General features: G+C 40.6%; 2 protein-coding genes across 5 annotated transcripts; one reads left to right on the top strand and one right to left on the bottom strand.

Annotated features, from left to right (window-relative positions):
• Window positions 1-11,525: 11,525 nt before the first annotated feature.
• On the bottom strand, window positions 11,526-35,539 carry LOC101876339 (uncharacterized). 3 transcript variants are annotated; one of them, XM_034062368.1, is made up of 8 exons: window positions 35,437-35,539; window positions 25,248-25,369; window positions 24,010-24,148; window positions 23,040-23,161; window positions 21,218-21,328; window positions 16,929-17,035; window positions 15,099-15,189; window positions 11,526-12,616 (listed from the first exon to the last, which is right to left on the bottom strand). In XM_034062368.1, exons 1-8 carry the CDS (start codon window positions 35,531-35,533, stop codon window positions 12,500-12,502), a joined length of 906 nt encoding a protein of 301 aa, XP_033918259.1. In that variant the 5' UTR covers window positions 35,534-35,539; the 3' UTR covers window positions 11,526-12,499. The 3 variants fall into 3 exon arrangements, with proteins under 3 accessions (XP_033918259.1, XP_033918261.1, XP_033918260.1); XM_034062370.1 differs by having other exon boundaries at window positions 11,526-12,612; XM_034062369.1 differs by having other exon boundaries at window positions 23,085-23,161.
• A 203-nt stretch (window positions 35,540-35,742) lies between these two features.
• Window positions 35,743-51,163, top strand: SRP54 (signal recognition particle 54). 2 transcript variants are annotated; one of them, XM_005149305.4, is made up of 16 exons: window positions 35,743-35,957; window positions 39,394-39,502; window positions 40,970-41,061; window positions 41,645-41,729; window positions 42,663-42,767; window positions 44,091-44,157; window positions 44,239-44,296; window positions 44,995-45,145; window positions 45,966-46,114; window positions 47,442-47,542; window positions 47,657-47,743; window positions 48,090-48,163; window positions 48,412-48,520; window positions 49,326-49,496; window positions 49,960-50,055; window positions 50,703-51,163. In XM_005149305.4, exons 2-16 carry the CDS (start codon window positions 39,425-39,427, stop codon window positions 50,792-50,794), a joined length of 1,515 nt encoding a protein of 504 aa, XP_005149362.1. In that variant the 5' UTR covers window positions 35,743-35,957; window positions 39,394-39,424; the 3' UTR covers window positions 50,795-51,163. The 2 variants fall into 2 exon arrangements, with proteins under 2 accessions (XP_005149362.1, XP_030904876.1); XM_031049016.2 differs by lacking the exon at window positions 35,743-35,957 and adding an exon at window positions 36,149-36,167 and having other exon boundaries at window positions 50,703-50,835.
• The last annotated feature ends 271 nt before the right edge of the window (window positions 51,164-51,434 follow it).

Raw genomic sequence — 51,434 nt, 5'->3', positions numbered from 1 at the left:
GCAGGAGCCAGCACTGATTACCTACTGCTTTATTCACTCACAGTTACCCAGGCACAGGAGGGAAAGGAGCCAAGTACCAGCTGAAACCCTCAGCCAGGCCAGATTAGGGTAAAAACTGACAAACCACCACAAGTTCTGTTCCAGGTGCTTTAGCCTGATCTGAGAAGAAATATCAATCACATCTCTACTGTCTAAAGCAGAGCTCATGAGTTACATATTTAAGGTTCTGGAAGCCTCCTAAGGTTTCCTGTGGGTTGTTTTGGGGTTTGTTTTTGGTGTTTGACTTAGGTTGGGTTTTTTTGTTTTGTTGTTTTGGTTTTTGGGTTGTTCTTGTTTTTGTTTTACTATATACGTAGTTAATATTTCTACCAGTTGGAAAGAAATTTTTGGAAGCAAGAGGCACTTGCACTCTTTTTGATCATCATGTTCCCACAGATATTATGAAGACTGGAAGAAATAAGGCTGGGAGGGATCTCTGAATCCATTTCCATTCTAAGGCAGGTTGAAACAGCAAAGATTAAATTGCTGGAATATCTTCACACACGTTATGTGTGTCTGGTGTGCAGCCTGTGTCTGACTCTGTTACAAGGTTCTACAAAAAGAATCAGTGTGAGAATTACAGCTCCCCAGGGAAGGACTGAAAACAGGAGTGGAAGTAACAGAATGACTCCTAAAATGCTGTTGCTCAGCTTGGCCTCCAATTGAGTATCAGTGTAGTAGAACTGTTAATTAAAAAAAAAAAAAACTTAATTTGATTACTCTGGTTAATCCTGAAATTTAAGAGGCCCACAGAGCCTGAGACCAGCTACAGTGTAATTACTAGGCTGGGATTTTTTAATTACCACAGATAAGACTATTGGGGAAAAACTGTCATGATTCAGAACTCAGAAACCCCATCCTCCCTATTTTCTAGCCATCCCACTCAGCCTCTGAGAGGGAGTGTTGAGAGTGTAGTAAGTGGAGGCAGATAACCACATCCCCAATCTGCTGTCCTCCTCAGACAGCGGAATTTCCTGTGTGCTCTCTGCTTATCAAAGAGAAATGATGAAAACAAAAGGGATGTAACTCTTTAGCAGGTGACTTCATAGTAATTACTCGTTGTTGGCCTTTTGCCTACAGGCAAAATTTCCATTGGCTTTTTAGCAAATTTCTGCCATGCTTCCACTTAGGAAACTCAAGAGGAAGACAGAGACACAAAGACAGTGCAAATGATTTAAGACCTTTTAAACCCTAGTAGATCCTCCTGCTCAGGAGTAAAGGGGCTGCAGAGCTCTGATGGATCTCTGAATGTCCCTTTGTTGAGAAAGGTTTAAGAAAGACATAGGCATGAAAAGTTACTGTCTCTTCAGCCAGCTAGGAGAGCAGGATTCAAGCATTTGTGAAGGACATCCTCACAGTTTGGTCTCTTAGCACCAGCCCACCTTTGTCACTGTACAGGCTGTGAAAGGGGTGTGGTATCCATCCTGCTCTGCTCAGGTAGGAAGAGTAGCAAGTTGGTGGTGTTAATGCATTAAACTGCATAGCTATTTGGCTGAGGGTTCCTGTCCAAGTTTCTAGTTCCCTATAAGCAGTCTCTACTGAATAGCATAGAACTAAAGCTACTTAGTTTGTAACAGAAACCTCCATCTTGGGAGTGAACGCATGTTAAGGGCTCTGACAGATGGGCTCTGTTGGACTGAACAGCAGCAATCTTTAACGCTTTACCTCCCCCATGTCTGCTGTAACCCTCTCCCAGTGCTGTCTGTCCCAGCAGCTTGGAAACAAGAGTAGATGCTGGCGAGAGTTTTGCTGCTGAGCCTGGCCCAGGGCCTGTGCAGATTGAGGCAGCAAGCCCCTGCTTTGGCCACCACTGGTGCTGAGGCTGTGGCAGCGAGGTGAAGGAGATGGGACGTGAGACATGTGTAGCCATCACTGCTAAACCTGAGTGTCCAACCACGATGTCTCAAACTCAGCTGATTTGCCAAAACCTGCTGTAGCTGCCTCATGCTGGCAGCTCCTCCACACGTGTAATGATTTGACCACAGTGGAAGGTTTTGCTTAAAGGAAGGCATAAAAGAGTGCTGGTGCAGCGCAGGCAGAGAGCAGAACTGAATTAAAAGCCCTTTCACAGCTTTGATCTGAACCTTTCAGGTTCCAGTAAACCCCTTTTGCCCTGCCAGCAGCAATCTCCACAGCAACACAAACATGGGCTCTGCCTCCTCCTTCTTGCAACATGCACCCGCCTTGTGTCTGGGCATACCTGCCAAGTTTTGTGCATCTCTGTGTCTGGCACCTATGCAAATTAAGCAATCTGTATCTAATTCATCTGCGGTCATAAATACAACTTCTGAAAAAAATACTGGCTTTAGGGTTGGATAAAAGTGTCAGGCTGAGCCTAAGCTTCGCAGGGAGAGCTCCTTCAGGTACCAGGGTCTCAGCACGGGAGATGGGAAGGAGCCTTCTAGTTAGCCAGTCTGGAAAGACCAAGGTTTAACAGAGAACACAGGTAACAGGTGAAGACCAACAAGCACAGCAGTGGAAGAACAGAACTTGAAAAGGGGCTGTTCCCCAGAAAAGGATGAGTGCTGGCTGCTGTCCTATGTTGCGTCCACATTCAGTGCTGCCAGACCTCCACTGGCACAGCCCTCCTCCTGCCGATCAGCTCCTTGGCCCCTCTTTACCCTAATCCACTTCTGTGTTGGCTGCTCAGTGCCTTAAAACTGCCCTGGGAATGGGGAGCACCCAGAGGAGGAAGGGAAGGCTGTCCCACCAGCTGTGCATCACCCAGCTCCTGGGGACAGACACAAAAACAACAGCCCACACCAGCCTCCTGGCCTGGAGCAGTTTTCTCTATTTCTTTCAGAACAAACCTTGCAGCTCCTGATTTCTCCTGCTTTTCCTTCTCACCTTTCCCCTCTCCCACCTCACAGGCAGGCTGGCTGGGAACCAGCATCCAGGTGAACCAGTTTGGGCAGAAACAGATCCCAGGCTGTTGACCTCCGTACTCCATCTTCCCTTACTGAGGGGTAGGGTAATGGGACAGCCCTCGTGCATTTCTGAAAACACTGTAGGAAGAGTAAAGGGGGGAACACAACTGGGAGAGGTGGAACAGTTCTGCAAGGCAGGGGAGAGAAAACTGGCTGGGTCATACAAGAAGCCAGGTGGGAAGCTACGGGAAGCTGCTCTGACTTAGCAAACGCAGTGGCTGCAGCAGGAGAGGGTTGGGCTCCTCAGGCCTGTGAGCAATGGAAAGGGCTCAGCTAGGTTGCAGAGCTATCCAGGGCTCATCCCTAGGCTCAGGTTACCATTGGGGTTTGTAGGCTTTACCTCCTCTCTCTGGGGAACTGAGCAGTATATGCTATGTTCCCGACCATATGACCACAGGCTGCTCTGGAGATGCTGAGAAGTTTGTGTCCTGTTTCTCTTGTGCTGTGACCACAACAGTGGGGTGAGCCCATTTCCATGGCCTGGAAGTACTTGCTTGGAAGCTAAGGTAGCTCTGCCAGTTAATCCAGGCTGTGAGCATGGGCATCACCTACTCATACATATAGGATGCTTGTCCACTCTCCTCTCTGCCAGGGTCCTTCGCCACCATTAAGGCCTGCATGGGGACCAGGGGAAGTTGTTTCTGACCAGCGGTGTGTCTTCACTACCTCCATGCCCCTGCAGCCTCTTGCAGGAAGGACAAGGGAATAATCCCAAGTCTGGATACTATAACACTGTAGTTACAAGACAATAAAAAAACATAAATCCAGAATACTGAAAGGCCAGTAACTCTGGGCTCAATGGTCTGCTTCTAAGTAAAGTAACCACTTTCTAGCTACTAAATAAAACTAGTTTGTTATTTGTGAGAGCTAAACCATATGTACAGTTATGAGGAAATGTGGGTGCTGCCACTAACTTCTGTTAATTCAGAGCATGAATATCACCTCAAACCAATGAGTAGTAAGAACATCCTTCTGTTACCAGAATCTTTCAGGTGGGTATGAACTGTCCTGGATAGAAAGTCTGGGCAAAAGAGTCGACCAGAAAAAAACAACAAACAAAACCAAAGGCAAAACCAAGAAGGGCAGACCACAGCAGCTCAGAGGAAAAGGAATGCAGTGTTGGATTGTACGTATTGCCATCCTGGTTTCAGCTGGGATAGAGCTAATTTTCTCCCCAGTAGCTGGTGCAATGCTGTGCTTTGGCTTCAATCTGAAAACAATGCTGGTAACACACCAATGTTTTATTGGTGTCTCATTTTCAGCCTCATGCTCTGCCAGGCAGGAGGGGTACAAGAAGCCAAGAGGAAGCAGAGACAGGACCCCTGACCCAAACTAGCCAAAGGGGTACTCCATACCACAGCATGTTATGCCCAGCATATTAACTGGGGGGAGCTGGCTGGGAGGGACCAATTGCTGCTTGGGTATCGGTCAGCTGGTGGTGAGCAAGTGTATTGTGCATCACTGCTGCTTGTTGTTGGGGTTTTTTTTTTGTTGGTTGGTTGGGTTTTTTCTCCTTTTAGTTTTCTCTCTTTCCTTGTTATTTCCCTTTTCATTATTATTACTACTAGTAGTATTATATTGTACTTTTTTTTTGACAATTAAACTTTCTTATCTCAACCAATGGGTTTTAGTTTTTCCCAGTTCTCCTCCCCATCCCACATGCGGACAAGCGAGCGGGTGGCTGCATGGTACTTAGTTGCCAGCTGGTGTTAAACCATGTCGACTGCAAAACCAGCATCAGTTTGAAAGGGACTGGAAAATTTCATGGAAGCCACCTTGTTACCTATGTAAGTAAAATGAATCTAATTCTCATCCTGTGCTCAGTTGTGCTGTTCTCGTGAGCAAAGCCCCCTCAGAACTGAATAACAGAACAAGTAATTTTAAGGTTCCTCTTACCTGCAGGAAAGCCTTAGGAAGTTGTGAAGGAAGAAAATAGTAGCCCTAAGAGGTGCTTTCACCCTTCCAGACATTAGCTGGTAGTAGAGACCCTGAGATAACTGATAGCTAACTCATATTCTGCTATTCTGCAAGTTAAAATCTTATTTATTTAATCAGAGCAAGCAAAATAATACAGATGTGGAAGAATTCAAAGGTAGCCTAAACCCGCTTTTGTACTTTCTCCCTCAGCCCACACCTTTGGCTGTAGCTCAGGATCCGAGTATCTGTGCACAAATAGGTTTAAAGATCCATCTTCTGAACTCTTGCTGCTTTGAGTCAAAGGTGGAGAGCCACATACTCAGCTGATAAGAACTGAAGGAAATCCACTGAAGTCTTGCACACATGGAGTTATACCAGCAGGCACCCAAAACAGCACACTCCTGTTTACTTTAACAATTTCTGTGCTCAGCACCATCTGATAGGTCACCATGGCTCTTGTTAAGGGAAGATGCTTAAATTATGCAGACTTCATGCTGCACAGAAATGCTTCAGTTCACTCAGTTACCTGATGGGAAGGGATTATGGCCTGTAGCAACCTCATTTGCTGGTGCCAGACTTCTGGCACCTGAGCTAACAGGTCTCTCATTCCCACATGTGCCTCTGAGGCACTGGTTCCAGGGCAGCAGCACAGTGTGCTTCACCACGACACACACCAGCATCCGAGATGAGACACAGAGCAGAATACAGGCTAAACCCCGCTGTGAGTCATGAGCTGAGGTTCCCCCTCAAAGCCAGCACTCACCAGGAAGCAGTAAGCAAGAGTCTGGGGAGCTGGGATCAGGGAACAGCACTGCAAAGAAGTGGGACACAGCAGAGCTGGTAGCAGCCAGGGATGGGCCAAGATGTAGGATCACACTAGGGGGAAGGAAAAGATGAAAAGATAAGCACCAGGACAGTGTGGTGGCAGGAGGAGGTGGCCTGAAAGCAGGAGCTTTTTTCTCTCAGGGAGAAGATGCTGCATTTGGAGTCTGCATGAACAAAGAGTAGCTATATCTGATACAGCACACCAGCTACATACCACAACTGTGAATGCACAAGTAATGTGGCAGAGGTAGCACTAAAAGCTGGTATAACACTGCCACAGCCAAATGTCAGCAGTAGCCTAAAGAGGGAACTTCACTCTGAAAAATGCATGGCTGTAAAATCCATAGATAAAACTGATGTCTACTTCTATTACCAAAACAGCAGTTTGAGCTAAACAGCAATTTGTGTTTGGCATTGAAAGACAAATAGGAATAAGGTCCAGAATATGAGTCATTAAAACATAAAAAAAGGCCGACAGGTACTGTATTCCACAATCAGCCCCTTCCTGAAAGGGAGCCAAAAGCTGTACATATTTTGGAGTCTTCCCTTCCACAGCAAATCTTAGTGCAGCTTCAGAATTTTTGGCTGACACCTTGATGACACTGAAATAGAGTCAGTCTCTGAAGCATATATGTTAACCAGGCAGTGGAGATCCTTACTAATTCCAGTAAGTGCATTAGAATTACAGACTCATAGTATTGCAACACCACATGTTCTACTTACATGTGTGGTAGTTTTGATTATAAAATCCTTGAATGCTCACTGTGACCCACTCATTGCCTGGCTCTGTTCTGGACTTTTATGCTATGACCTTCTGGGTTATATTGAGAGCAGGAAGGGAGCTCTGAGAGTGACTAGTCATTGGTCCAGCCTTTCTAACATGCCCAAGTGAGAAAGAACCAGTGAGAATGCCTGAGATGCTCCTGTGCAGACTTCAGAGGGATGGCCCTAGTACACATACATAGTAGTTAAAGATTTCTTGAACCTACTAGTTCAAGTTAGCATTTTCTCCGATTGTCACATTTCCTAACTGAAATGTACTTACTATTCAAAATGCTTTAAAAATTACCGTGAAAATGTATCAGTTTGTGCACATTCTAAGCTTGCACATCTTATACGGGACTGAAACAAAACACACAGGCATCTGTTATCTCTAGCACAGAATACTGCTCCTCAGCATCCAGCCCTAGTTAGTTGGCAAATGCTTTTGCAACATCATGCTTAGTTTCATTTTAGGACACAAAGCCTTGTGTTTTGTTAGCTTTCCATGTAACTTACTACTAAAATTGTTAATTTTTCCCTTGTTTCGTTGTTCAAGTAGGTGGAAACAGGCAGCTCCACCCAAATTCTTTTCTTCATTACACCAGTGCCCTTGCAGTGTTTATCTGTGTGGCAGCTTGGTGCCTGTATTCTAGTGTCTTAAACATTTTGCCAGGAAGACATCAGTGATGTTCCACTCCCCCGTCTCCAGTAAACTGTGTACTGTTTATCTTCTTAATGTCATTTTTCAAATAGAGGCTATTTACTTTAACAGCTACATGTGTATTTTCATGCTCACAATTGTAAGTTCCTGAATATACTGACTATAAAAAGTGCACCCACCGATCCTATAGCGGACCATGTGTGCGCAATTACCTCATTTACACAATCACAATAATGACACAAAATTCAATGCCCCATCTGCACTACAGAAAATTGTATTTTCTTTCTTCTACCTTTGTCCATCTACATACTAGACTCTCGAGGATAAGCAGAGTCCCATTCTGCAGGTGGCTATTTACACACACATCCACAATACCCATGCTCACACAATGCTGCAGACAGTCAGAGCCTGATCTCTGTTGTAGCTGCTAGCACCTCTGGCAAAATATTCTGCTTCAGATGTTGGCGTGAAATCTCATGCCGGCTTTCCCCATCCTTGCTATTTCCAGGCCAGGGTGACAGTTTTGGCTGGCTGCCTTCTATGCTCCGGCAAACCCGGTGAAGCACAGCTGGGCAGAGAGGCAGAGCCCCCCCTCTCCTGCATTTGCCCTGCGGGCGTTTGGTGGGGCTTGGGGCTGGAGATGGAAAAGTGAGCCCTCACAGCCGTTTTCACACAGAAAGGGACTGATCAAGAACCCAGGAGGACTCTGATGTACCCTGTGATGAAGAATGAAAACTGCTTTCCTCTTCTTTCTGTCCTGTTAAGAGGAAGGAAAGGAACTTCCCAAGAGGCACAAATCCAAAAATCCCTGAGACAGGGTCTACAGGTGAAGAAATACCACAGCTGCAGGAAGGGCTGGGATGTCTCACAGGTCATGCAGCAGAGAAAAAGGGGGCAATGCAAAATGGTTAGCAGAAAAGACTTGCAACTAATAGGGAACTCTGTTGGTATTACTGAAAGAGACAAGTGGGGAGTGACTCCAGCATGTGTTCACATATGGGGCTCCTACATTACAAGGTACAAGGAACTCTGGAGGTTATCAGCTCCAAGCCTTCAAGCATACAGCTACCTTGTTCCCACTGGAAAGGACTCATCCCTAGGGCCACACAAACATGTAATCTTTTTAAATGATGCAAGCTCACTGAGTTGCGGGAATTAAAAACAAACAAACAAACAAATAAATATTTAAGCATGACGTTCCATCTCCCTTCCCCAAAACACTGTGCCACATTAACCTCCTCTCAAATAATGAATAAGTACAGAAAAAACATTAAACATGCATTTGTTGGCCAAACAGCATTGCCTCCTTTTGCACTTGTATTTCTACTGGTACAAGCCCCTCTAGTGCAAGAGGGTTTGTAACAGCCCAAGGGCGGCTTTTGAGAGGCCACTTGTTAAAACCCTATCAAGAAACGGTGGCATTGTGCATGCCAAGCTCCTGCTTTACTGACAGCAGGGGGAAGCTACAGTCCCGGTCTGCTGTGACAGCTCAGAGAGGAGATGGAGCTGGTTCTGCTCATTTCTCTGGAGTCCAGAATTCCTGAAGAGTGCAAAACAGCCCTTTAAAACTTTTCCATCATTATCCCACTTAGCATTGACCCCCAGAAGTCATTCAGCTGAAGTTACCAGCTATATTCACTATAATTGTCTTCCAGTATCAGAGAAAACATTCAGGCTACAGCCATGCTCGGGCAGAGCTTCTCTGAGTGCCTCCTGCTGCACCACAGGCTGGTCCTGGTACTAGCAGCAGGGACAGGAAAGACGGCTGAAAAGAGACAAGAGATAGAAGAAACCCAGGAAAGACAGATTTGGATTTTTCAGTCTTGCTTCACTGTCAGGTTTCCCCTGACATTAGTTCCTTCCAGTACTGCTTACTGGGATAAAGGACACATGGAAAATTACTCACCTTTGAGAGCCAGGCTGCCCACATGTGGCATTTGATGATTTTTTGAGAACAAAATCTCAAGCAAAACTATTTGCGATGTTTCTTGTTTGCAAAGTTAATCCATCACTCTTACAGCTTGACATTGACAGGTTTTGTGCTATTACAGTGGATCCAAAAAAATCTTCTTTAATTTACAGAAGTAGTTATTGATGGATTCATATTTCAGATAGCTTGTTCTGCAGAAGGCACAATACTATATGGAAACTTACGCTGCTGTGAAAGAGCAGAGCCCCTTTCCATGTGTGCCAGAAACTCCTGGTGATTACAACAAACACTGCAGATGCGCAGCTCCCTCAGCTTAATTTGTGCTAATTTAGGCCTACAAATGTGAAATTTTCTGATTTATGAGCTGTCCATGACCACAGGGTTTCAGTGTTGTAGCTGGGGTTAGGTCATATGTGGTGCTGTCCTTTCATGGCAAGATGTAGCACTCAGGCCATGCAGCCCAGAAGCAGTTGGGGACAGCTTCCAACAGCCATTGTGCCACCTGCAATAGCTGTAACAGAGCTGCCTTGCACACAAACCCCAAAACCTGTGTACCCATGGGTTTGTTTCTCCTCCTTCCCCTCCTCCCTACACCAGTGAACTTCTAACAGCAATGACACTGTGAAAACTGAGGAACTAGGAAATAGTAATTCATGCATTTTCAACACCAGTGTGGTTAATCCAGGCTTTTCAAAGCTGTCTTGTGAAGGGCCAGAAAGTTTATCTCAGAGAGGCACTGGTATTTTCTTTGCCTTTCAGGTTTTTTAGACTAGGTCAGTATACAAAGAACAGCATGGCTGTTCAACACTTTTTATATGACAATCTCGAAGCAATTGATACTCACTGAATTCACAACCTTACTCTGATTTTGGATTTGTTACTCCCATTTTCACTGTAGAACTGAGGCAAAGTTCAATCGTATGCCAAATACTGCGCAATATAGCAGAGCTGAGAAGGCCTCAGCACGCTGGATATAACAGTGGAAGCTTCCTTGAGCCAACAAAGCAAAACCTGAGTTGAGGCAATATTCACACTCTTGGGAGGGTTTCAGCTGACAACCAAGGCTGCCCGAATGTACACAGGGAAAAGCAATTTGCCCACTTTCACACAGAGCTCTGCAAACCTCCTCACGCCTTCCTTTTGCTATCCTTATGTGTGGGACTAAAAGAGGTAAGATAACAAAGGTTAAAGCTGGGAAAGAGACAGATACAATTAATACCTTCTTGCACACACTAGCTGCTTTTAGCTCTTTGGTAAATCAGTTAAGCAGCTCATAACATCCTTAAGAATGGCCCCATGTGCTTTTATGAAGTCAAATTAGGAAGTAATGTCTAAAGGGAGGACAGAGGAGCTGTACTTCTGAGTACCAGTTTAACAAAAGCAAACTGAATTACCACAACCTCTCCTCTGTGAACATGTTGGGGTGAGGGTTTAAATCAAGGACCTATTAAAAGCAGGAGAGGAAGACAGAAGTTTCAGCAGCTGGAACTCACCTCTTAAGTTTCTCCTGATGTCTAAAAAAAGACAGGAGCTTCCCTGTTGCACCCTCTGTTGCATATGAGCTCCAGACGTGTGCATGCTATTTCCAGAGTCAGAGGATACAGATGTCATTAAATATGCTGGTGATCTGCTCCAGTCTATTGAATTTTTTTTATCTGAGATCAACACCCAAAAAAAGTATTTGAAGACTCAGCATGAAGAGGGGGAAAAACTGCAATCAAAGCCATAGTTCCCCTATTACCAAAGCAAGGTGCAGTATACCCATGAGACAAAAGTCCTGACTATTGACTCAGGAGACCCTGCAGGACCTCTGGAAGAAGTAAGCAACATTCTGACACGGTGTTTTTCTTTTCACATGATAGTAGGGTTATGAACCAGCTTTTTAAGACCCGGTCAGTTTTCCTGTTATAGCAGCCTATTTATACACTCCAAATTCAGTCACAGCTTCAACTGTACTGATTACTATAGAGCTCATTTCCTCCTTCTGAATTGCACATGTATTTATTTTCTCATTTTTTATCCTCTCCTTGTTAGATCTATTAGCCTTGCATTACCTCTACCCCATGCCTAGCCTCTCCTATGTTCCTTTTCTAGAGCATTTGTCTCATTGACAATGAAGCAATCAACAGTTCATTTATTGTTCTTTAATAAAAATAAACATTTTTAAGAAAAAGCTTTCCATCTTTGTTAATTTTTAAATGCGAGATTCAACATAGCAGTTCAGTATCACTCAAGGTAAAAACATCTTCTTCCACTTCAAACAGACCATGAAAATAAGACTTGTTAAAATTCACTATCCCTTCTACAGTACCATTTACTTACTACATTTGTGAGTGCCTAATGGCCACTGCTCCTTTTTGCTTACAGTGTATATTAAGTTCACTGACCTGTAAATCATTTGAAGACTTGAAACCAATTTAAAGCTTTCCCATTTGCACTAGACCTAAGTTGTGTAGCAAACTTCTAACAGTGCTTCTAAACTCCCAGCACACTTTGTCCAAACTCCTGAAGTTCATATTTTTGCACACAGATTGTTAATGTTTGCTAAAAACTGAAACATTCTTCAGCTGACTAAAAGCTTCACATCCTTAGAATGTACAATCTAAATGTAAATGTGGTGGGCGTATGTGGATCTTTCCTCTCTGAGGAGGCTCTGTTACGAATTTCCAATGTTTTACGCCACCACCAAGCCTCCGCTAAGCCGTGACACCTGTTCAGAATTTTCAGCTTCTTAACCCCTTATTCCACTTCCTATGATCCCCAGCAGAAGTGCAGGAAGTGGAACAGAGTTCTGTTGTCCCAGACTCACTGTATTCTCAGTGGCTCCTCAATGTCTTTTGCTTTTTTATGTTAATACCCACCTTAAGGATAACTAACTAAACAGGAGGACTTGCTTCTCATAACTGATGCCAGTGGATGCTCTGGTTATCAAACAGACCCTGGAAAGAAATCCCACAAATTCTACAGGAGGAACATTAAAGATAATGCAGTTAATAGTAAGTATTATTACTGATAATAAATGGTCTGCACCAAAACAAAACAGCAAACTCTAACATACTGCAGCTTTCAAGTAACATGCTAAATGCATTCTTACCATTCACATTATTATTTGCTGTTCTTAAGTTTGACACATTTAGCAAATATTAGCAGTGAATAAAACTTCTTTTAGCATCAGTATGTACCCACTCTCTCCAAAATTTCTGCAAAAATTAAACCATAAAGATATCTCCTAGTTAAAAATCAATATATGCCATTGATACAGAATGCCTCCATTAAAAAAATCCTGTTTCAAAAGACTCTTTCATTACAAACCACAGCTATGACCCAGCTTTATCACAATGAGAATTTTGACCTGATTTATTCATACAAAACAATCCAAGTTCATTTTAGACCCAAAATATATGATATTACAAGGATACTAGTTAATTCTTCCAGCTACTAGAGAATCTTGTATAAATGTATTTGTTCAAGTGCTTCTCTGTCAACATCCTTTTCCACATACATATCATAGTTCAGCTGCATCTCTTCAACCCATTGGCCAAGCTGTATATCTGTCTGAAACAATGAAAACAGATTCTTAACACAATGTTGAGAAGCATAGCAGGAGTTTCAAGGTCAGCACAACTTTAAAAATGCAAGACGTAATAAGAGAGATTAGTCATTCCAAGTTATGCAGCAATGATAAATTAATTTCTGGAAATGTCATTTAACCTAAATGAGAGAGAATAAAGAAAGATCCAAAGATAATAAAGAGAATAAAGATTAGATGCAACGAGATGCAGTGAATGGCTCAGTGCCCAAGTGGAAACCAGTAGTAAGTGCTGTCTCTCAAGAGCCTGTACAGGGACCAATACTATTTAATATTTTCATGAATGATATAGATGGGAATAAGTACACCCTAAGCAAGTTTGTAGATGACACCAAGCCAAGCGATGAAGTGGATTTGCTGGAGGGAATCCATCCAGAGAGACCTTGAGAAGCTTGTGGAGTGAGCCCATGCAAACATCATGAAGCTGAAGGCCAAATGCAAGGTCCTGCAGCTGGGTCCTGCAGCTGGGACCTGACGGTCAATACAGACTGAAGGATAAATGTACTGAGAACAGCCTTGCAGAGAAAGACTTGAGGATCCTGGTCAATGAAAAATTGGATATAAGCATACAATGTGTGCAGCCCAGAAAGTCAACTGCATCACAGGCTGCATAAGAAGTGTGGCCAGTAGGCCAAGTGAGGTGATTTTACCCCTCTATTCTGCTCTCATGAGACCCAACCCGGAGTACTGTGTCCAGCTCTGCGGACCCCAGAACAAGAAAGACATAGACATGTACAGTGGGTCCAGAGGAGGGCCATAAAAATGGTCAAAGGGCTGGAGCACCTCTCCTGTGAGGACAGGCTGAGAGAGCTGGGCTCATTCAGCCATGAGAAAAGAAGGCTCCAGGGAGACCTTACTGCAGCCTTTCAAAGACTGAGAAAGACTTTTTACCAGGGCCTGTAGTGACAGGACAAAAGGCAGTGATTATAAACTGAAAGAGGGCAGATTTAGACTGGACACAAGCAAGGGTGATGAGACACTGGGACAGGTTGCTCAGAGAAGTTGTGGCTGCCCCATCCCTGGAAATGTTTAAGGACAGGTTGAATGGGGCTTGAAGCAACCTGATCGAGTGGAAGATGTCCTTCCCCATGACCGGGGGTTGGAACAAGATGATCTTTAAGGTCCCTTCCAATCCAAACCATTTTATAATTTTATGATTCTACATTTTAAAAATTATTTCAGTGAATAACTTAGGTATTTTGCTAGCATACTTCTCTATACGCATTCTGACAAAAGTATCAAGGCAGCCGCTAACTGTACCATAGAAGAATTACAGATATTTCTTGGTTTGCACACAGGGAGTATTGTATTAAGGCTACAAAGGGCTTCTCAGCTGTTGTGTTTCTACTGCCTTCTCCAAGGAAAGGTCAAGTGACACCTTTGCTGCTTCTGGGCCTGAGGATCTATTTCACCCATCAACATACAGGCAACAAGTGATTTGATTTCTCTAAAGCAGACTACTGCGGTGAGCAAGCCACTTCATAAATAACCTTGTCATGTATGATCAGCATTTTGTTTCTGAGCTAAAGCCAGCCCACAAAATTGGTTAGGCATCATACACCTAACAACTGTAATCTACCAGTGACCTATGGCATGGGTAGCAGAGGTAACAGAGCAGAAGCTGGTCCATCAGAAGTGGTTACTACTCAGGGAACAGCAGTACTAGCACAGGGTGTTCACCATCTTTGGAAGTTGCACTGTCATCATGTTTGTTTCCAACAGGCAATTTAAAGCTATGTCACTGATCCAAGATGCCTGACGGTAATCACTTGACTAGCTGGGAGACCACATCTCTCCCTGATCTGTACTTCTAACAGCTCACACTATGAGTCATTTTCTATGCTCACAGCAGGTCAGAAGGCACAGTATCCTCAGGGATGGTCCTTCTTTAATATGTCCCTTCCTTCCACTGGCTTAACGAAATAGTTTGTCGTGTTTCAAGGTAATGTGCAAACATAGAGCTAAATCGAGAAAACATTTTAAGGTTTTGCCTCCATGAGCCTATAACTATATATGTACTTCTGAAGTTCTACCCCTGTACCTGGAAGAAGTCTGATGGAAGTGGATATGATTATTGCAAAAATTACTCACACCCTAATCTGGCTTCATTAATGGTTTGTGTTGTTTTTTGTTTTGTTGTTTGGGGTTTTTTTTAACTTCGCAGATAAGGTATTGTTAATAATACATGCAATACTATAACGGTTCATGCAGCCTGTTCATACAGGCTAGGATTTCTGTTTTACAGGTGGGGAAAATCAAAGTACAGGCAGATGTGTTTACAGTCAACCTGGAATTAAAATCCAGAGTCCTACAGCTTTTAATCTACACACAAAATTACATATCCTTCCCTCACATCAATACTGGCAAGCAGCTGACCTAAACTATTAGACTGCCACTTTCATAGAAAGTGCCAAAATGTCTTGGGTAAAAGCAGCTGAGGGAACTTACCTGGACCTTTGAAAGTGATTCTGTAAGGCTTGGAACTGTCACTAATAAGGACCCTCTTTTCCTTACATTACAAGCAACAAATTCCCAAGCTCTGAAAAAGAAAGCAGATCACAAATTTTTAGGGAACAAACCACATTTGATCATAAACCAAATCTAAGACTTCTACAGTTTACTAGGCAGAGACAGACTAAACTTAAAGACTTGCTATACATGATTATCAGTCACCATTAATAATAAGCAAATATCTTGTATGAACAAAATCAAGCTTTGTATTTAAAACAGAGGGAATAAATGGTCTTACAGTGTTAGGATTTTTAACATTTTAACTTTTTTAACATACACACATAGCATTTTGTATTGTCAACACCTTCACTTTGGACTAGGATTAAACATCGACATTTCGTTCCTTTAAACTTTTGAAGAAAATCCAGTCTCTGAGCACACTGTTTTACTAAACACATAGCAGCCTTCCAATATCTGAAGGGGGCCTCCACGCATGCTTGGATCCCATGGGAGGGATCCCATCCATGGAGAGGGACTCTTCATCAGGGACTGTAGTGATAGGACAAGCAGTAATGGGTTCAAACTAAAACAAAGGAAATTCAGGTTAGATGTAAGGAAGAAGTTCTTTCCTGTGAGGATGGTGAGGCACTGGAACGGGTTGCCCAGAGAGGGGGCAGATGCTCCATCCCTGGTCAGTGTTCAAGGCCAGGTTGGAATGAGCCTTGTCAGTGAGCATGGTCGAGTGTGTGGCGTCCCTGCCCATGGAAGGGGTGTTGGAACTAGATGATCTTAAGCTCCTTTCCAACCCAAATCATTCTGTGATTCTAAGATTAAGCTTAATAACAACCTACTCTTTACATACACACTTTGTAGCCGTGACAAAATGCTTCTCTTAAGACATTAGCAATCGAAGTATTTAAATACTGCCTCCAGCATTCCTTTTCTCCTGATTTTGCAAGTCAGGTAATTTTCACAGCATGGCAATTCAGACTAAAAAGAATTATATTTCCAGTATTCGTCAAATGTCATTTTAGTTCATGGTACTAATGCAACATTAAACCACTGTCCCTGAATTCTTGAAGAATCAAATGAATTCTCAGACATGTGCTCAGAAGCAATCTCCCAGCAATCTGAAACACCCACTACTCTTCACCCATCTACTCTGTACCTCTCTAGCTGACATTACTGCCGGGTATCATGGACAGCAGTAAGACAAGTCCCAGCTGAAACTGTCAGCAAATGTCAGACTGTTGGCTGGGATGGTGAAGACATACTTTCTTTTTGACTGTCCATTATAAAGGCAAAGCAACTTTGGATGATAAAGTTATTTATGGTATAAACTGATACTGCTGAATTAGCAAAAGCTCATCTCTGAGTATCTTGTACCTGAAAGAGAAGAACCTTAGCCATACATCTATTTGCTACTGCATCCTTATGAATACATATTAGAAAATAGGATTAATAGCCATGTTTTGCAGTGCATCTATATTAAGGCTGTGACATTCACAAGTCAGTGGCCTGTATTCTTTCTGAAGATTAAATTTATGCCAATATACTAATTTCAGGTCCTTTAACAGCAGATACTATTTTAACAGATCAGTGCAAGGATTCAGGGCAAGATTTGGATAAACAAAGCAGCAGTGTTTAGTGGGTTTAACAACAAACAACTGCCATAGCACTTTAGCAGTTAAGTGTAACAAGTGTAGGCAGTTTAATTTATGTAATTTATGTGACTTCAAAAAGCACAACCTTAAGGTTTTCCATAGCTCATAAGGTTACACAGACAATGCCACAGAAATAGATAACTTGTTCAGACACATAGCTTACCTAGCCTGTTCCTGTCTGTCAAGAAAATATTCAAAGACATTATTCATTACAACAACATCAGCCTTCTGAAGAAGTGAAGCCTGAGTACAGATGTCTGCGTGAATCACCTGAAGGAGAAAAATTTCACAAGGCATAAATTAAGAGACAAATACTGCCTTCAAGTAGCCATGAAGCCTGTCAACCTGATACAGCACCTGCTACCACCATTTTGAACCAGCCACAAAACAGGTATTTCACTGGCTTCACAGCAGATCAAAAGAAGAAGATTTAAGAAATTAAAAAACAAAAATCAGTTTTATCTCCCCTAATTAAAATAAGGGATTTATTACATTAAGTGAAATAAACATCCAACTTTTGGTCTAGAATGCTGTGTGCGATAAAAGAGGAGATTGTGTATGTGATGGCTGTCACATTTCACTTATCTGTATTTTATCACAGATGCTCATTAATTTCAGGAAAGAAGCTAAACCAGATAAAGCTTTTTTGAGGATATTAAAAGACATCTCACAGGCTCAGTGGGTTACTAAAGGATTACAGCTAGAAAAAGACAATACAGACCCAGGTTTGACAGCTAATTTTCACAACATGTATTGGGACTGGGAATGCTGGAAAGGCAGGATGCTTGGTGGCACTGGAGGACAGCAAGTGCTTTACTTCACTAAACAACTGTCCCTCTAGTCAGCAGAGCAGCTGGCTTGATTTCATCTACCTTCACCTACCAAAAAGGGTATTAGCACATCATGTCATTTTCAAACAGGTGAGATTACAGTGACAGGAGAATAGGGATGCTCATTAGCACTCTGACAAGATGTGTTTGATTTCCTCTTAAACACGAAGAAATATATCACATCCCAAATCTGAGAAGAAACGTCAACTGGAACATCTTTTGAAGGGATAACAGAGAGAAAGCCTATCTGAATATTACCTTTTTTCCACAGGGCTTTTTTTTTCCATCCCTCTATGTTGAAAAAAACCAGAAAATCTGAACAACTTTTTTCTCTCCTGTGTGACCTAATACTAGGTTGGGCTGGGAACATACTAACCTGATGTATTCAGCATTTCACATTTTGTCAAATCCTTCCAATATTGGACAGATGTAAAAAGGAATTCTTAATTTTGACAGGAAAGCTGAATGTTAGTACAAAAGGTTAAAAACAATTACCTGTTGAAAAACATTTTGCCCACTTAACAATACATCAGTACTTGTTGGGAGGGTAAATTATGTATTCCTCCTCTTAACAAACATGCAAATCATGCTGTTCTGATTGACCCCTGCAACTTGTAAGGCTCCAAGTGCAGAAAAGCTAGTGAGTTGTCACAGTTTATGACTCTGGTCCATGCTACCAGAATGCATTATAGCAATTGCAATTACAGCCAAATATTTCAATGTCAGTAATAACAGAAACCAAACTCTATCAGTCATAAAATATTAGGTATTACAGCATTTCATTTTTGAGAGAGGTATTCCATGTGTTCTCTGCAAGTACTCCAAATCAGTAAAACAAACATCTTTACCTCCTTAAACACACTACCACGCCAAGTTGTTCACCACTGCCTGTACTGAGTGGAAAGGAATAAACTGTGGTCTCATACCTTACCCAAAACTGGCAGGTTCTGGCTCACTGAGAAATAGGGACAGTTTAGTTGTCGGAATGACTGGTCAAATTTCTTTCACCTCTAGTGTATGGACACCTAAACTGTTTAGCCACTAGTTCATGAAAGTTAAGGCTTTTTAGGACAATTAAGGTTGGCAACTATTTATCTTCAAACAGTGCACTGTAAAATGTAGCAGTACAGAAGCTCATTAAAAGGTTTAAGCATTCAGGTAGCAGAGAAAGAAGACACATCACTTACGCCACCACCAAACACAGCAGGTCCTGGGTGTAAACTCAAGTCCTTCACATAAAGCCCCTGCTAACTGTTGATTAAAATGAAAGACCACAAACTCGAATGATAAAGATCTGGATACAGGCTTGACTGCTGCTCTGTTATAGACGCAACAGCCTCCTGCAGTGGGGCAGGACAGACAGCTAGGGGCAAAAAATGCCTCTGCTACATCTGCTAGAACTCACGTACCAGAACTTAGATTTTACCTTGACTGTAAGTGGGATGTGGATCACTATTCTGAGGCTAACGAGACATTTCATTTCACTCGCTTATTTTCAAGGGGCAAAAATAACAAAATCACATAATTTCTGTACAAAAATCCCACAAGGCTGTCCTTTAATCCAAACACAAGTGACTGGTGGACTGTTCAGTCAATGGACTTCTTGCAGCACAAGAAATCACAATTAGCACTAAATTTTCTTAATGCCCTACTAATGGCACACCTGGTAATTTAAGCCTCAATTCAGAAAGATACTTAAACTACTGGGAAAGTCTGGACTTGTGCTGATATCTCCTTGACTTGAATAAACCTTGAACCTTAAAATTAGTCTACATTTACATAGTAGGTGACCATGTTGACTGTAGTGACCTAAGTACCCCATTCTCCCAAAACACATCCTCATACCTATTGGGGAATGTGGAACCACATAAGCATGTGTGGCTGCACCACAAGCCTGATCCAGGTATTGCTCCAACCAGAACAGCACTTTTTTGCTGGGTTCTTCTTCAGTTGGACCAGTTCCCTGACCTGCTTGGCTGTGTGCTGGCACAACAGAGGAGGCAGCAACTGATTTTAAAACTGCTCTGTTGCACCAAGCCTTTAATGATTACAGGCAATTTCTGAATTGAGGTCTCATGTTTCTTAAGATCTGCTGAACTGTTAACTTTCCTCCCAGCATCTGTTTGTTCAAATGGCAAAAGATGCTGAGCAACTTTCTATGTACTTTAACAAACAAATGTTGACCAAAGAAACATCGGGTTAAATCAGAGATTTAGCCACTAAAGATGTCAATCCACCCTGCTGTCCTTTGGGAACATACTAAAAAAATTCAGAATATCTTGAAAAAAAAGATTGTTATTTAAGAAGGGTCCCTTAAATTTTTTTTCCAAATTTGTGTCATAAATTATTATTAGCAGCTATTGGACTCTGACTACGTTTCAATAATAGCAGTTACTGGATTCTGACTGTTTCAAGTCCAGAATCCTGGAGAGGAGTCATTTGGAGTGAAATAAAACCTAAGACTGAAATGTTCAAAGCAGTGTGATAACAGGAGTCACATGACTAAATTAGCATCTAATGAGACTCAAATAGCTAAGTCCTCAGGCACTGCTTTGAAAACTTATTATCTTCTAATCTTTATGCTCTGAAGTGAATACTTCAGCAGAATTACAAGGTGTGAAGGAAAAACAAAAAGGCTCATAATAAAGAATATACAAGGCTGAAAAGCATATATACAGATCTGCAGCTCCACTGAATTAACTTGTCAGAGTTCCTAACTGCACTTTCAGTTCCATCACAATAAGTTGTTATGAACCCAAAATGTGCAAGACCCAAAGGTTACGGATAAGTTGACAGCAACAGGGATTAAATCAGGCAACCCAATGATACTGCTTACACTGTGTCAAATATGTCATGTTTCTTATTTCTATCCAGTTTAAAATTGGTTACTTTAGTTCCCAAGAAATTACTACAGCCAGGAGTTTGTGACTCCATTCAAGAACACATGCACATAACACAGGATTAAAGCCAGTATTCTACCCAGTACATTCTACTTTCCAACTTTTACTGGCAACAAAATAACTGGTTATTCCCAAGAAAGGAAAAAAAATCTCATTAAAATAGCAGTAATTCTGTAATGGGATTAGGGAAATGGTTCCCATAATGACAACACATTGTTTGAAACCCATTTTGTGAAAGGTACATATGCACTGACATTACAACACAGGAAATGCCAATAGCTGTTAAGTCCTTTAGGTGTCCTTAGACACAAATTTGCAAATTCTACAAATATCTTTCTGCTAATGTTAATGGAACACAGACATTTAGTTTTGTTATTCGTGACAAACTTCTTATACACTCAGTTTCACAGAAGTTAGTGGCAATGTCACTGATTTCACTAGGAGAAACAGCTAAGATGTGTCTGGTTTGTGTAAGCCAGTAGGTAAACCCATTCAGTGACAAGGCTAAGCAATTCAACACACATTATCTTATTTTGATAATCTCCTCCTTCCTCTCTGCTATGAGATTTTGTTTTTTCCCCCTAATGCAAAGCTTTTATTTAGGACCAAAACAAGCAAAAGCAGAAACTTCTCAGCAGGCTGATTTACCAGCCACTCACATAAACAGGATACTTAGTACACAGTGGTTAAAAAAACATACACTAAACCACGTATTGAGTTACCTTAATTCTGTCAATGAACTCGTATTTTGTAATCATCATTTCTTGCAACTGACAAAAGTCTGCATTCATTTCTACTCCATACAGTTGGGACGCTGAGCTATAAAGATAACCCTACATTAGGAAAAGGAAATTTAGTAACTGTGATGCCTTCAAAACAAGTTTAAAAAAATCAATTAAAGTGGAAAAAATAGAACAGAGGTTAAGAAAGCATTTTAAAACAGCAAGTTGAGAAATGTTGTTTAGTGGACGTGACATGTTTTTCAGAGCTAAGGCCCTGATGTGGCAATTCCCACTTATGTCTCACGAATTGTAATAGGAAATCCAAAATGACATGTCAAAATAATAAAAAAGAAAGCTCTAGCTTCACTTCAATTGCAAAACAGATGGAAAATGGTCTAAGAAGAAAAAAGCAGTACAAACCAAGTTACAAAAATAGTGCAAAGCAAAAAGACTGCACATTTTTATTCCTTGGGAGAATGGAAGAAGAAAACAACAAGAGGAAAAAGAAAAAAAAGAAGACACATAAAGTCAAAGTGAGTGAAAATGGAGGAGGAAAAGGTACCAGTAATATAAGGGGTATTTTGATAAAAAGTCTTTGTCAGCACCTATAATATAGTATTATGGCCATTTTCGGGTGCTCCAGACAGGTATATATGAAAAAAGGTAAATTATCCTTTAATAATACAACCAAAATAATTGTTCAGTTTCAGACTGAGATTTTCAGAAAGTTATTGGAGATGTCAGGAAAAAAATATACAAATACTCGAGCCTACTGGGCCCTAATGAAGACATTGCTTTAAGTACCATTGTCTCCACTGAACACCACAATTACATGTTGCCAATAATGGTAAAGGCAAATAAATTATGCTAAAGGTACAGAATATCTGAGCTATCTATACTACAAACTAATTATTGTTTTCTGAAACCATTCGACTCAGAGAGCAGAAAATCAACCTGTGACGGTGAAGTCGGGCCTCCTCCAATGCAAGGCAAAAACATGATTAAGCAGGAGAACTCTTCTTTTTAAAAACATTTCCCCTGTTTTAGTTAAGACTATCTTCTGCTATAACCATGCAAGCATTTACGTACTTCAAAACAAATTCAGGCTAGCAAAAGTGTTACCATTTAAGGATCCAATGCTGCAAATACTTACAAATGGGAGTAACTTTCCTCATCTGAGTAGTCCGAAATTACATTATTCAGATGAGTAAAATTACATGCTTGAATGTTTCCAAGAGTGAGCCCTAAACAGCCATTGGTTTTTGTAAGAAAGTTGTAATGTGTGTTTTGCATTGCTTTTGGCCATATGTTGCACCAGCCATGCCAAAAGCAATCAAAATTGTACTCAAGTTTCTCGATGAAGTATTTTATGTGCCTTTTAAAATGCAGAGCAGGACAATATGTTTTTGGAGACAAATTCATATCAAAGTCTTCCTTTGTATAATTTTACAGTTTGTCAGCTTCATAAAAGAATTGACAATAATTAATCTATATATAGACATGGTCAAGACATAGAGGATAAACTTACTTATGAAGAAGAGAGAGAGCAGGAACTAGCAAATGAGCAGCATGTGTGACAGCAATATGCTACTCTGTTGGACAACAGATTTTCTCTCTCAATAAGCAAGATCATTTATATTCCCTCTTGTGAGGAACAGAACTGAAATCACTAGTAAACAGCACCTTATACTGTTCAGAGAGTCAATTCTGAGGTGCCTCTCAGAATGACCCCTCCAAGATGGAGTAACAAGAGCAGGCAGTCAGAGAAGAGGGAAAATGTTTGTCACAGTAATAAAATATGAATTCCTGTGCTGGAAGTTACCGCAAATAGCACTGCACCAAGTCTGGAGCCAACGTCAACCACTACCTTTCCTGTCAGGTCAGGCAGTACATGTTGATAAAGAAACTTCAGTTCCATGAGGGAAAAGGAATGCGAAATAAACTCTGGGAAATAAGAACAGAACAAAGGTGTTGGGTGGGCAGTACTAACTACTGTGTTATTAACCAATGAAATGCTAATCTGAGGAGTTATCATCACTGAAAACTTCTATGGTTTCCTGTCTGAACTAGTGCTGGGAACCTCGGATATCCAGGGATTGCAGATCAGCGGCAGCCTGCCATGTAGTCTGTCCTGAGTCTGGGGATTCCTTCCCTTACATGGAGAATTCTGAAATCCTTCATGAAACTGAATTACCTTTTTCTGCACAGTGACATATATTAAAGAATAAGAAAACAGCTTGAGGTTGTTTAAATGAAAAAGGAAACATGGTACCTAAAGCTCAACACAATTCACACAAACCTTTTTATGGGCAGACAATACATTGAATTTCAACTCCAAGGTTTTGAGGAATGGAATGTTTTCCATATAAACCATTCCTACAGTGCCGTGCTATACTAGCAACAGCACTGATCTATACCACAGCACACACAAGCTTTAAGACAGATGGTGATTTATACTGCTTTTCAGGGTGCAAGAGAAGACTGAGGCTACTGCATGGAGTCCTACAGTATTGTCTTCCTCTTTCATCTTCCTTTTCAGTGGTACATAGCCCTGTCTCTTCCCTGCCCAGTTTTTGTGGGCAACTAGTGTCACTCATACACTGCAAATTAATTCAACTTACGTGTACAGGAGTCTCTTTCCATTGGTTATGGGAAGTAATTCTGGCCTGTGTACTGCACCAGTCTGGACAAAGTACTCCATCAGCTGGATACTGTGTTGTCTAGCTGAGTCACTGCACAAACCAGTTTAGTCAAACTGAATTTGTTTCTCATGTTCCCAAAAGAGCACTTACCCAAAGATGCAGTCTTGTATGAGCCACATTCTGTGCAGTAGCTCCTACTCATTTTCCCCTCCTCACACAATGAATCAACAAAATCATCATCATAAAGGAATGCATCAACATGAATCATGGGCAGTGGATGCTGGTGTATCTGAGAAGAGGAACAAAACCTAAGAAAGGCATAACCAAGTCTCTCAGTTTCATTTACACTGTTACACAATTAATTGTCCCACCACCCTATCTATCCCAAAAATCCATGATATACAAGTTTTTCCCTACTCAAAAGCTACATATGAAAATGAAACTATAAAAATCCTGCATGTAAACCAGATCATCAAATTCCACTGAAATAACCATTAAGTGGAATTTGACAAAAGAAAGCAAGCTCGCTTCAACAGCCAAGTAGGAGACTCGCTGTGAATTTGGTCTCCTTGCTGCTTGCTTGGCTATAGAGGTGGTACAGGGTAAAGGAAGCTTTTTCTCTTCTACTTTGATGAGGCGAACGTAACTTACAATTTAGGAGAAAGGGCATTATAACTTCTCAACTTTAACTGTCTGAATATTTTCATCTTCATGCTTTATGCCCCAAACTGGAAACACTCCTGATTAAAATGGGTGTCATTTTCAATCAGAAGCAGACCAGTTGGGATGCTTGCTTCTCACAATTTCAAGAGGTATAATCTTCATCCTCCTACTCCTCTTTCCTCTCTCCCAGGCTTGCTGCATGTGGCCAATCCACTTTTCCCATTTAAGAGCCACACGTCACTTTTCTGCAAAATGCGTTAATGTTCCACATCTATTGACAGCTCAAGTAGAAAAGGTGCTCTCCCCTCCCACAGGACTCACAGCCTACCTCTTTCTGAGCCATCAGAATCTGAAAAGAGCTGGAAATCATTTCTGCACTGCCCACATTATGGCAACAGTGAAACACTGGCCCTGTATTTCTGTTTTCTTTAAGGGGGCTGTTAAGAGTCTGGTATGGAGCCAACATTAAAGAATCACTGCGACAGGTGCCATACCACATAGAATGAAAGCTATGTCAAATAACTTACAAAGTATTAAGAACTATGAAGCAAATTCCTTGGTGTCACTCAATCATGTAGCAACAGACCTGAGAATCAAACTGAGATTTTCTATACCTCAACCCAGTGCTTATTTTCTGTTATGAAGTACTATGAAAACTGAAATCACCATCAGTCCCCAAATAAATGATGTGGTTCAGCGAAAGCAGACCGTAACAATTAGCTTACTTTCTGTACAGCTTGATGTTCTGAATTAAACATGGCCTCCACAGGTAAACGATTCCTCAAATCTTCAGCGATATTTTTGAGCACAACATCATTGTTAGTCACCAGAAGCTCATCAAAGTCATCTATAAATCAAGACAATCAAAACCCCCTGAATAGTCATATGTAGATCATGTGGACTATGTGATGACCAGTACAATATAGTTGAAAGACGTAAACAATACCAGATGGATAAGGTTTTTATTAGAAATGCATTTTTCAGCCTTTGTTAGCTTTTCCAGCCAATGACAGATTTGGAGTGTAATAACTTTGCCACTTAAAATAAACATAGCACTTTTTTGAAATCTCAAATTATTTTCATATTTATAAACTTACAACTCACATATGATGGTCTGGGCTGCCACCAAAGTGATACTGTTTCAGCTTAAGATATAAAAACATCAAAGATGTTTTTGAACTATTGAAGAAATTACAAAACTCATAGTTGCCTGAATGTAGGCTTTTTTATATATATATATACAAGTTTCCTTTTATACGTACCATCTTTCTAATAAAGTGGTTAAAAAAAAATCAGGGATATTGCACAGTTCAACAGTTCAACTTAGAATACATTTTACATGACTTAAACTATCAAACTATTTCAAATGCGAATGAAAAGGCCAGGTTGGACAGAGCCTTGGGTGACATAGTTTAGTGGGAGGTATCCCTGCAAATGGCAGGGGGGGTGGAACTAGATGATCTTAAGGTCCTTTCCAAGCCCAACTATTCTATGATTCTATAAATGGATGTAAAATAGTACGTTTTTGCAGAGGCATACTGTAAATTCTTGCTATTTTTCCAGTATATCTCTGTATTACTTTAACCAAAAAAAAGATCAAGACAGATCCTTGAGAAGTCACCAATCCTTTCTTCTTCCAAGGCTGAATCAAGTGTCACTACTTCTACAAACTATTCTTTTTCAATTGACTGCTAATGCTGGAGACTCCACAACCACCTTTAGCAATCTATTCCACTGCTTGACTACAGTTACTTAACTTACACTTATTAAGGAATACTCTTCTTAATAACTGATCTAGATATACTCTGTCACAATTTCAACTCATCACTCTCTGTCCCACTCACAGTGGAAATATAAAAGTCTCTTGCTCTCCTCTATGTAGCAACTTTTACTTCTTTGAAAACTTACCATGTGTCCCATCAGTCATCTCTTCTAGAAGAAACAAGATCCACTTATCCAGCCCTTTCCTGCATTCTTTCTAGGAGTCTGATCATTCTCATCATTCCCCTTTGGAATTCCTGGACTCTCTCAGCCTTTTTGCCCTGCAGTATCAAGAACTAGACCCATTACTCCAACTAAAGGCTTATTTGCACTAACCAGACTTTTCACATATTGAAGCCAACATCCTGCTTACACATGCCAGTTTCGTGTTAAGGGCCTGATGTTCCTAGCTGACATTCAGCTTAAGATCTGCTGTACACCTGTATTCTGTTCCCTTTCTGTTACATTTTCCTCAAATGAAGGACTAGATGAAATTTCTTTTTGTTTGGACATCTCACTGCTCTGAGCACACTGAACTGATTCTAAACAAAGTCACACCTCAGGTCAAAACTACATACCTGTAACAGAAACAAAACCTGCACAACAAAAACCAGACACAAACCCAATCCTAAAAAATATACCAAACCCACCTCTTGATTCTTGTCTAAAAATAGACATGTTTGTCCTCTCTTCCCTGTACCTTCGGTTTGTTTCTTGTTCTATTCAGAGACTGCTAGCGTGCTGGGCAGGGAGTGTGGTGCTTACATATATCACTCACCAAAAGAAGATCTGAGGGATTTCAGAGGTGTTTAGAAAAAGTTAAATGTTTGTTAGCACTGCTTTCCCAGGTGGGAACATTAGCATAGACAAGTTTGATGCAAGCAGGTTCAAAATAAATCTATAAAATATGCTACAAGTTTCTCTATGCTAATATACTTAATCTTGCCTGTGGAATACAGGCAATGCTAGAAACTGTGAGAAATGCTAAGGCTAGTATAAGAAACAAAGACCCGCTAACTTTTAACTATGAAAAGCTTCTGTAATGCTTTTTGTTTAAGCAATGTAGTGAGAACAACATCATTAAAGAAACCCTCACTCATTAGCACAAGACACTCTCTTCTTAAGAGTGTAAACGGTTTGTTCAATACATTACAAGTGATTCCAACAGATAATCCTGAATCCCCCACTGGAAGCAGCAGAAACTTTAAATCACCTGGATTACCTTAACATACATTTGGTTTATCATTTATTAAATGTATAGCAGTAACACTCCAAGGCCCTGATGGGCACAACAACATTGATAACTGTTGTGTACAACATGAAGACAATATGCTGTTCCAAAGAGCTCACAGTTAAGTTCTCCAGAACCTCAGCTCCTAGAGAGATGCAGACTTTGCATTGAGGGATAGAGGTGGCAGCTGCAACAGCAGCAGCAGCACCAACACAACAGGTGCAATGCAGCAGCTCCAGCTTGTCAGCATTTTAATGTGAAACCTCTAATAAGCACCCATGTCCTGTTAACTTCACGGTCCAGCCAACAACTTGCAGATTTGTTATGAATTTCTCAGCAGCAGTGAGTGATTTTTCTGATCAGCCCAAAGAAGATTTCTGTGGATTTGACACAGCACAGAAGTAAACCCAGAGATTATGGGAAGAAAAGATGGACAGATTTAACTGTTGCTTAACCAGGACCATCAGCACCACAACAGGTCTCAGAGTGCAAAGGAGCCAGAGTTTGCTGAGATGGATAACATGTGAGGAAGGAAGAAGGAGGGAAATCTCTCTACAAACTGAATGAGTAGAAAGCTGATATTAGCAGCTGTACAGACCAGTGCCTGTGGGTAATAAGCCCTTACATCTGCACATGCTTTAAAACAATACTATTACTATGCAAGAGAGCTCATCCAGCTGTTATACTGCCTGTTAAGAGTATCAAATTCATATACAGCATTTAATGAAATACAGGAAGTGCTCATAGACCACCAGGCCAGACACATCACACTGTAAATGCAGAACTTCAGCTCTCTTTCTCTCAGGGGCTGATGTATCAACAGGATCTTCCCCCTCATGGTCTGGGTGACCTTTTCTGGCCAACATCAGCAGTGGACAGCTCTCAAGGCTATTCAGTGTCCCAGCTTTACAGTAGAGAAAAAGGTACTTCCAGTGGGAGACAGGTAGCAAACCCATCTTCCTCAAATCCAGAATACTCCTTCTCTGCCTCAACTCCCATTTGTACAATACTTGTCACAACACTGACTATCTTACATGGGGTCCTCTGAGATCTTACAAAACCAAGTACAACACACAAGAGTTCCTGTAGATGCTCTATATGAAACAGGTCCTAAGGAAAATCTTACTACCCATAAGTATCTTCAATGAAAAAATGTTGAACACTGATACTGAAAATCAAATGACAAATGGAAGTGTTATTTCCCAACCACCAGTTAGTACTGTAAAGCACAAGCATACAGAAACACAAAAAGAGAAGTTCTGAACACACTCCTCCTCAGATGACAAAATGGCAGCTTCAGCAGAAGCAGCACATGCAATGCCCTGTGCTTGCGCATATAGTTTGTGGCCCAACTTAAGATGTGGAGAGTCGCCTCATTCCTGTCAAAGCAAGAAACAGCAACAGCTACCACAATATCTCATTTACTTTTGCAGTATGCAAATATTTATAGATTGCCATCAAGTACAGAACACAGGTGCCAAATATGAAAATGTGCATTTCTGCCTCCTCTGGTACGGTTTTATCAACTCCACCCCTGTGTTTAACAAACTGTTCCCACTTGAGAATCTCAGTATCACCTTAAAAGGGATCCTCAAATAAGAAACAAAAATAGAAAACTATTTTTGATATTACTTTAGTGCCTGTTATATGTATTAAATGGAGAGTATGTAAGCAAACCCCTGTGTTCATTGAACAGACAACTAACCAGGAAAGAACCACACAGTTCATGAAATAGTGCGAGATGAATCACAATCACTTGTTTATGGAGGAAGTCTGAGTGCATAGTGTTTGTTTTACTTCAAAAACCGGTTCCACTGGATCTACTCAACATGCATTTATAAAATTTAATTAACACATTGCAAAAAGCCTAATTAACACCCTGGTGCTGCTCAGCCTTTCTACAGCAAATGTAACACAAGCTAAGAAAACAGCCTCTCACAGGATAGAGAACACCGCTATAACAACATCTAAACATCCTGGCACTGTGAAATACATGACTGAAGATAAGCAATGCATGATTTCCAAATGACAACAGAAGATTACATGTCACATGGAAAGAAGATGATTTAGCAAAGGCAACCATAGCAAAAAGCACCTTATGGTCTTCAAGATACATATTCAGACTATATTCAGCCTCACAGAACTAAAAAGCAAATGTTAACATCCATGTTACCTAATATGAGGTTAATTTAATCATTCAGTGTGTATTAATGATACTGAACAAACAGATCAAGGAGGAAGTCTCACATCTCTAAAACCTTACTATCTCTGTTTTTGGCTAAACAGTTTAAGAAGCAAACTGTGACCTCAGTGTGCCAGCTTCTTCAGGAACCCTAAGTACTATTTCTAACCCAAGCATACTTAACTATTGGTAGAAAGTAATCAGCTTTTTCCAATAGGAATATAACCAGAGCTTATTTTATTAGTTCTTTCAGCCTTCCACATTCATTTGGAAGAAGCTTCAAAGTCAAATTTTAAACAAGGTAAGTCACATACCTATTTTGCAATCACTAGTTTTCCCCATCATTAAGTTTCAGTGACTAACAACTTAGAAGTACTTGGTATTCTTGAGACCCCTCTCCAGCAGTATCATTGTCACAACAAAAGCAATTAATGCCAATTCCCAAAGTTAGTGATTCATCAAAGTACAGGTATCATCCCATTTTAGTTTACCAAACAACAGGCTAGTGGAAAAGGCTTTCAGTACAGCATAATTTTAACAAAGAAATAGATTCCACTTAATGTAGCTCTGCAATACTATTTTGATCTGTTCTGAAAGGCTGTCTTACTTGGATAAATCACTTCTAGCAGTTTGGATATGAAGCCTTGTATTAAATTGCTTTCTTGCACACACAGAATTTACATACTGTATTTGTTACACTGCAGAAACTCATGCTTTCATCCTTTTGAAGAGGCTCATGCAACTTTAGTCCTACCTGCAGTGGCAACAGTACTAAAAGGAAACCTTAAAGACCATTTCCTATAAAAGAGCCACAATTTCTCTTATACTATTTTCTATCCTTGTTGTGTGAAAATCATAATCCCATAATTTTATGTAGCAGGTCTAAGAACACAATAATGACTACATCTTAAGTACATAATAGAAAAAGCTGGACAAGCTTGGTCTGTTCCTAACAGTATGTTGAGAAGTTTCCTGGAGCCATTCAAGGCCAGGCTGGGTGTGGTTCTGGGAAACTCAATCTAGATGAAGACGTCCCTGCTCATTGCTTAGGGGTTGGACTAGATGACCTCTGAGGGTCCCTTCCAATCCAAACTATCTTATGAATCTATATGCAGAACACTGTAAAGCAGCACATCTACCATTGGCCGGTCAAGTTAATTTTGTCAGATACCCCTCCCTCACACTGCCTGTTAAAAGCCTGAACTTACAGCACTGACCACCCTCAACTTCGAGTCACAAAACTAAATCCTATGCCAATCTCTTAAAAAACTGGTTTGCTCCCAGTATGAGTCAATCCACAAGAAAAAAAATAATGATTTGTACTTAAGTATATGTTGTTTAACCCTAACTTAGAGAATTTACAAAGGTTTATTATTCAATAATTGTTTTGAGTAATACATTATTATATAAACAATCAGCCATTCCGACCAGTACATCACTTTGAAATCTTAGCTTTGTATTTAAATGTTTCTAATGAAGTGCAGAGAATGGGAAAGGTTTGTAAGGTTGTTTCATTTAACTGTTACAGGACTAAAAAAAAAAAGCACCAGTATTAGAGAAGTTTTAAAAAATAAATTAATTTCTATCTGAGACTCCATGACAGTACATGAAAAACCATAAAGGGTCTTTTTACCACCTTATCTGTGCTCCACTGACATAAATTGGAAGAGAGGCTTTTGTAATCTGCATTAAAGCAAAAGTGTTCAGTAAGTATAACGGTTTGGTGACTTCAATCTCTAAATTAGATTCATGTATTTACTTCCTCTGGTTCCTGTATCTCTGTTCATGCATACAGATAGCTTGGTCAATTCTACTTTCACTGTTTATCTCCTTCAGCACCCACTCGTAACAAACGCAACCTCTGCTGCTATTGATAAATCTTAAGAGTTTGGGCAGTGGAGGAGTGAGAGGGAATATAACTATGCACACATTTATACAGAAGCTATACATCAAATGCTGGGACCCAATTGGGGGGAATCTTCAGGAGGGAGAGGGGGTCCCCAAGTGGTTTGAATTAGCTCTTGGGCTTCACCCAAGTTTTGTTAGCCAGAACTTCTGTGATGTCATTACTGCAGAAGGATATTAAAGCATTAATCACTCTACTATAAAAAAGACACCAAAGGTTCCTGTTATTCTTTCCAACTCTTATTATTTCATTTTCTTTGAGATCTAAGCCTAACTCAAAAGAAAGGCTGGAATGCAAGTCACCATGAAATGACGTACATTTCACTGCAGTGTGTGGGAAGAGCCAGCTGATTGCGAAACACCAAAGCAGTGTTGCTAAGCAGCTGCATTAAAACGGTAATGTCTTCTTCCATCATATGCAAGGATTTCGGATTTCTAAAATTCACAATAGCACCAAGGGGGTGGACGGAAGGGGAAGGGAAGCATGACTAGTTAATTTATTCTGTATTTGTACAAAGAAGAAAATTATTAACATCTTGCGTACATTTACATTCTTACAATTACGAAGGAAGATTAGTCCAAAATCGTAAGAAAACCTGTTTAACGTTTTTCCAGTTCCGCATACACAAGAGTCTTTACTATAGATAACCTGCTTTACTATTAAGTAATTTGCCTCCTCTGTGAAAAAGTTTCTCAGCAACATCCAAGAGAAATGCAGTAATTTCTGACTGCATGCAAGTCAGAAAATACAGATTAAGTTAAACTAGTAAATCAGGCTGTCTTTGCAACACCACTGACCCTAAAGGGCAACCACTTTATGCAGGGCTTTATTCTAAGGCTGCATGTACACTTTACGTGAAAGAGGAAAAAAGCCTGACTATAGCTAACACTGGAATCATGCCCAATCCTCCTCAGCTGGAAATAAAACTATAAGCTCAACATCTTGATGGGAACAGGAGTAGGATGGCAGTAGGAGGTGGGGGTGTGTGAGGGGAACACACACGCCACAGAAAACCAACTTGTCTGTGAGGATGCCATTCTATTTTTGTTTCCATTTATCCTATCCTTGTTTGTTCAGGTGGTTTTTTTTTTTCATTCAGAATATTAAACACCCCCCCATCCCTACAGCTTTTTTTTTGTTGTTGTTCCTTATTGGTTTGATTGCTTCCTACATCAGTATTGCCAAAGACAGGGCTTTTATTTCTGTGTGGTACAGAGGTCTGGTAACTTTTTCGCTTCTCCCATAAAACTGTTTCCTCTCTGCACAGAGAATCCCAAATTCCCTAGCTGTATTCAGGGTACAGCAGCAGCAACCTCACCACCAGCTCCTTACTATCCTCTGTTCAACCAGCGTTAATTATTACAGCACTATCTTGGTGTTGCAATGGACAATATAATTACTCAAACACAACAATTCTGAAGGGAGAAAACAACCCACAGTAAAAGTTACTGTCAGTATGCAGCCACAGAAACAGCTCAGAGAAACAATACAGAGAAGTAACATCTAGTGTGTTGTGTTGGGGACATCACCCAAAATATTTGCAGCTCTGGGGAAACTGCAAAAAAAGCAGGAATGTGTCCCTGCTTACTGCACAGGGTTGGACTACATGAACTTTGAAGGTCCCTTCCAACCCAAACTATTTCATGAGTCTATGATTCTATGACAAAGATTTCTCATATATATCAAGCACAAAGTAGTTAAAAAATTGGAACCTGATCTACAGTTTAGCTTGTATCTTAAATATGAAGCAAGAGTACATACTTCCTTTCTCTGAAAGACCTAGGCATGGATCTAAACCAGAAAAAAGTATTTGAGAGCTCCTGATCTAATAAAGGCTAGGAACCACAGCATACTTGCCTTTCACAGAAACTATTTATCTGTGAGAATTTTTGGAAGTTGCAGCATAAGTAGAAAAATTATAGGAATTATTCATTGACATAGGATTTGTGCAAGTTTGCACAAACTACGCCACTGGCTAAAAATTCCCATCTCTGCCTTAATAGTGAAGGGTGACTCACAGATGCTCCGAAACACCCAGCAACGTCCTTCCTAGTTAAGGCTGAAGGGCTGCTGCTCACACCAGTGAACAGTGTGTTCCTTTCTGTAACGCCAGCAGAGGGCCCGTTCAGCCAGAGGTTCCTTCCTGCCTCTCTGCTGAGTGGCTGGAGGAGCTGCAAACCACAGAGTCTCCAGTTCTAATTACCTGAACAACTTCTAGGTGTCACAGCTTGCCTTTCTGCAATGATCCCTGTATGACTGCTTATGAAGCATTATGCTTATGTTTCCCTTCTACAGTGGAGGTGCTGTAACAAAAGACCTGAACAAGAATAACCCATGCCCACAACAGGGCATGACCTTGAGAAATAAGGTAGCATACGATCATTTTCTGACCCAACACATGATCATCAGGGAGTGGGTCTATCATCCCAGCAGGCAATGATTAATGAACAGGATGCTTACTGGCTGCTTGAGACTGGATCAAAGGATCCAGGGGGGGGCCTTCCAATTCTTATCTGCAATGACAAAATGCAAATACACCCACAGAGAAAGCAGCACTTAGTTTATTTAGCGTGACAGTATGTGCCTACAGCCTTAGAATCATAGAATGGTTAGGGTTTGAAAGGACCTGAAGATCATGTAGTTCTAACCCACCCTCCCCATCCCCCCCCCCCACCATGGGGCACAGCCTATACTTGGGGTTTCTCTATCATCTTTTTGTTTAGCTGCAAATGACCCACATTTCCTATCTTCATCTGCCACAAGATGCTTGATTGCAGCATGCCAATGAAATTATACTGAGGCACAAACAAGAAAGTAAACAGAGAGCTATGTTAAGAGGACATTAAGTAAAGAAACCAGTATTTGGTAATAGCTCAAGGCACTGTTTTCAAGCTTCTGGGAGGCTGCTGTGAACATGTGTGAAATGGAACAAGACAAGGCAAACCTCTAAAACCCTACAGATACGCCAGCAGCAGAATACCTGTGTATGACCTCTGACGCTGGGGAGTTTAAGAGGTTACCACCCCAGCTGTCTGTCCTGCTCTTCTGCCGGGAGCACCTGTTTCTGCACAGCTGGCAGAACAACCCCGAACCGCAGCTCTGACGCCACACTGGCAACCCTGAGCACGCCATCAGCTCCGGTTTAGCCTGACGTGTCAACCTGATGGCTATGGCAGTTGAGAAGCGTGGGCCGATGCCAAGGGACAGCTTCAGGGCCAGGAACCCCTGCTCTGAGCCACAGAGAGCAGACAGCATCGGATAGGCCTCGGGTTAAGGCTTCCCTGGGCACTGCAACACACGCTGCCTCCCTGCAGCCTCGCTCCCGGAGAGCCCCGAGCCCCTGTCAGGCCGAGCCCGGTCACAGAGCGTTATCCGCGCCGGAACTGACGGGCTCGGGTGAGAGCTCCCGGCTGGCCTTCTGCTACCGGCGGAGCCGAACCGGTGCCCAGGGACCAGAGCGCCCGACCCACACACGGCTCCCGACAGCCCTAGGGAACGCTAGGCGGGCACGCCGGGGGGCAGGGGACCCGCCCCTTGCCCTGACTACCGCACCCCACCACTTCCCCGCCTCTCGCCTCCCCTCGCCAGCGGGGCTTTGCCGCAGGCCGGCCGCTGGCCTGACGCCGGTGGGGCGAAACACGACCTCCCGGTGCCAACACCATAACGGAGATGGGCAGCCAGGCCGCAGACCCTCGCCCTGGCGGCGCACGGCTCAGGCCCGCTACGGCCACCGGGCCTCCCCCATCGACCAGACCTGCCCGCGGGGCCCCGCCGGCTGCCAGGGGCGCGGCAGCGGCAGCCGGAGCGCAGCGCCCGTGCCCGGGCCGCGCTTACTGGTGTTGCGCATCCAGTGCAGCAGGCGGGGCAGGTCGGCAGCGCGCGTGCCCCGCACGGCGGCCAGCACCACACACCGCGCAGCCTCCAGCTCCATCGCGCCGCCGCGGGGGGGCGCCGGAGCACAGCCCCGCCCCACCCGCGAGAAGGCCTCACACATTCTTACTAGTGCGCATGCGCAGCAGCGAGCCTTTGTGCATACTCAGGTTGTCGGGCCCTCCTCCCCGCTCGGTGCGCACGCCCCCGGGGAAGCCCTGTCCTTAAGCTGGCGCCCCGAGGTTCCTAGGGCCGCTGTCCGTCTCCGTTGTGGGTCTCTCTGGGACTACCTTAAGGAGGCGGAGGGCGCGCGCGCGCCCCGGAAACGGAAGTGAGCCGTGGCCCGTGGGGAGAGGACGAGTGGTGACGTTTCCCCGGCCAACCGGTAGCTGTGGGAGCTGCTGTGTCGCGGTCGCCAGTGGCGGGTGCGGAGCGTTGGGCGGCTGTGCCGCGGCGGCTCGACTGGGCCCCGCGCCCTGCTCCCGGTCAGTGCTAGCGCGAAGCGGGACTGCGACCCAACCCCGGCGGCGATCCTGCCGCGGGTAGAGCGGGCACCCACGCCCTGCTGGCCCTGGGGAGTGGGCGGCGGGTCTGCCCCCCGGCCTGCTGGACAGCTGCCGGACCGCGCTGCCCTGGCTGCTGTTGAGCTACTGCACTTTCCCAGGCCGTCGCTGGAACAGGGCTGGGCCGGCCCGGTACGCGGCCGCTGGCGGTCTGGTTAGCTCTGGATGCGTGGGGAAAAGGCTGGGACCGGGCATCTAGTAGGTCTGCCTTTTCGCCAGTTTTAGCTTTTCAGTGAAAACAAGGCTGCAGGGCCATAGGCAGGATGGCCAGTTCCTGCTGCGGTTTTGGGGCTGCTTTCCTGCCTCTCCTCGGGTAATTTCAGAAGCTGGAAACTAGTATGTTGGGACTGAGTGCCGCTGTAGAAGCTCAACCCATTCCCACCTGTGAATCAGCCTTTGTTGTTATGATATTAGACTTACAGTGGGTCCTAATCCATGTATGTGTTTAGTATAACTTTATAGTACAGATTTTAAGTATTTCTTTTGCTTGTTATCCTTAAAACAGCTGTTATCTGCTAAAGCTGTTATCTTTAAAAAATTCCATGCATTAGAGAGTCCTGCTAGTTGAGCTGGACTACTTTTGGTTTGAGTTTTATACTAGATGGATAGGCAGGGGTAGGTGGACTGGCTCTTGAGAATTTTTACTGCTATTTTGTTATGGCTTAATAAAACCCCCACTATTTCTGCTGCCCCTTTATTCCTGAAATGCCACTTTTCAGTAGCAAGTGGAGAGGTCTTGCACTCTGCAGTGGAACCTGGGAGCTCAGTGCCGAGGTGCCCAGGCTGCTTCTGCTTCAGGCAGCTCAGTCCGTATAGCACTCATGGCCTTCCTCAGCACGAGGCCTGCTTGATGAAGCTTAGTTGTTTTGCTGGTCTTTTGGGGCCTGGCAGGTTCAGACCTATACAGTGAGCTTATAGAGTGCTGCATCAAAGCTAAAAAGCTTTTCCAGAACTGCAGATGCTCTGCACGCAGCCTATACTCATTCTGCAGTGCAGTCACTGTTAGTGCCTGTCTGGGCACCTGCCAATCCAAGTTGGCTACCTGCTAACACAGCTTACGTGTCTTTTCATCTTCTTGGATGGACTGTGTATGAAAAGTTATATTAATTTCTGTAGTTGGTATTCCTTAGTAATTCTGATGGTTTATAAATCCTTAATGTGCTAGATCTGATAGTAAAATGTTTAAACTCATCCCTTAGTATACTATTTGTATTATTCTTACTGTAAGGCTGTTGAAAGAAGCTTTTGGAGTTAAACATTTGTTTATTAGGACATAATTTTTTTTTTATTATTTGGAGATCCATAGAGCTCTGGAAACCAATTTTAAATATTGAGTTTTTACCCAGCTGCTGTATTATGGTCATGCTATCAAATTTCTAAGCTCTTATATCTGAGTGTTCTGGGTAAGTGTTGTCTGTAGCTGCAGTTGTAGGAGCTCAGATCTTTCTGAGATGGAATACTGTTTTTAAAGGTTTTATTATTTCTTTGTTTGGAGGGGTTTTTTTACAATGACTGTGATTTTCCTGGGAAACAAACTTGCAAAACATTCTGAATTTCTGCTTTCCTGGCACCCTCTGGGAGATTATATTGATGATAATGCTTTTTCAGAACTGTTTTGCAAGATGTGACTTATGTGGCTTCTGAGGAAAACTTGGAGTTTTCCTGCCTCAGATGTCATATAGGAGTCCTCTTCCAGCAAAGGAAGAAGCTGGATATCCATATCTGTTAGCATACTGATCTGCAAATATTTTATGGAGTTTCCTAGGAAGCATAGACAAATTTCTAAATGAAATGTCAAGTTGGCATGGTCATGTATGTCACTTTGGAATTGTCTGTTCATATAATGTACATTAAATCTAAAATCTGTACATATATTTATTTGCATCATTTGCTACACCTGAGGCCTATACTTTGAATGTATTTATCTTGAATCTTCTGGAGGTTTTGTTCTGGGTTGTGGCCTCAATATCAGAGGGGTTGGACAGTTGTGTTTCTTGCGTTTTTTTTCTTAAACTGCTGACTTCATAACATTTCATTAACTCTCAATTAGGCAAAGCAGTCAGGAGGTTGGCTTGTGTGTAATTTATTTTATATACTTTGGAATATATCTTTGTACGTATTTATAAACATACCGTAAACTTTGCTTTTTGGGGCTTGTGCAGCTGATAAATCTTGATGTGTGTGTATAATGAGCTTTTTATTTTATCTAGGTTGAAGCACTCTCAGAGAAAATATAAGTGTAGTTAATTATGTGTTCTTAATTTTACTAAATAGACCAACCTCTCTTGTCTATTTAGTCCTCTAGTCATTTGAAGAGCAAGGGGGAAAATTCACCAAAATCTGAAAAACTCTCAGCTACTTTGCTTAGAGAGGCGCTCATCATTGGCAAGTTTGCTTTCCATTCTGGATGGAGGAATTCAAATGTGTGGTTCTGAATTCAGCTGTCGGCAAGGGAATAGTTTGAGTTGTGTATGAGGAAAAAACCCTATGAAATTGGAAGATAAACAAGAAGTGTCTGAAGTTCTCTATTTCGGCAGTAACAATGATGTTGCAACTTTATTTGCTCATTAGACAAATCTTGGTTTGCCCTTTTCAGAATTCTGAGTTACTGTTCCTGCCATGTGTTCTCCTGAATAACTTGCCACCTTGTATAGGAGGTAGGGTGGCTTAGCATGTTGATTAAACTATGCTTACCCTTCAGAAATTAACTCTTTATGGTTTCTTAAGTACAAGTTGTGGTATGCTTTAGATTTATATATAAATTTGTGTCTGTAGTCAGCAATAATAGGCTGGTTTAAAAAAGCAAAACAACCACCTTCCCCCTCCCCCCAAACATTAAAAAATGCAATGTGAATTTTGCTTCTTAAAATTTAAGTATGCTTGAGGGGTTGCTAGAATGGGAAATCCAGTTTGATTTAATATAAGGTAGATAAAGTATAACCGATATGTAATGTTCAATTTTGCTAGCAAAATATTTTGTAGGATGCAGAACTTCTAGGCTATTCTGGTTGGTTTTATTCTGTCCTGTAGCATATTGCTGATAAGATAAAAAGCAGTTAGCACTCTTTCTGGAACTTTGGCTGGACTGTTTATTTCATAGTGAACTCGATGCACAAATATTCCAGACAGTGAAATGCTTTCTAATGGCAGCATGGAGTCTCTATTTTCAAGTAGGCCATCATGATAGCCTAAAATTAGCTTCAGGCCAGTATTTCCTAAAAATAACTTTAAAAAAAGTAAAACTTGTGTGCTTTCTAGAGTGGAAAGCAGGTTTCTTAACCCAAAAGATACTGGAATAATTACTTGGTGAAGGCATAGCTTCAACTAGGTTTAAATTTAATTTTTAATTGTTTTTCAGATTCTTCTAAGTTGTACTTGAAGCTGCCAAAATGGTTCTAGCAGATCTTGGAAGAAAAATAACTTCAGCATTACGCTCACTGAGCAATGCTACAATTATCAATGAAGAGGTACGTAGTATGCATGTGTGCTGGCACTAACATTTAGAAAGAAAAGTTCTGAGAAGTTCTCAAAGGCTTATGAGAAGCTTGAGGTAGGTTGATGTTATCTTGAGGTTCTTTTCTCTCAGGTAGAAGTTTTAGCTAGAGGTTTTAACCCCCTGATATTACTACCAAAACTTAGAACCAGATATAGACATATATAATCACCTCGGGGAGAGTGAGTCCTGTGGTCAAAAGGTCCTTGAGCATGGTGGCTGTACTAAGGGAGATTAGCATTCTGAGGAGGTAACACTAAAGAAGGCAAAATGTGCCTATGGTTGGGTGGAAGATAGGCTGTGAGACTATATAGAGTGCTCTTATTTATACCTGTGTGTGCAGCTGGATTATGGAGATGGCTGCGAGAAGCTGAAGTGTGAAAAGAGCAAATAGCTTTCAGTGTGAACTTTGCTGTCTTAAATGTGAAGATTATAGTTTTTTGCTGTCTTTATATTCAAGCCAATATGTGACTGAGGAGGATGTCTTGGAGTAGTCTGTTGGGTTTGCTTTTGTTTTTTTGTTGGGTTTTGGTTTTTGTTTTCTTTTAAATTTAGGGTTTGAAATTATAAATAAGTATTTTCTGCTATATGGACTGAAAACAGAGCGGAAACTAATTGATGTGATGGTTTAGAATGGCCTCTGAGTAAATAAATTGTTAGAAACTCTTTTTGGGAAGGCAGACAGGTGGCTTAAAGTAACTAAAAAGCAGGCTTATCAAGGGTTATAGGGTTGGAACTTGTGCACAGAAGAAAGATTTTTAACAAATCTCAAGCTGGGAGACAACAACTCCTTAACTGAATCTAACATAGCCCAATTTTGTTTTTTGCTTTCAGCAGTGGAAACTTTTCTTTTGCAAGAACTCAAGCTGTGCAAATGAAACCATTTTTGCAGGTGTTACTTTCAGAAAAAGTCTTTCTGTTCATGGCTTTTCACATTGAAAACCACTAAATTGGGTTCCTAACTGAGGCACTTACTTGCCTAAAAGATATACCCCAGAGCAGCAGTCCAGTTCCTGAGAATGCAGATGACAGTATGTCCATTTTTGCTTTAAGGGATGCTTTTATTTACAGATTGTGTTACGAGATTCTTTTTGTAGCTTTTTGGTACAGTTGACTCTAAGGAGTGCCTACAGGGAAGTTTAGGAAGACTTGCTACCATGCAAGCTGCTGTTGTGCTAAACGCAATAGGAAGTGTTCTGTGTTACTTTGTTATAGTGTGCATATTACAAGTTGAGGACCCTTATTTCCCCATATTACCCTTTGAAGTTTAAATTGGATTTGCATAGGAACAAATGCATAGATTTTTTTCTTTGTGGCAGTCAGTATGATAGGACTGCATGCATTTATTTTTTAAAAGCCTTGGTTATATGGTAAATACTTCACATCTTATTTTGGACTAATACTGTGTATTGTAAAACCATTTTTCTTTTATACTTTAAAGGTTTTAAATGCTATGTTAAAAGAAGTATGTACAGCATTACTGGAAGCTGATGTTAATATTAAACTTGTGAAACAACTCAGAGAAAATGTCAAGTAAGTAAACTAATCAAAATGCTTAAACTTCTGATGTTTGTAAAAGCTGCAATTCAAGGTTACAGAAGAATAACTTCTAACTTTGTATGGTTTTCTTAGACACACATGGTTTATCTTTAACAGGAAAATACAGTTTAAACTAAATGTCTAGCCAGTTTTCTTCAAGGAATCTTCATGAAGTTTAGCCAGTTATTGTTAAGCTTGTTTCAAAATAATGTTCCTGTTATCAGTTGAATAGTGTGATAAACAAGTTCTTTGTTAATTCCTAGACACCTTGTCTTCACGTGTTCTGTGCTGGGTATAAGTAGATCCAGTATAATATATATATAATAAGACCAGTACTGTTACTTGGCTGTTATCAGACGTGTAATTCAAGTAGATGCAAGTCTGAAAGATCCAAGTATTTTAGAAACCTGGCTTTGTCCTGCATATAAAGTAATGTCTCAAGTGCTTGTCTTCTTAAATATGTCCTGTCTGAAAACTCAAGGCAAATCAGTGTGTTCCAGTTACAAAGATTTCATTTATGCCTAGGTTAAAGTGATGCTGTAAGTTATGCTGTGTTTCATGGTTTTCCTAAACTCAGGTCTGCAATTGATCTGGAGGAAATGGCATCTGGCCTTAACAAAAGAAAAATGATTCAGCATGCTGTCTTTAAGGAGCTTGTTAAGGTAGGACTTCAAAACTGTATTATGTCACTTTTCTTGTACAGCCTAGGCTGTAGAATCAGTACAGTAGCAGGCCAAGCATTAAGGTTGCTGTGTGGTACCTGCAGTTATGTTTCTTGTTGTAAGGCTTTTTACTATTGCAAACAGTAGTATTCTTCTGATTGAAGCTACTCCCTGGGCATCGATCTGACTAACTTCTATTTTAGCTTCAAGTTCAGCTGTTCTTAATCTTCAATTGAAATTCAAAGACAAAATAAGGGTAAAATACTGTTAGCTTCTGGAATGTCGTTGCTTGTTCCAGAAACACACCTTTGCTACCCTAATAAAGATTTGCTTAAACGACTTATAATCCTTTGAAAAAGTGTTAATTAACAACCCAGCAGTCATGGCACCATTTTTCTTTAATCTGCCTGCTGGGTCAAATCAGTACCTGGGTATCAGTATTATTTTCTTTTTCCAGTTAACAGTATAGTCTTTTGTTCTTCTGTTGTCTGTGCCCACCCATATGCTAGTTCTCTGGAATGTATGTACCTTCTACTTTTTGAGAAGTGAGGCAGCAACCCTAAGAAGTCTTCTTTACTGTAGGATTTTCACCAGAAGAGATCCATCTTGAGCAGTGATGGTGGGGTTGAGGTCAAGTTTCTGTGTTGTCTGTTGTGCTGTGTTATAAAGGCCACCATGACTTTGGTGCTTGATATTACAAATAAATTAACACTGTTACTGTTAGAGAATTATTATGCATAACACTATGTATTTTTAGATATCTTGCACAGACTGTTGCTTGTCACTGTAAATCAGCAAGCATCTAAGCCAAAATTAGACTAGACTATGTATAAATTGGTTTGCTGCACTGGATATAAAACCAGGCACCTAGCGTGACTGTGACACTGTTCTGTGCTTCTGAAGTTCAGTTCTGCGATACACATTATTCTTTAGCTTGTAGATCCTGGAGTCAAAGCATGGACACCTACCAAAGGAAAACAGAATATTATAATGTTTGTTGGTTTGCAAGGAAGTGGTAAAACAACAACCTGTTCAAAGGTAACTTGCACTGTGAATCTGTTTGCATGTCTTTTTTAATGTTTTTTGTTTCTTGGGGAAGGTGGTGGTCATTGGGCTGCTTTGGTATGATTTGCTTGTGATCAGTGCTGTTTCTGTTAGTAGGAAAGTACTGATTAAACTGTAGAGATATTTTTGCAGAGGGGCTTCTGAGATGAGAAGAATGTCCAAAGTAATGTTCTTGTGGGGCATTTTATGGTTTGTAGAACTTTCTTCAAGATTTCTTTTTTAAACTAAGCTCTTGATAAAACAGTACTATTTATGGACAAGAAATTCCATTCTTTCTGGGTCTAAGACCGGTATTACGAATGGAACTGATCTCATTCCATTACCTGTTTAGGGAGACCAGTGGGAGCTGGCATCTGTGTTAGATATCTCATTTAAGTATGAGTAGGTGATGTGAAACTTCTTCCAGCCCCAACCTCATTGGGAAGATTTGGATTTGTTTTTTTAAGGCTAAAAAAAGCATGCTCTGATTCAGTGTTTAACCTGTTTATGATAGTTGTTGGGAGGAAAAAATATCCTGTGGAAAAAGATGCATCTTTGTTGTTTTTTTCAGTCATTTGCTTCTGAGATTCACACAAAGGCTATTCCAAATATACCACTATTCTGATTTAATAAGTCTCTTCTAGTGCTTCTGTAGGCAAACTGTGTTTTGGAAGTCTGTCTTTGGTCAACCAGATATTCTGTGAACATACATTGTACCAGTGAAACTGACTTTTACAAGAAAGTAAGGATTCCATTCAATCCTTTAACACATGTCCTTGAAATGGAATTATCTTTGTTCCTCTGGAAGTACAGAAACAGAGCTGTGCAAGTTGTAGCCATTACAGTACTTAATATTGAAGTACTTACTGCTTTGGGTAGTGTCCTTTTTTTGACTGGGTTAATTTTCTTCCTAGTAGATGGTACAGTGCTGTGTTCTAGCTTTAGTATGAGAATAACTACTATGTAGTTTCTAAAAGCTAGTTCTATCTGCAGTATTAACAGTAAGCAGAATCCAGGAGTTAGTAAAATGGGAACTGGAATTATTTGTAGTCATTCCTAGCTCAGGAAACTGGAATCAGGAGCAGAGGCAAGCAGTTGTTTCATCTTGCCTTTAATAATTACTTGTGTAACATACTTTTCTAAACAACAGAGATGTTCACATTGGGTACTTGTACAGTGTTACTAAGTTATAAGAAAGCTGGCTTGATTTATTTTTTTTTTTGAGTCTGTACTTCAGTGGCATATAAGTTGTTATACAGTGTCATGATTTCTCATGAGATTTTAATGTAACTACTTGTTTTGGATTTCTTTTCACAGTTAGCATACTTTTATCAGAGGAAAGGTTGGAAGACATGTTTGATATGTGCAGACACGTACAGAGCAGGTAATCCACTCTTTAATGATGTGGTTCTTTAATACTTACAGATTTTTTTTTAACAGCTCCTTGACTATACCTGTCTTACAGGTGCTTTTGACCAGTTAAAGCAGAACGCCACAAAAGCAAGAATTCCCTTTTATGGAAGGTAAGCATCTTTCAGAATCAGAGAACAATTCAGTTCCAACGATGTGTTGTTCTTTACTGAACATCTCTCACTAGGCCCCATTCAGTGTTGCGTGATTACTTGGATTTTGTAATATTTACTTTGATTAGGTGAATATTCTGCTTAATCCAGTGTGCTGTATGCCAGCAGTAGAAGGTAAAGGTAGCTTAAGAGATCAGGCATTTGGGGATAATTCCCTTGAATGTTCTCTCAGTGAGTGGCAGTTTATAGGTCTGTACTGGACAGATTTTCAGGAAGTACTGTTACTGATCAAAGGGTATGATTTTTGGACCCTTAATTTTTATTGTCAAGTAGGGGCAGCAGTGAACCTAAAAGAGCTTTTATAAAGCAAGAAATAAATTTTCCCTAAGCTTCATGGGAAGTGTACTGTCTAGGTGCTCAGTTAAATCCTGTTTCAGAGAAGGGCTGTTTAGTGCAGTTTTCAGCAGGGGAGACATGCAGTCCTTTGTGCTTTACTTTACTAAATAGTAAGGGCAAATGACTTAGACATATTTTAAATCAATTTTTTTGCTTGACATGAGAGAAAGTCACTCTTGAAATCCAGATCATTAACCAGTTTATAGTGAGGTGATGAAAGTTTGAATTAGTTTCTTTGGTAACTCTAAGCTGATTTGTCATTTATTCTTCTTGTTGTTTTCTTTGTTTTTCTTTGCGATCAGTTATACAGAAATGGATCCTGTAATTATTGCCTCAGAAGGTGTTGAGAAATTTAAAAATGAAAACTTTGAAATAATCATTGTTGATACAAGTGGACGTCACAAACAGGAAGACTCTTTGTTTGAAGAGATGTTACAAGTTGCTAATGCCATAGTGAGTAGTTTCAAGAAATACAACAACTTCTGTTATAGTAATTTGACTACAATTAATTTGTGTTTATCTCCTAATGTTCTGTGTGGTTAAACCAGGGCTGGATGATCAGTACTTGATAGTTTTAATTCTTCTATCTTTAATTCAAGAGGATGCTTGCATGTAACTAGACTGCCATTCCTGCTTAACTTCTCCATTTCAAGGTCTTTTTATTGAAAAACTAGATAAAAGAACCAGTCTGATCTGGTTTTCTGTTGCTAGGTGTACTGAATTTTCTGTGATTGTCAAAATAATTGCCCTGAAACAAAGAACATGATTGGATAACTTTCAACTGCTTTGATACGTAAATGAAGCTGGTGTTTCTTGTATGGGTTTTCAGAGTCTGACTATTTGATTCTGTGGTCTTGCATGACAGTATGATGGTTCCCACACAGCTGTTGCTAATAGCTAACTTGTTGTCAGAGGAATAGATTTCCTAAAGCTCTTAATGTAAAAGCCAAGGGAAAACATTAGCCATTAGTTGCTCATAGATCCTAATTAGCTTATTGTCTCAGATACTAGCTAAAATCACTCAAAACATAAGTAATCACTGTAAACCTATAAACTTGTAATATTTTTGTGTTGCAGATCAGTCATAGTGATACAGCATCAGTTTTCAGATGGTTGTTAGACATACTGTTTGTAAAACAGCTGTCCTTTTCTTTCAAACTGCACAGCCCTTAACATGCTCTTATTGCAGTTAGTTCTGCTGTTGACCATAATGCATGAACACTGTTTAAGCAAGAAGGAAATGATTACTTTATGTATCTCTTATTTCTCCTAGCAACCAGATAACATTGTTTACGTGATGGATGCTTCCATTGGCCAAGCTTGTGAAGCTCAAGCTAAAGCTTTCAAAGATAAAGTAGATGTAGCTTCTGTGATTGTTACTAAGCTTGATGGACATGCAAAAGGAGGTGGAGCTCTTAGTGCGTAAGTATTGTGTTGCAGTTGTGTCCAGCACCTGGCCGTGCATAGACAACCATGAAATATATGTTAGTGTCTCAAAAAATCTTGCCTATGAAAATGTTACTGTCATACTGCACAGAATCTAAGATTTAAGTAAATAGCAGTTATGTTCTTATCCTACTTCTGGTGGATAGGATCACCCATGGACTATTTAACGTTAGTCAGTATCAGATCTTCTGACGTACTTCCAATACAGTAGTGTGTATTGTAACATGTCAGACTTGCGCTTTCTGAAAACAGCATCAAGCAGTTGTATTTATTGTTTCTTGCCTATTCAAATTTTTTTTTTACAAAAACATAAATTTGGACTTAACAGATATGACTTACTTGAAAATTTTGCTTCTCATTTAATGCCCAAGATTTTTTTTTCAAAAGGGGAAAACTCTAGCTAGTCATATCTAATGGCTTTAAAACTGTTACGCAAATCAAACTTCTGGATTGCCAGTGTCCAGCAATTTGATAAAAAAATTAGTATTCATTCATACTTTCATGAATAGCATTCCTGTTGGATTTCCCTTGTGCTGTATCTTGACAAACTCAATTGACTAGAAAATGTTAACGTTTTATCTTCAGCCTTATACGATGGCGTGTCAGACTAATCTTCAGCTGTGCTTCAATGATATAGCTTGTAGGCACCTGAGATGATTTGTCAAAACAGTCTAGTTAATGACTTACTAAACTGCTGTCTGACTTTGATCTTAAGTGTTAGAGTTCATGAACTGTCATGCCTATTTTGCTGTTATTTACAGCAAAAAAAAGCAAACCAACAAAACAAAAAATATGAAAAGCCTGTTCTAGTTGTCATGTGCTTGTATGTGTTAAGTCTGCTGTGTTTGTTCTATACATTCTGTAGACTGGAAGATGAATTAATGTAAAAGCTAGTGCCAATGATTGATGAAAAAGTTCTTTCTTATGTCTAAGCTTTTTTTCCTGAGTTGGAAACAAGATTGCTGTCTGTTGCAGGAGGTACCTTGAAGAAAAAGTAATCAATGCCTGTCTCATCTGTCCTTGCAATACTAGCAAAGAGACCACTAGGATAAAATGGAGAATATGTCTGTTGATATTTTTCAAAGCAGAGCTTGTATTTTACAAACTAGAGAAACATCTTGTCAGCTTCTCCCAGCTACCCATCCTAAATGCTGGATGTTTTTGTATTAATAGTTTGAGGAGTGGGATGAACAGTTGAGGAGAAAGGATGCAATGTGCTGATGCCTAGCTGATTATGTTAATGGGTAGTACAAAAGATGGGTGGTTTTTGAGAGGCCATTTCATAAAATATATTTTACTGCAGAGTTGCTGCCACAAAGAGTCCTATTATTTTTATTGGAACTGGTGAACACATAGATGACTTTGAGCCCTTTAAAACACAGCCTTTCATCAGCAAACTTCTAGGTATGTACTATGTACAGCTGTACTTAAAAGACACTTAATTTGAATTGGATAATAGAAGTTGAAGTGTCACTTTCTTTTAATGCTAACCTCAGAGCTGGGTTGTTTCTTTTCCAGGTATGGGTGATATTGAAGGATTGATAGATAAAGTAAACGAGTTAAAGTTGGATGATAATGAAGCACTCATAGAAAAGCTCAAACATGGTAAGTTATTCCCAAGGACTGAATTGTGGGTTATTAGCATAACCTAATCATGGCAAGTTGTCTCAGAGCTGTAGACCATTGAATTAGTCTGTAGACAAGTAATTTGTTTCATGTACATAGTTGTGTTGTTTTTTGAGTGATAAAGTGTGTCAGACCGCAGAATAATTAGTTTAATGCTTAAGTGTGTGCTATCTAAAACAGTTTAGCCATGGTAATAGGAAAGAGTTTGATTTATCTAATCACTGTAGTATTTACCTTGTGAATATAAAGAATAACAGAAAAGACAGCAAGGCCAAAATGCTAGTGTGACTTCTGCTAAACCTATTGCTTTGTTGTTGCTCTTCAGGTCAATTTACGTTAAGAGATATGTATGAACAATTCCAAAACATCATGAAAATGGGACCGTTCAGTCAGATCTTGGTTAGTTATCCTCAAAATATTCTTGGTTTATCAGATTTTCATTTCTATTTGACAGACTTTGCTGTAAAATTAAAACTCTTAATTGAATCTAATGCTAAGAGTCCGTACTTTTTCAGAAATGTGAAATTACTTGCTTACTGCGATACATAACAACTGAACTAAAGCTTGCGATCCATATTTCTGGCTGCTTAATTGAAATTAGGTCTGCCTCTTCTGACACAGTATTTTTTTTCCATTTTTAAAACAAGGGTATGATCCCTGGTTTTGGAACTGATTTTATGAGTAAAGGCAATGAACAGGAATCAATGGCAAGGCTAAAGAAACTGATGACTATAATGGACAGTATGAATGACCAAGGTAAAACAAACTTCACACACTGTTTGTTTTTTTTTTTTCTCTCCATTGTTGACCAAGCTTATTTACAGAGATCTTTTTGGAAACAAGTTGGAGGTACGGCAGCATCTACAGTGACAGAAAATGACAAAGAGCATTTATCACTCTTAGAAATGGGGAAGAATACATGTCTTAAGCTTTCTGAATAAGTCTAAATATTTAGAGATACCTTCACAGTTGCCTATTGCTGCTTTATGTGTGTAGAGTAGGTGGGATTTTGAAGCATTTGGAGATTATTGTAGGGTATTTATTGGATATGAATGTACTTTTATTTTTCATCCTGTAGCTGTGCTTCTTGAATTATTAATGCTATACTTGCAAATTAAAAAGCTACATTCATCTTTAATCTGTCATTGCTGTGGTTCTCCCTACACACCCTCAAATTTACATGATGTAACATAGCCTCATCTCTGGAATTCAAGGTGGTGTTCCTGATCTGTTCATAACTCTTGCAGAAGTATGTTCTTACCTTTGTGCTAAACCCATTAATATGTTTTAAGACCACGTATGCTGAAAGCATAATTTATTCAGATGACTTTTGCTGCCATGGTGATTACTATACAAACATAACAATTTTTTATACTACTCCTTAGAATATTACATCTCAGTTATTTGTTAAATTCTGCATTGTCATTTCTAAACCAAGGTTTTCAATCCCTGGCTCAAAAGTTAAGTTCTCAACAATAATGAGAACAAGTTTGCTACCAGCTGTAATAGATTTTAATGTCAGTAACTGAATGGATTTTTCTTTCCCACACTGTACTTGCAGAACTTGACAGTACAGATGGTGCCAAAGTTTTCAGTAAGCAACCAGGAAGAATCCAAAGAGTAGCAAGAGGTTCAGGTGTTTCTACCAGAGATGTTCAGGAGCTGTTGACTCAATATACTAAGTTTGCACAGATGGTGAAAAAGATGGGAGGCATCAAAGGGCTTTTCAAAGGTAAAAAAAAAACAAACAAACAAAAACCCCAAGCATTTAGTAACCCAGTGGGGAGGTTATGTGATGTGTGAACACAGAGGAAATGTGAAAATGTCAACCAGGTGTTGAGAGAGGACAAAGTGAGCTGTAGCTTGCTTATTTTCCTGATGTTTGAAAGTTCTTTTATGTAACTTGTGAGAGCTGCGTTAATCTTCACAAAACTAATGCATAACTTGGTGGTGAAAATTACAGTATTTTTGGCTTCATCAATGTAGACTTCATTACTGCTACACTACTGACCCTTCAGTCTGTTATGTGGGGTGCAGGGACTGTTGATCGTTAAAATATTAAGTGCCTGATACAGTAACTATGATCACGGATTCAAATGGATTAGAATCTAGAATTAGGAGGTAGAAGTCTGATTTATTTTCAGCCCCACATGTTAATGCACTTTCTTACAATTGCTTCTTTTGTGTTTTATTAGGTGGTGATATGTCAAAGAATGTAAACCCATCTCAGCTGGCCAAACTGAACCAACAGATGGCAAAGATGATGGATCCAAGAGTTCTTCATCATATGGGTACGTGTAGGCTTTTACAGCTCCAGGAGAGGACTACCAATTACAGTGGAGCATTTTAAATATAGAAGTGAGGATATGACAAAGCATGCATTTAGTACCAGTATGAAGTGTTTCCTGACAAAAATCATAAAGCTTAGTCCATGTGTTATGAATGCTTTGCAGTTACCAATGCTTAATCTAGTCTCATCACTGGGATTTGGCTCTCAAAATGATCAGTTGGAGGGGTGTCTGAAGTAGTAAAGTGGTGACTGTAAGCATGACTGCACTAAAGCACATCTATTCCTAAACTTCCCTTCTTTTGTAGTCTTTGCCTCAAATGCCTAAATTTTACAGGAGTATCTTTAAATAAAGACTCCATTCTGAAACTTTACTAATTGATAATGGTCACTACTTTAAGGTTTTTTTCTTTTGTCTAGATCTTAATACACAGGTCATCTTAAAACCTACTTCAAGCCTGGTGTTTTGCAGACCTTCCTGTAATTATTCAACTGTCCATTTTCAATAGCCACTGTAACCTAGCTTCAGTCTTGGGCATTTGCATCTGTATGTTATTGAAATAGTGTGTGTTCACTGTGATAAGGCCCCAAGCAAGATAGCTGTGCTTCAGAGTTAATTAACACAACCATGTTCTCATTTACCTTCTGCAGGTGGCATGGCAGGACTGCAGTCAATGATGAGACAATTCCAACAAGGTGCTGCTGGGAATATGAAAGGCATGATGGGATTCAATAATATGTAAAGAAGCCTTAATAAAAGTGGACTTTGACTCGTTCATGGCAACTTCAGTGAATGAATTTGCTTTTGTCCTTTTTACAGTGATTAGGGGAGTAGTCTTTTGAAATCTTATTCAGGCTTCTCAGTTTCTACATCTAATTTCTGAAAACTATTTTTGCTTAAATTAGTTCCTCTCCACTAATAACTGATGGCACAAAGAGTACTTAAATTTAATAGAACAAAATCATTATGTAAAATTTTAATATTTAGAGACTTTTTAATTGTTTACATCAAATGGCAGCCATTATATTTGTAAACAACCCTGATCTTTGGTTATAGTAACATAAAATGTCACAAATATACTGTAAAATAAAATTTAAGTGGTTATAAACAAGGGAATGGCCTGTTTCTTCAGTTTTCATAACTGTCCTTTGTCAGTATGTAATTGCATGATTTCCTTTGTTTGAGTTGTTTCTAATGGCTGTTTTAACTCATATTTGGCATTGATACTGTAAGAATGATCCAGTATCTGAAATGTGCTGTTGCTGCTCAGGTGTTTTTCTTGAAGCATTTGTAGAAGACGGATGTGCTGTGCTCAGGTTTGTACAAACCTTTGTGCTTCAGAACATTACTGTTCTTCCGCTGTACACAAAGAAGTAACTAAA

Source organism: Melopsittacus undulatus, chromosome 4 (genome assembly GCF_012275295.1).
Source record: "Melopsittacus undulatus isolate bMelUnd1 chromosome 4, bMelUnd1.mat.Z, whole genome shotgun sequence".
In the NCBI taxonomy this organism is placed as follows: Eukaryota; Metazoa; Chordata; class Aves; order Psittaciformes; family Psittaculidae; genus Melopsittacus; species Melopsittacus undulatus.
The sequence above is the reverse complement of the archived record's forward strand: the minus strand, read 5'-3'. Positions and strand labels throughout refer to the sequence as shown.

Bases quoted from the DNA above. Each gene is read 5' to 3' on its own strand.
- LOC101876339 (XM_034062368.1), bottom strand. From the start codon at position 35,533: ATGGAGCTGGAGGCTGCGCGGTGTGTGGTGCTGGCCGCCGTGCGGGGC. The intron at 15,190-16,928 runs GTAAGCTATGTG...TTTCTTTTTCAG, and splicing joins GACAGACAGGAACAGGCTAG to AGCTTGGGAATTTGTTGCTT. The intron at 12,617-15,098 runs GTAAGTTCCCTC...TCATTGTTTCAG, and splicing joins AATCACTTTCAAAGGTCCAG to ACAGATATACAGCTTGGCCA.
- SRP54 (XM_005149305.4), top strand. From the start codon at position 39,425: ATGGTTCTAGCAGATCTTGGAAGAAAAATAACTTCAGCATTACGCTCA. The intron at 41,062-41,644 runs GTAAGTAAACTA...TCCTAAACTCAG, and splicing joins CAACTCAGAGAAAATGTCAA to GTCTGCAATTGATCTGGAGG. The intron at 48,164-48,411 runs GTTAGTTATCCT...TTTTAAAACAAG, and splicing joins GACCGTTCAGTCAGATCTTG to GGTATGATCCCTGGTTTTGG.